Here is a 72,089-nt window from a genome sequence, read left to right on the forward strand (position 1 = left end):
TAGCCACTTGATTAGTTGCTGGCAGGTATAGCAGCGGCGGCTCTTATGGTTTGGGAGCAACTAAAGTGGGCATAGAGGACAAGTAGGTCTTCAAATCTTGCAGTGCTGCGGCTACCTCCAGAGTCCACTTCATGGGTCCTGCTTTCTTCAAGATTTTGAAGAACGACAAGGCGCGCTCAACAGACTTGGAGATGAATCTGCTAAGCACGGCAACGCACCCAGTCAAATGCCTCACATCCTTAACCGTCTTAGGTGCCGGAATCTGCTCGATAACCTTGATCTTCTCGGGGTTTGCCTCTATCACACAGTGGGACACAAAGAAACGAAGTAGCTTGCCGGAGGGAATGCCAAACACACACTTCTCCGGGTTCAATTGCAAGTTGGTCTTGCGCAGATTAGCAAACGTCTCTTCTAAGTCATGGATGAGGGTTGATCTGCCCTTGGTCTTGACCACAATATCATCCATGTAAGCTTCAATGTTTCTTTGCAATTGTGACTGAAAACCAATCTGGACAGCCCTTGAAAAAGTAGATCCGGCGCTCTTGAACCCGAAAGGCATTCGCACAAAGCAGTATGTACCACACGGGGTGATGAGCAAGATTTTCTCTTCGTCTTCCTTGGACATAAAGATTTTATGATACCTAGAGTATGCATCCAGAAAGGAGAGCAAATCACATATGGATGTGGAATCAACAATCTGGTCGATGCGCAGCAAGGGAAATGGGTCCTTCGGGCATGCCTTATTCAGATCCGTGAAATCTATGCAAAGCCTCCATTTCTCATTAGCCTAGCGCACGACCACTCGGTTTGCTTACCACGTTGGATGTAGTACTCCTCTAACCAAACCAGCCACCTCAAGTTTCTTGATCTCCTCGGCAATGAACTATTGCCGCTCCAAGGCTTGCTTTGGGACATTCTGCTTGACGGGTCATGCATGTGGGCAGATAGCAAGGTGGTGCTCGATTACCTCCCTCGGAACACTGAGGATATCAAATGGTTGCCAGGAAAACACATCGATATTCGCCCACAGGAAGGCAACGAGCGTGTTTTCCTATTTGTCATCGAGGGTGGCACTGATAGCGAAAGTATTTTCAGCGCCAGCCAGCCCTGCCGGGACCTTTTTCATAGGGGGTGCAGCAGCCTTGGATCTCTTGCTGTTGGAACCCTTCGGCAAGTCATCAACGGGCGCAATGTTCATTGAGGAGATACATTTCCCGGATTCCTTGCTGGTATCCTTGCTACCTCTCTTATTTCTCTTGTTTTCCTTGGGAACAGTGACCTCAGCGGTCTCTACTGCGAGTGCGTCCCGGTACATCTTGTCCATGAAAATGATTGCGTCCTTCTCGTCTGATGGAATGGAAATGACGCCCACTAGCCCTGGCATCTTCAAGGTGTTGTAGGCATAGTGGGATGCCGCCATGAATTTGGCCAAAGCTGGGCATCCAAGGATTCCGTTGCGGCAGGGGGAGGTCGACCACATCAAACACAACCTTCTTAGTCCGGGAATTCAACCCTCCCCCGGATGTCACCGGCAACATGATCTTCCCCTTAGGACGACTCATGCCGGGGTTGATCTCTTGGAACGTGCCAGTAACCTCAAGCTCTTCCTCTGCTATCTGAAGTGTGCTAATGACCTTCGGGGAAATCAGATTTAACCCTGTCCCGCTGTCAACCAACATCTTTGGGACTTTGAGATTGCGGGTTGTTGGTGAGACCAACAATGGAAAACACCCTACCACAATGGTGCGGTCGGGGTGGTCCTCTTCGTCGAAGATGATGGGCGTGCGTGGCCACTTGAGCGGCTTCTGAGAGTCTGCCGCTGGCTCCATGGCATTGACTTCACGCGCCCACTGTTTAAGCTGGCAGTGAGAGGAGTGTAGAGATGCACCCCCGTCAACGCACAGGGTGTCAGTGGCCTTCTGGAATTCCTGCTCGCTAGTTTCCTCTTCAACCCTCCATCACTTCCATCATTGAAATCTTCGTTCTCATGGCCTCTGGTGGGTTTTCCTTGATTCCGAGGAGCCTTGTCGGGCCGACTTGCTTCACCGCCTTGGCCCTTCCTGCCAGCGCCATTCTGACCTTTCTCTTTATCACGGTTCTCATACTCAGCCCTCTGCTTCTTGATGAGCTGTTCAACTTGATGGCACTCCTGGAGATCGTGACCCTTGGTCCGATGAATTTTGCAGTACGGCGCATCACCTTTCACAGCCTTCTCGGCAGCCGCAGCCTCCCGGCAATTAGTGCACGTAGCAACTTCCTTGCCGGGGGCTTCGGCGTTAGCCTTCTTGCCGGTACTAGGCGTGCCCGATCCCTCAATGATCATTACTGCTTTATTCTTGCGCCTCTTGTTGTGCTTCTTGTTCTTCTTCTGACTAGTGGCCTCATCATCATCCTCTGAGTCGATGCCGACACCTTCTTCTTCCCCAGGGAGTTTCCTCCCCTCTCCCCCCCCCGAGCACACTTGTCCACCAAGGTGTAAAGCTCCTTTACAGTCTTGGGCAACCGAACGTTCATCTTGGAATGTATCAGACAATTGCGCATGTTGGATTGGAACGCAGCTACCATAGCTGCCGGGTGGATGTCTGCAATATATCTATGGACTCGGCTAAACCTCTGCATGTACTTCCACGGAGTCTCTCCTCCCTTCTACGGGAGAAGCTGCAAATCGCTGGGCTGCCCTGGTTCTTGATGGCCGCCCGTGAAGGTGCCAATGAACTCATGGCACATGTCAGCCCAGGTTGAGATGGAGTTCTCCTACAAGTGCATCAGCCAAGACCTCACGTTTGGCTTGAGTGCCGAAGGGAAGTAGTTGGCAAAAACCTTCTCATCTTTTCCCCCGGCAACTTGAACAACAATGGTGTAGATGCTCAAGAACTCCGACGGGTTCAGTATCCCATCATACTTCTCTGGTATCTTTGGTTTGAACGTACGAGCAGACGATCAACGGACTTGGCACAGCTCACGGGTGAAGGCAGGGCACCTAGCCTCAAACGGTAGGTACCCGCCACCGCCGAGCGCGGGCTCATCGATGTTGGGGCCATCACGCCCATCGGACTGGCGGTGGTTGCCATGGCGTCGCTCGATGGTGACGCGTGCGCCTTCCCTCTACTTGTCCTCCGGGGCTCGCCGTTGGTCTTGACATGCTCGAGGATCGGATGAAGTCATCAAGACGCCATCAAGCTCTTGGTAGCATGGCCCTCGTGCTGGTTGCCGCGGTGGGGATTGCACCGTAGGGGTGGCCCCTTCCGCACGGCCAGCAGCATGGGCTGCCATCGTTGCCTGGGGATGTCGTGGCGGGCCAGCTCGCTGTGAACCTCCAGCCTCGGCAAAGCAGATCAGGCTCTGAATGGTGGCTGTCCACTCATCCATCTGATCAGCTACCGGCGGAAGTCTCAGCAGCAGCTGGGCCCGCGCCATGGCCTCTGAAGAGGTGCGTGGCATAGGATATCAATACCATCGGTACACCCACAACCCCTGCTGCTATACATATTGGACCAATTACTAGAGCTCGCGCACGCCAATTGAATTACCAGGTATTTTCATTTCTTGGTAATGAATCTAATGTTCATGAGAATATGACGCTGCCTAAATTGGATACGTTTGTTTTGCTTACAAATGAAGGGCCTAGCATGGACAAGAGGGATGATCAATTGAGCAAGATCAAGCATGGAGATGATGGCATGCGCAAGGGCAACAATACTGGAGTTTCAAGTGATGATTTCAGGACTTTGAAGCCACCATAATGATTTGTATGAAGGCTTGGACTATATATACAACATGCCACTTCCTAAATTTCGTCCAGAGGCTATTATAGGTGCTGCGTCAGCTTATTCTTGGGCCAGGCTCATGTAATTTCGAAATACTATAGTATAGGCTATTTTCAGAGTCCGTATGTGTGGGGAAACAAGAGATAGGGTTGGTTTCGGACCGCTTCCCCAAGGGCCACGAAATTCCCCCCTCTTCCTCCATATATATAGCCATTAGGGCATCGTTTAGAATTTGGGTTTTGTTTAGATTAAAAGTTCGCCATAGCAGCAACTTCGCTAACTTCGTTTGTGTTCAATGACCAGACCAAGGCGTCACAGAACCCCACCTTGATCAATAAAGCTTTCATCTTATATTCGCAAAATCCTGATTGCAATCTTAGTTTCTTGCTTGTTCTTTGTTTGCTTGCATGAAATAGACCTTCATGGTCAGGTTGATCGTGCTCCGGCGTGGTCAATAACCTCTCGGAGTTGGTTTAGCGATTGCTAAGGTGCGACTTCCTCGCACGTTCGTAGTCTGATCGTGAAAGTCTACTCCTCCGAAACGATAATCACCATCTCATCGAAAGACAGGACACCTTTGCCTCTATCACCCGGCTCCTGACGGTGCCGGCAGTGGCTGCGCCGGGCTCCCACCGTCGGGAGCCAGTCGCTTGGATTGTGTGGTGACAAGGTGGTGGCACGTGTGGACCAATGGACCCGTTCAGACCATTGGCTGGTGCAGTTTGCTCCGGAGGTGGCGCATGTCCCGCGACCGCACCCGCGCCGGGTGCGGCCGGAGGATGGCGATTCGCCTAAGGGAAAGCGTCACCGTCGTGGCCTTGCTCCTCGGCCGAGCAGGGAGGCGCAGAAGGAAAATTCTCCCTACCCGTACCTCACAGAGTGTGGCACGTCGGGATGCTGTTGGTGCTTTCCTTCCCCGGTGCCTCCCGCTCCTGCTCCGGCCGCGGGCGAGGTGGTAATAACGCCGCCTGCGTCGATCGCGTCCCCCGCAGCATCCATATACGCATGCGTCCCCGCAGTCCCCGCGACATCAGCGGTTGCAGGCGGCGAGGCCTTCGAGGTGGATGGGTGAGCTGCGGCACTGGGCTTCTTCTTGGGCGCCATAGTTGATGGAGCCATCGATGAAGAAAATGGCGATAATGACGACGCGCTGCTTAGACTCTCGGGTTCGCGCAAGTAACTTCCCCTACCTGGCGCGCCAAAGATGTCGTGGAAAACCATGACCAATGATAAAGGCGGGGGTGTCCTGCTCTTTCGATGAGATGATAGCTATCGATTTGGTGGAGTCGACTTTGACGATCCGACTACAAATGTGCATGACGTTACGCCTTAGCAATCGCTAAACCAATCTCCCGAGGTTACTAACGATGATGGAAGCACGATCAGCCTGACCACGAAGGTCTATTCCTGCACGCAATCGAAGAACAAGCAAGAATATGATAAAGCAATCTGAATATTGTGAATAAATATGAAGTATTGATAAAGGTGGGGATCCGAAAGCGGTCTTGGTCTGGTCGTTGGACACAAACGAAGTGCACGAAGTTGCAATGGCTAACTTTTAACTAAACAAATCCCTAGGAAAAAAGTACTAGATGGGTCTACTTATATAAGAGCAAGGGGTGGCGGCCAATGAGTTGGGAGGACGTCCCAAGGCAGCCTAATACTAACCCTAGGTCATACAAGGCTCATGGGCCCAAGTGGAGGTGATGCAACACCTTTGGACTTGTTGTTTGACTCGGATTCCGCTACAGCATCAGATTGTTTCATCGATAACTCAACGCTCCGGATGTATTTTAAGGTGAATCCAGTTGGGATGGAAAGAGAACGAAATATACTTTCCAACAAAAAGAAAATCACCCAATTCGTAGTCCGTATGAAAGAGTTATTTGTGTTTTGATTCAGGTATGTCTGTGTAGTCTGAAATCTGAATCCAGAACGTGAGAGACTTGGACTCTATCTTCTCTTGGCCCAAAAGTGATGTGAGAAGACTTTTTGAGCAACACCTAAACTTCTCTTTTTCCCTTATATTCATATGTGGATTGTACAAACATTCCATACACCTGCAATTAAACATGACACAAAAGTTTGTGAAGTATCTTTGTCCTGGATGACATAAATAAATTATTGCATAGTTTGCATTAGAAATCACCTCACAAATATGTATGCAATATTTTTGGTCATATTCAAGGTAGTCATGTCCGCATCATCCTCCCCTTCTTAAAAACAAAGCCGTCCTCGGCGTTGCTTAATCTGAAATGTGGCTAACAAAAGAGACAATGTGTACATGTTGTATATGTATATGTCATCCATTTTTACTTCCCTTACTTTTTCCACATATGACACATGTATACATGAGTAACTTTCATAGTTCATAATATATAAAGCCAAAATATTATCGTAAGAAGTACAAGAAATGAAAATATTGCAACTCATTTTGCACATATAAGTGAAGCTCTTATTCATATAAAAAGATTGACAATGTTCATCATTAAACCATCCTAACATTGTTGAATAAACCCTACTTGCATCAAATTTACATCCTACAACATGCTTAAATAAGCAAACATGCAATAAGTCATTGGTCATAGAATCAGCACCAAGATTAGAGGTCATATCAAAATGATTAAACAATTGTTCTTTTCCATCAATAGTTAATTTTATGGGTGGACTCAAAATTATTGATATTTCAGTTTTTTGATCACATGACGCATTCATGACCGTAACAGAATTCTCTAAAATAGGTGGTGTGCCCAAATCAATAGGTAACTCAACACATGATGTATTCAAGTTAACTAGGCATGCATCATAGTCATGTGAAAGTGGAAAATCCGTACCTTTGTCATTACCTCTTATGATCAACTCAGATGATGTAGGCACTCTCGGTGGTCATGTGTCACTGGTGGAGATGATGTTGTCCTGGCAACAACGGGTGTGGTTGTCATAGTATGCCTAGTAGTTGAAGAAACATCTGTATCAACACTTGGAATGTGCACCGTGCGCTTATTCTCCTTGTGGGCAACACGTCATTTTATTTCCTGATCAGCTTTGAAAGCAAGACAAAACAAATGATCCATAGGATAACACTCTTCATGAATTAGTATCTCTTGAATATCATGGTTTAATCCTCCCCAAAATCTATCCGTGAAATCTTCTTCACTTTCTTCTAAAAATGAGTGCAACAATGTAGTTTGTAAATCGTCATAATATTTTGTTACCGTGTCAATGCCTTGTTTTAAATGTTGTAACTTTTTAATCATGCCATGAGTATAATAAACATCAACGAATCTATCTCTCATGACAAGTATTAAATCATCCCAAGTAGTAGGTATAAATCAGGGTTTAACCGACAATATTCACTCCACCAAACTAAAGAAAGCTACTGAAAGTACTAACCGCAGCTTGAAATTTTTCATGTTCATCAAAATTATGGGAAGCAAATATAGCATTTATTTGGTACTCCCATTCAATATATAAATCAGGCCTAAAATGACCAGTAAATGGTGGCATGGAAACTATAACCTGATTATGTGCATTATGATGTTGTTGCTCCTTTTGTGACGGTTGTTGTATTTTCTTAGGTGGTGGCAAATCTCCCACGATCGATTAAGCCCAAGAACTAACAACTCCGGAACAAGCCATTATTAATAGAAAACAGGAAACAAAATCCGAGAATAATGTTCCTATGAACAACTAGGATGTGGTGGTAAAACGCTCACAATATAGCAAATATCAATATCTTACAAGTTCTTACCATGCAGCAGGTGGTGACAGGCAACCAGCGGTGTCAAATAACTCCGAAGATTGAGTAAACGATTGCCAGGGGAACATACATATACACGGTGTAGAAATATGTGGAGCTTGAAAGGCTTGAATATATGGTAGCAAAAGATTCGCAATAATCAATTCAGAGATGCAATGTTGAACAAACGCTCAATGACGGTACTGTGCTGGTCCTAGGCTAGACCGAAACTAGTGACGCGAGCCTAGAACACTAATTAGGTCACAGCGTAGCACAACTAGCATCAATAAAGGATATAAACTAGCTCTGGGCAGCAAGATAAAAGTGAAGATCACAATAGCGGTAAAGATAATGATGTGAAACAAGTGCCAAGAAGGATATACCAACAACTTTCTCTCAAACTTTTCTCTGGAAAAGTTGTGCCAATTTTCTTATAATTTTTCTCAAGAATGGCACTGACTCAAGCTTTCAAATGCAAAAAGAATCACTCAATTACGAGTTGATATGAGGAGTCAAAAAATTCTAAAACTGGCCTGAAAAACTGGAACAAGCCGTGTTGCGAACTTCGGAGGGCAAAAACACCTATTTAGAAGCCAATTTTGAGGTGCCAAATATTGTACTAACCTCTGCAACTATTCTGATGCGGCTCGTCGCTAGCTTTCATTTGAGTACTCGCAGAGCCAAAACGGACTTCGTACGAGGAAGTTATGTCTGTTTTACTGAATAGTGCACACAACAGATTCCAAGCCGAATTCAGCTACGAGATTGAGTATAGATAGATCCGAATTTTGTTTTTTTCTTCTCTCTTGTTTTCCTCACACTTTTTTTCTTTCTCTCCTTTTTTCTCTGACTTTTAAACTTTTTTTCTTTCTTTTTTTTCTCTCTCCCTCTTTCCAAGACAAACAAGATAACATGCAGATTGGATCAAGCGAAGATGTGAACGACCGCAACTATGATTGTGACAATGAACGATGGGTAGCACATGGTGGAAATTGATGGATGGGGTGGTGGACAACAGAAGGGATAATGATGCAGCGGCGACGTGACTAATGTGAACAGATCTCGAAACTCTAAACGAACTAGACACTAAGACCAGCAAATCGACACGACAATGCAACCGATAATTCAATAATGCAAACAATGAAAAGAAAATTGCAAAGGCTCAGACTGGCTAGGACAAAGGATGATTGTGACAATGAATGATGGGTAGCACATGGTGGAAATTGATGGATGGGGTGGTGGACAACAGAAGGGATAATGATGCAGCGGCGACGTGACTAATGTGAACAGATATCGAAACTCTAAACGAACTAGACACTAAGACCAGCAAATCGACACGACAATGCAACCGATAATTCAATAATGCAAACAATGAAAAGAAAATTGCAAAGGCTCAGACTGGCTAGGACAAAGGATGAATATATCTAATTTTTGTGTCTTTTTCTTGGACAATAGGTAAGAAATAAATCTAATGTAGGGATAACTAGAAATTCTCACCGAGCAACCTGAAAACTAATACCACTTGATAGAGGCGGGGGTGTCCCGATCTTTCGATGAGATGAGAGCTATTGATTTGGTGGAGTCGACTTTGATGATTCGACTACAAACGTGCACGATATTGCGCCTTAGCAATCGCTAAACCAATCTCCCGAGGTTACTGACAATGTTGGAAGCACAATCAGCCTGACCACGAAGGTCTATTCCAGCACGCATTCAAAGAACAAGCAAGAATATGATAAAGCAATCTGAATATTGTGAATAAATATGAAGTATTGATAAAGGTGGGGATCCAGAAGCGGTCTTGGTCTGGTCGTTGGACAGAAACGAAGTACACGAAGTTGCAATGGCTATCTTTTAACTAAACAAATCCCAAGGAAAAAATCTACTAGATGGATCTACCTATATAGGAGCAAGGGGTGGCAGCCAAGGAGGTGGGAGGACGTCCCAAGGCAGCGTAAAACTAACCCTAGGTCGTACAAGGCTCATGGGCCCAAGTGGAGGTGATGCAACACCTTTGGACTTGTTCTTTGACTCGGATTCTGCTGCAGCATCAGATTGTTTCATCGATAACTCAACGCTCCTGACGTATTTTAAGGTGAATCCAGTTGGGTTGGAAAGAGCACGAAATCTACTTTCAAACATAGAAAGAATCACCCAATTCGGAGTCGGTATGAAACAGTTGTTGGTGTTTTGATTCTGGTATGTCTGTGTAGTCCGAATCTGAATCCAGAACGTGAGAGACTTGGACTCTATCTTCTCTTGACCCAAAAGTGACGTGATAATATTTTTGAACAGCACCTAAACTTATATTTTTCCCTTATCTTCATATGTGGATTGTAGAAACGTCCCATACACCTACAATTAAACATGGCCCAAAATTTTGTGAAGTATCTTTGTCCTGGATGACATAACTGAATTATTGCATAGTTTGCATTAGAAATCACCTCACAAATATACATCTATGCAATATTTTTGGTCGTATCCAAGGTATTCATGTCCTCATCAGCCACCTATAGGGCCATGAGCCCCTTTTGGTTCGGCGGGGGGATGGGCACGTTGCACAAAGAGCGGAGAAGCATAACACAGCACGACAGAGATCACACGGGCAATTTTACCCCTGTTCGGGCCGCCGTGAGGCGTAAAACCCTACTCCTGATTATGGTGGAGAACGTGGCGCTCTTGCCTGGCAGGATTGCCTTGGGGCCTCCTTTTATAGGTCAAGGGGTCACCACAGTGGCAAATCAGTCATTACATACTGATTAGATAGCAAACAGTGCTATCATACCTAACTCTGCAGGCAGATAGAGCACATTAAATGCGTTGCTTAGTGTCACATCACAGCGTGCCCGGCAAGCCTTTCCTGGCTGTTTTGCCAGCTTCGCACCTTCTTACTTGACACGTCTTAGGACGGGTGTCATTTGGAGGTGTTTTTCGTAGGAAGTGGCTACAAAATTAGTACAAACTTCAGTCACTTATTTCGGGATGGAGGGAGTATGATTCATAGTGATGGACAAGAAATCGCAATAAAGCAGTGGCGATCTATTTTCTTGTTGAGATAAATAACAATGCAAGCTATAACCAATTACTTTTACCGGAACAATAGCAGCCAGGAAATTTGAAGAGTAGGTACGAACATAATCAGAACTGCACATGTACTGCTTAGAGAATCAATATACACATTACCAATCGAGGAGGAGTACGAAGGTCGCGGCGGCGTCTGTGCATCATGGTCGGCAACAGGAGTCAGTTTATTGTTGACTGGTGATGCTACGCTTTGCATCGGCTTCCCAGAAGCAGATCGGAGACCATGGAAGACGGTGCCGGGGAAGAACCTCCTTGTATGACGGAACGGCGAACCGAATGCAGTGCGGCGTACGACATCGTCGATGAGTGATAAAGGCGGGGGTCCAGATCTTTCGATGAGATGATAACTATCGATTTGGTGTAGTCGACTTTGACGATATGACTACAAACGTGCACGACGTTGCGCCTTAGCAATTGCTAAACCAACTCCAAGAGGTTACCGACGATGCCGAAAGCACGATCAGCCTGACCACGAAGGTTGATTCCTGCATGCAATCAAAGAACAAGCAAGAATATGATAAAAGCAATCTGAATATTGCAAATATGGATGAAGTATTGATAAAGGTGGGGATCCGAAAGCGGTCTTGGTCTGGTCGTTGGACACAAACAAAGTACACGAAGTTGCAATGGCTAACTTTTAACTAAACAAATCCCAAGGAAAAAGCTACTAGATGGATCTACATATATAGGAGCAAGGGGTGGCGGCCAAGGAGGTGGGAGGACGTCCCAAGGCATCCTAAAACCAACCGTAGGTCGTACAAGGCCCATGGGCCCAAGTGGAGGTGATGCAACACCTTTGGACATGTGATTTGGCTCGGATTCTGCTGCAGCATCAGATTGTTTCATCAATAACTCAACGCTCCGGACGAATTTGAAGGTGAATCCAATTGGGTTGGAAAGAACACGAAATCTACTTTCCAATAAAAAAGAATCACCCAATTCGGAGTCCGTATGAATGAGTTATTGGCGTTTTGAGTCACGTATGTCTGTGCAGGCCGACTTTGAATCCAGAACGTGAGAGACTTGGACTCTATCTTCTCTTGGCCCAAAAGTGACGTGAGAGGATTTTTGAACATCACCTAAACTTCTCTTTTCCCCTTATCTTCATATGTGGATTGTACAAATCCCATACACTTGCAATTAGACATGACACAAAAGTTTGTGAAGTATTTTTGTCCTGAATGACATAAATAAATTATTGCATAGTTTGCATTAGAAATCAACTCACAAATATACATGTATGCAATATTTTTGGTCGTATAAAAAGTATTAATGTCCTCATCGTCCTCCCCTTCTTGAAAACAAAGCCGTCCTCGGGGTTGCTTAATCTGAAATATGGTTAATAAAAAAGACAAGGTGTACATGTTGTATATGTATATGTCATCCATTTTGACTTCCCTTGATTTTTGCACACATGACATATGTATACATGAGTAACTTTCATAGTTCATAAAATCTAAAGCCAAAATATTATCACAAGTAGTAGAAGGCATGAAAATATTGCAACTCAATTCACACATATAAGTGAAGCTCTTATTCATATCAAAGGATTGACAATGTTCATCATTAAACCATCCCAAGATTGGTGAATAAACCTTAGTTGCATCAAATTTACAAGCTTAAGTAAGCAAACATGCAATAAGTCATTTGACACAGAATCATCACCAGGATTAGAAGTCATATCAAAATGATTAAACATTGGCTCTTTTGCATCAACAATTAGTTCATTGGGTGCACTCAAAATTGTTGGTACTTCAACTGTTTGATCACATGACACATTCATGATAGGAACACGATTCTCTAAAATTGCTGGTGTGTTCAAATCAATAGGTAACTCAACACATGATGTATTCAAGTTAACTAGGCATGCATCATCCTCATGTGAAAGTGGAAAATCTGTACCTTTGTCATGACCTCTTATGATCAAATTAGACGATGTAGGCACTCTTGGTGGTGATGTGTCACATGGTGGAGATGATGTAGTCCTCGCAACAACGGATATGGTTGTCATAGTACATCTAGTAGTTGAAGAAGCACCTGTATCAACACTTGGAATGAGCACCATGAGCTTGTTCTCCTTGTCGGCAACACGTCATTTTATTTCGTGTTCAGCTTTGCAAGCAAGACGAGAAAAATGGTCCATAGGATAACACTCTTCATGAATTAGTATCTCTTCAATATCACAGTTTAATCCTCCCCAAAATCTATCCATAAAATCTTCTTCACTTTCTTCTAAAAATGAGTGCAACAATGTAGTTTGTAAATCATCATAATATTTTTTTACCGTGTCAGCGCCTTGTCTTAAATGTTGTAATTTTTTAATCATGCCACGAGTATAGTAAACATCAACGAATCTATCTCTCATGACAATTTTTAAATCATCCCAAGTAGTAGGTATAAAATCAGGGTTTAACCGACAATATTCACTCCAACAAACTAAAGCAAAGCTACTGAAAGTACTAACTGCAGCTTGAAATTTTCCACGCTCATCCAAATTATGGGAAGCAAATATAGCATTTATTTTGGAGTCCCATTCAATATATAAATCAGGCCTAAAACGCCCAGTCAACGGTGGCATGGAAACATTAACCTGATTATGTGCATTCTGATGTTGTTGCTCCTCTTGTGACGGTCGTTGTATTTTCTTAGGTGATGGCAAATCTCCCACGATCGATGAAGCCAAATAACTAACAACTACGAAACCTGCCATAGTTAGTAGAAAACAAGAAACAAAATCCAAGAATAATGTTCCTATGAACTACTAGGATGTGGTGGTAAAAAGCTCACAATATAGCAAATACCAATATCTTACAAGGTCTTATCATGCAGCTGGTGGTGACAGGCAACCAACGGTGTCAATAACTCCGTAGATTGAGTAAAGCGATCGCCAAGGGAACATACGTATACACAGTTTAGACATATGTGGAGCTTGGAAGGCTTAAATATTTGGTAGCAAAAGATTAACAATAATCAATTCAGAAATGCAATGTTGAATAAACGTTGAACGACGGTACTGTTCTGGTCCTAGGCTTGACCAGACTAGAGACGCGAGCCTAGAACACTAATGAGGTCACGGTTTTGCATAACTAGCGTCAATAAAGGATATGAAGTAGCTTTGGACAGTAAGATAAAAGTGAATACCATAATAGTAGTAAAGATAATGATGTGAAATAACTGCCAAGCAGGATATACCAGCAAATTTCTCTCCAACTTTCCGATGGAAAAGTTTTTGCCAATATTTTAATAATTTTGGCACTGACTCAAGCTTTCAAACGCAAAAAGAATCACTCAATTCTGAGTTCATATGAGCAGTAAAAAAAATCTAAAACTGGCATGAAAAACTGAAACAAACTGTGTTCGCGAACTTCGGAGGGCAAAAAGACCTATTTAGAAGCCTATTTTGAGCTGTCAAATATTGAAGTAGCTTCTACAACTATTTAGATGTGGCTTGTTGCTAGCTTTAATTTGAGTACTCACGGAGCGAAAACGGACTTCGTATGAGGAAGATATGCCGGTTTTCCAGAACAGAGCACAAAACATATTCCAATCCGAATTCAGCTATGAGATTGACCCTAGATAGATCAGAATTTTGTTTTTTTTCTCTTTTTTACCTCACACTTTCTTCTTTTCTTTCTCTCTTTTTTTTCTCTGATTTTTTTACCTTTTTTGCTCCCTTTTTTTTCTCTGTCTTTTTTGTTCTCTCTCCATGTTTTCAGATCAAACTAGATGAGATGTAGATTGGATCAAGCGAAAATGTAAATGACCTCAACTATGATTATGACAATGAACGGTGGGTAGCACATGGTGGAAATTTATGGATGGGATGGTGGCTAGCGGAAGGAATAATGATGTAGCGGTGGCGTGACTAATGTGAACAGAACTCGAAACACTAAACGAATTAGACACTAAGACCAGCTACTCGACACGACGATGCAACCGATAATTCTACTATACAAGCACTGAAAAGAAAATTGTGAGGGCTCAAACTGGCTTGGACAAAGGATGAACAGATCTAACTTTTTTGTGGTTTTTTGTTTGGACAATAGGTAAGAAAATAAATCTAATCTAGTGATAACTGGAAATTCTCACCGAGCAAACTGAAAACTGATACAACTTGATAGAGGCGAGGGTCTGATCTTTTGATGAGATGATAACTATCGATTTGATGGAGTCAACTTCGACGATCCGACTACAAAAATGCACGACGTTGCACCTTAGCAATCGCTAAACCAACTCCGAGAAGCTACCGACGATGCCGGAAGCACGATCAACCTGACCAGGAAGGTCTATTCCTTCATGCAATCGAAGAACAAGCAAGAATATGATAAAAACGATCTGAAATTGCAAATATGGATGAAGTATTGATAAAGGTGGGGATCCAAAAGCGGTCTTGGTCTAGTCGTTGGACACAAACGAAGTGCACGAAGTTGCAATGGCCAACTTTTAATTAAACAAATCCCAAGGGAAAAAAAGCTACTAGATGGATCTACTTATATAGGAGCAAGGGGTGGCGGCCAAGGATGTGGAGGTGATGCAACACCTTTGGACTTGTAATTTGACTCGGATTCTGCTGCATCATCAGATTGTTTCTTCAATAACTCAACGCTCTTGACGAATTTGAAGGTGAATCCAATTGGGTAGGAAAGAGCACGAAATCTACTTTCGAACAAAAAAAGAATCACCCAATTCGGAGTCCGTATGAAAGAGTTCTTGGCGTTTTGAGTCAGGTATGTCTGTGTAGTACGAATCTGAATCCGGAACGTGAGAGACTTGGACTCTATCTTCTCTTGGCCCAAAAGTGACGTGACAGGAATTTTTAATAGCACGTAAACTTCTCTTTTCCCCTTATCTTCATATGTGGATTGTACAAATGTCGCATACACCTGCAATTAGACATGACACAAAAGTTTGTGAAGTATTTTTGTGCTGAATGACATAAATAAATTATTGCATAGTTTGCATTAGAAATCACCTCACACATGTATGTGTATGCAATATTTTTGGTCGTATCCAAAGTAGTCATGTTCTCATCAATGAGACAGATGCGCTGCGGTGGACGATTGTGCTGATGAAGAAGGGAGGGGCACGAAGGTGCTGGGGTGCCGTGGAGAAGTCTATTTTGTGGCGGGGAAAGAAAATTGGGAGTAATGAGGAGTACTATGGGTGCCGGGCTGGGGTTGGATGGGTGGGGTGAACCTAAAGTTACCAAAACAGCCCCCGACCAACCAGCATCCATCGCCCCTGTTCGATCAAGGGTATGATGGTAACTTTGCATTGGTCGAATCTGAGTTGCGGGAGATCTTGATGGAAGCCGGAGATTTTGTCACTGACCTGGAAATTTGTCACTCTGTACTACTCCCTACTCCCCGTCTGGCATGTTGGGTGATTGAGCTGAGCAGCTAGGAGTAATACTAGTACTCACTTCGATTTTATTTACTCTGCACATTAGGTTTGACTGAAGTCATACTTCATAAAGTTTGACCAAGTTTATAGGAAAAATATAAAAATTTACCATAACAAATCCGTATGATTTGAAAGTGCATTCAATAATGAATCTAGTGGTATTGATTTTTTATTGTATATCTTAATATTTTTGTTTATAAACTTTGTCAGAGTCTACAAAACTTCACTTTGATCCATGCTAATACGCGGACTTAAATAAAAACATAGGGAGTACACATCTGTTTTCTTAGTTTGTCATGGCATTAATTATTTGTTGTAATTGTGAAATAAATATATTAAGCTATTGACTCAATATTTAGAATTGTTATTGAATTCCAAGATGAATACCAGGTCTATAGTACTTCACAATATGCTCAAAATCACATAATCCAACTCAAATGAAAATCTAAATGCATTTCATTGTTACTAATTTGTTGGATGCAACAAAACAAACCACAACTCTACATGATCTGGTGTAAAACAATTTTCAGAACACATCCCAATGTGTGAATGAAATGTAGTGAGTTTGTGGAGATGGAGCATTGGCAGGAGATAGATGTGTGCGCTCAACACACAAGATATACACCCAGTGGAAGAAAGAGATAGAGGACGGGATAGATTGTATATATGTGGGCGAGAGAGTAGGAGAGAAACCGAAAGAGAGAGGGAGAGAGAGGGGTGGAGGGAGAGAGGAAGTGTGCGAGAGAGGGATGTATATAGAGCAAGAAGTTGTTGGGGTACGTAGTAATTTCAAAAATTTCCCTACACACACGCAAGATCATGGTGATGCATAGCAAACGAGAGGGGAGAGTGTTGTCCACGTACCCTCGTAGACCGACAGCGGAAGCGTTATCACAACGCGGTTGATGTAGTCGTACGTCTTCACGATCTGACCGATCAAGTACCGAACGTATGGCACCTCCAAGTTCTACACACGTTCAGCTCGATGACGTCCCTCGAACTCCGATCCAGCCAAGTGTTGAGGGAGAGTTTCGTCAGCACGACGGCGTGGTGACGATGATGATGTTCCACCGACGCAGGGCTTCGCCTAAGCTCCGCGACGGTATTATCGAGGTGTAATCTGGTGGAGGGGGCCACCGCACATGGCTAAAATATCGTATATCAAGTGTGTATAGAGGTGCCCCCTGCCCCCGTATATAAAGGAGAAAGGGGGAGGCCGGCTGCCTATGGGCGCGCAAAGGAGAGGGGGGGAGTCCTCCTCCCAGTAGGAGTAGGACTCCCCTTTCCTAGTCCTACTAGGAAAAGAAGGGGGGAAGGAAAGAGAGGGAGAGGGAGAGGGAAAGGGGGCTGCGCCCCCCTCTCCTAGTCCAACTAGGACTCCTCCTGGGAGGAGGCGCACCACCTCCTGGCTGCTGCCCTCTCTCTCCCCTCAAGGCCCACTAAGGCCCAATACTTCCCCGGGGGGTTCCGGTAACCCTCCTGCACTCCGGTTTAATCCGAAACTTCTCCGGAACACTTCCGGTGTCCGAATATAGTCGTCCAATATATCAATCTTTACGTCTCGACCATTTCGAGACTCCTCGTCATGTCCGTGATCACATCCGGGACTCCGAACAATCTTCGGTACATCAAAACATATAAACTCATAATAAAACTGTCATCGTAACTTTAAGCGTGCGGACCCTTTGGGTTCGAGAACTATGTAGACATGACCGAGACACCTCTTCGGTCAATAACCAATAGCTGGACCTGGATGCCCATATTGGCTCCCACATATTCTACGAAGATCTTTATCGGTCAGACCGCATAACAACATACGTTGTTCCCTTTGTCATCGGTATGTTACTTGCTCGAGATTCGATCGTCGGTATCTCGATACCTAGTTCAATCTCGTTACCGGCAAGTCTCTTTACTCGTTCCGTAATACATCATCCCGCAACTAACTCATTAGTCACAATGCTTGCAAGGCTTATAGTGATGTGCATTACCGAGTGGGCCCAGAGATACCTCTCCGACAATCGGAGTGACAAATCCTAATCTCGAAATACGCCAACCCAACAAGTACCTTTGGACACACCTGTAGAGCACCTTTATAATCACCCAGTTACGTTGTGACGTTTGGTAGCACACAAAGTGTTCCTCCGGTAAATGGGAGTTGCATAATCTCAAAGTCATAGGAACATGTATAAGTCATGAAGAAAGCAATAGCAACATACTAAACGATCGGGTGCTAAGCTAACGTAATGGGTCATGTCAATCACGTCATTCTCCTAATGAGGTGATCCCGTTAATCAAATGACAACTCATGTCTATGGCTAGGAAACATAACCATCTTCGATTAACGAGCTAGTCAAGCAGAGGCATACTAGTGACACTCTGTTTGTCTATGTATTCACACATGTATTATGTTTCCGGTTAATACAATTCTAGCATGAATAATAAACATTTATCATGATATAAGGAAATATATAATACTTTATTATTGCCTCTAGGGCATATTTCCTTCAGAAGTTAGGTATGTGAGTAAGATAGAGACATGTAATATATAAGGAGTGAGATGCGTGCGCATCGAGATTTTGTACATGTGGAAGGAGAAGAGAAAAAAGGTTTGATGAGAGAGCTCAAAAGAACATGGAATAGAGGGGAATATTTTGGGCTGAGGGATTGATAATTTTGTGCGGGAGGGAGGGAGATGGAGAGAGAGAGGGGGAAAGGAGTTACTCAGCCGTCGCCACTTCATCATGCTTCCAAATGGCCCCGCGGTCTCTAGTGCGGTCTGGTCGTCGTTTTCATTCTTCCCGATGCCCTCCTTGAAGATCAAGGTGGTGTGCATGTGGGGGTGCATATAAGCACAAGCGATAGTGGTCACTATATAACATTGGATGGGGATGGATAGTGTGGTGGGGGTGTGTTTGTCAATTATTGAGAGAAATCAAGCCTATGGAGAGAATGTGTGTGCATAGTGAGCATGCGAGAGAGGCTAATGGTGCGAGATAGATACATCGTGTGCGTCAATGTTTAAGCAATATAGAGATATCGTGTGCGGGATACAAAGATAGAACTATGGGGAGTGTGTTTGCTAGGCAAGGAGATATAGTGAGAGATAAATGTGTGTGCGTGGTACACGGTGCGTATGTGACAGAGAGGTACATGCATGCAAAATAGGGTTTTCATGTGGGCACCTTGAGGCGGGCAGGGGCTTGGTGCGTGTGTCAAAATGTGTGCGTTGATGCATGTGTTACATGTGATTGTATGAGGGACGGTCGAATCGAGAGAGATGGTTGTTGTGTTACGGATGCTCCTCTCTCTCTCACACACGCACACACAAAAAACACAAAAAGAAGACCATTCACTCATGTATACACAACATCTTGTATATCTCTATGTCTCACTCATACATGATCATTTGCACATTCACACCACTCTATGACTATCACACACACACACACACACACACACACACACACCGTCTCCACATTGCCCTTCCGCAACAACACACATATAGACACATACACATGTTCTCTCTCTGTTACACACATAGAATCTCTACTAAATTTCTTTTGTAGGGGGCACCTAAAATGTCCAAATCCAAATAATCACGAACTGAAGCTAAATAAAAATATATGGAAATATTGTAGCATGAGGAACTATTCCACCAAAAAAAGTAGAGTAATATTCGGGGATTGTTTTCACACACACAAAAGGTTCGGTCGATGTCCTTCCAGCGCGACACTATGACGCACCTTTCGATCGACCGCGCGACCACGGTTCGCGCGCTTGCACATGGTTCCATATCGATGATGTGCTAACTACTGTGGTGTATAAGCGCGGCCGCGATGCACGCACTTGCACAGGATTACGTGTACTTAGTATAGTGTTCTTTTAAGTTTGACCAACCCTATAACCAAGATCCCATTAGCGCACTCATCGGTGTGCCGTCGCTGCCGTTGCGCATGCGTACAATCGCTGCAGTACTGTACGGTGCAGTACTATCGCTACCATGTGGGACCTGGCCCCACATGTCATCCGCACTATAGCACCGTATGGTACTACAGAGGATCTCTGTCGTGGTGGAACACGATCACCTATGGGGCCATCAGCCCCTTGTGGTTCGTCAAGGGGGAAGGGCACGTTGCACAAAGAGCGAAGACCATGAAGAAGCACGACAGGGGTGACGCTGGTGGATTTTACCCAGGTTCATGCCGCTGGGAAGTGTAAAACCCGACTCCTTCTTTGGTGGATTGATGGGAGTACTGTGGTGTACACGCAATGCTCAAGCCCGGCAAGGTTGCCTCGGGGAGAGCAGCTACACGTATAAGGGTGTACAAGGGTCCGAATCCTCTTTTAGGTTGCCACGGCCCTCCTTTATAGGTTAAGGGGTTACCACGGTTGCAAATCATCCATTATCTATTGATTAGATAGCCAACAGTGCTATCATACCTAACTCTGGTAGTTAGTACAAAGTGCATTAAATGCACTGCGAGGTGCCACGCTGAGGAGGCAGCACGACAAGCTTGCCGCACAGCTCAACTACTTTCTTATCTGTGTGCATGACACGCCTCTGGACGGGTGTCATACAGGGCGAATCTCCTTTCCAAATGGCTGCCACAAGCCAAATGAAAGCCACTTAATCATTTGGGGGCTCGACACCGCACTGATAAGTGACTTGCATCGTTGTGCGGTGGAGCGGTGGAGTCTTGGCGGGGTGACTTGCCCTCAGCGGCCCCGACAAGCCTACTTGGGGAATCCCGGGGCTTGCTCTTGGCGAGGCCTCGACCTGACTAGGCTCACCTGCCCGGCAAGGGAGGTTTTTCCTTAGTGATATCTTGTTCCTTTGGCTTGTCTTGGTCTTGGGAGCTCGGTGCTGCCGGGGAGGAGGCCTACTGTCCGTGCACAAGTGATGAGGACATTCCTAGTCTTTTACCATCCTTTTCCATTGATGATGTTGCAGCACATGACAAGTTCAATGAAATCAGAATTGGACCAATTACAAGAGCACGTGCAAAACTAGTAGAACAATAGGTGAATTCACTCTTAGTTGAATCTGACATTTGTGTTAATGAGAATTTTATACTGCCTAAGTCTTTGCATGTTTGTATGATCAGATTTGAAGAGAAGGCAAGCTTGTCACATGGAGATGAAGAACTGTAGCAAGAAGAATGCCTACTGGTGTCTAATACCAGCAAGTGCATGAGGGAGGAGAGGGAGGGAGGTGCACAACATAAAAATAAGGAAAATCAGAACCAGACTCGGATTGACTACCGGGAGGCCCGAAATTGATATAAGTGCGGAATATGTGTCCGTGCTCCAAATAAGGCGTGTAAATACAATTTGGAAAGCTTGAGTCATGTTCTTTCCAAACTGTATACTCACGGCCCATGGTTCGCGATGACCGAGCCGTAGTCATCAAAACAATACGGCGGTTGTTTCTGTCCGTTTTTCCAAATAGATATGGTTGATTTCGACCCCAAGACTAGGTTCGACGTATAGGGGTCTTTATATACCCTTGTAAGTCGTGGCTTTTGGGGTTAGACCATGTTCTGATTAAACTCATATTAGACTGAATTGCTTTAAGCATTCCTCTGTACTCATATTCCTCTTTGCATCGATCAGGAATATTTACCTACACCAAATTTGTTTCGATAGGGTGTATTTGCTACTGAAAGTCAAGTGCTACCTGTCATTCCATTGGGAATTGGGATATTGTAGAACTTCTTCGTGGTCAGCGGCTACGTGCGCAAGCGTGTGGTGTTGCGAATATCCATAAGGTTGAAGATCTTTGCATTGGCAATGGGGGAACAGCCGGAGAGTTCGTGAGCATCTCACAAGTTATCCAGCAAGTTCACCATCGACATCATCTGCTCACTGAGAAGATCGGGCCACCCCATATCATCTTGGTATCAGATTTCCAGCGTTTACTCGATGAGTATCCACCAATCCCTTAGATTGGTTTTGTTTTTGTCCTATACAGAAAAAGCTATACATAAATATTAGGGTTTAGAGTTTTTGCGATAGCCTAGATAGCATCGGTCCCAAGTTTTAGTTGCTGATCGTAGTCTGTTATTTGCGTAACTTACTTTATGATCTGGGTCGTTGTAGATTGTCTAGGTTTTCCTCTTCTCACATCGGAGTCGTTTGGTTGCTGTCAAGTCTATTCGTCCGAGTCAGAATTTGTTTGGTTAGACTAACTTTCCAAATCAGGTTGTGTTTCCATTGATAATCATAGTTAGCCTTTCTTCTTTTGCGTAGCACTTTCCTGTTGAGACTAGCATATCCTTGGCTATATGGGCTGCTCATATAGGAATTTGGAGAAGGCCTCTTTTGTTTTGGCAAAAATCAGATTGGTTACTAATTGCTCAGGTTACTATTAAAAAGACAAAAAGAGAGAGAAACAAAAAGAAAACGAAAAAAGGAGGAAAAGAAAGCTACACGTGAAAGTTGCTTATAATTTTGGAGAGTTTATTTAGTTTTTTTGCCACGTTCATTGCACTAGTAGATTCAACAATCTTGTCCCCATATAAATTGAGTGTTTTGCTAGCGTCTCTCCAGTGCATTTGCAACACGAACATTACTTCGACATTCCAGAATTTTGAGCTCAGTTTCAGAGTTGCATTTGCCCCACTTATCTCGATCCTGTGTGTTTCCGTGGGTCTTTTTATCATACGATTAGCACTAGGATTTGTGAATTGGTGTTGATAGGTATTCCAACCAAGCTCCACCATATACCCTGATTTGTTTTGTGATAGTTTTCACCCTCGGTATTCGCTACATCACATCCGTGCACATTCTGCCAATACAAGTTGGTAAGCTTTTCTAATTCACTTTGGAACGGTAAGATACCTTGTTTCTTTCAATTTTAATTGAGTTGAGAGTTTTCCACATAGACTATATTTTCTGTGAGAACTAATCACCTAATCATGTCTGACGAGTCTTCTGATGTACAACAGAAAAAGGATCCTAAATCTGTGGTGCATTGGAATTAATATGAAGCTCTTCGTGATCATCTTCAGCAACAAATTCAGTGTGCAACCGAACCTATAAATGAGATTGTGGAGAACATGGAGTTGGACCTAAAGGATGCAACAGAAACCATCACAGCAACACAACGGCAAGTTACTGAAATTCAAGGGACTCTAGTTACCTTCCAGCAAGCTTTGGCTGTGTTGCAACAGTCCGTTTATCGCCAACAAAATCAGCATTGAGCTCATAGTGGTAATGATGGTGTTGCAGCTGCAAATGCTGCCAATTTTCAAGGTGCTACAACACGTCATGCACACTTACAGCAAGCTAATCGGGACCGGCAAGCTCCACACGAGCCGGTTGTGGCTGGCCAAGATGGTAGTCGTGGTAATGGAGGCCGTGGTGGTGGATGTGTTGGTGCCATGCCCGTTGGCCGTGGATTTGCTCCTCTTGGTGTGCGCCACCGATTTGATGATGATGCTTTTGCACAACCAGCCAACTGTGATGATGATTTGCTAGGAAAACCAAAGTTCACCGTTCCCAAGTTTGTTGGTTCTACTGATGTTGAAGAGTACCTCAATAGGGAGCTGAAGGTGGAAAAATTATGGCGCATTCATGAGTACGCCGAGGATAGAAAAATAAAACTTGCTTCTTCTGAATTTGATGACTATGCTTTGCTTTGGTGGGATAATATAGTACAGTCCAAAATTGAAGACGGTGAATGTCCCATTATTACATGGAGAGCTATGAAGGAAGAGATGCGTGCTCGCTTTGTACCATGCAATTATATCCATTCTCTCTATGGCAGATTGCAGAATTTGAGGCAAGGTACTTCTTCCGTGGATGAATATTTTTAGGAGATGGAGCTTATTATGCAGCGTGCTAGAGTGCGTGAAGAGCCTGAACAAACAATGCAACGATTTCTCTCTAGTATGAACTATAACATCAAGCGTATTGTTCGTCTTCACCAATATTATGACATGACAGATTTGTTACACCAAGCGCATGAGGCTGAATTGCAAGTGGCTGAGGATGCTAAGTTTACATCTCGCACAACGGCAAGTAGAGGTCGTTTTACACCACCAACATCACCTACTATGTAGCCTACTCCTAGTTCCACTTCTAGCTTTCGTGGTAATGCTTCTTTTAAATCAGATTTAGTTATCTCTAATGCGAAGAAATCGGTGCAACCTGCTGCTAGTGCTGCTGGTTCTACTAATTCTACATCAAGAAATGGGGACATGATCTGTCATACATGTGGTGGAAGTGGCCATTTTAAGAGAGATTACCCCAACAAAAGGTTATGTTGATTAATGAGGATACAACAGAATATGAAACCAGTGATGATGCTGACCTTGATTCTGACATTTGGGACGAAGATGAAGATGGTTCAGTAGATGCTTATGTACACACTATCCTACAATTGTTTGCTCGCCCAAAGTGCTAAGTGTTACTCCTAGTCTTGCAAAACAGAGGTGCAATTTGTTTCAAACAAAGGCTGTTGTTGGTCCTGGCAAGGCGTGCAAGGTTATAATTGATGTGGTTTTCCTCCGCAGTTTGGGCCACTTGAGCTCTCAAGCTCTTAATTTCCTCGACTTGTCGTTCATTTTTTGCATTGATATCATTCTTCTTGTCCTGACTCCGCATCAGTACTCGTTTACCAGCCTCCAGCTCCCTGCGCAGCTCACTTACAACTCCCGCGGTTGTACAGAGAAACGGTGTCAGTGCTTGGCATACAACGTATACTTAGAAACTAGTCTTTACTAGTCACCAGACAATTCACTTCTGGATTTTCGAGCCGCATCTAGTTTGGCCTTGGCTTCGACCAACTGTGTCCAGCTCAATTCAAGGTCCTCGGACAACTTTTTGTTCTAATCTCTTGCGGCGTACAAAAATAATATCATTATACACCCTCAACTCAGTCGTCCTGCCCGAATTAAGGCTTCGGGGCTAGCTGGTTAGGGAACATGATCTGCTTTTAAGCCATATACCTGCACCTGGGCGTCTAATAAACTGGCAATCTCGTCTGGACCTGTCCGGGCTGCTCCAAGGTACGCGTCCAACGAACTAAAAGCATTGAAATCATGTTCGGCAAAAGCTGTATGTCGTAATGTCTCCCTCCGGCGGCTATGGTTCATTACGCTCTCGACTTCGGAATTAGTGACCGAGACATCATCGGAGTCTATCGGGGGTATGCCACCTGGCGCATGTTCGGAGGATGTTCTGGCTTGTGCTGAAGACTTGGGACCGGAACTGCGGTTCGGCATATCCGAGTGAACTTCAGATTGGTGTAGAGGCATGCGCATTCTGCAAAATTGAGCAAGCCTTAATGATAAAAAAGGTGCCAACGGTGACCCTCACTGTGATTCCAAAATACGTTACCTCTGGGCTGGGGGGGAAGGTGCCTCCGCTTCAGCAGAGGCTTTCCGCTTTGATCCCCCGTCAAGGGCCAGAGCCGGCGCGGTTCGAGCTCCTCTCGAGGCATTCTTACGTGAAGTGCGCCAACCCTTGGGAGTAGAAGTCAGCACGTGGGGGTGGCGCGAGACGAGCGTCCTGTTCGGGAGAGGTTCTTCTTTTCTTTTACCGAGGAAGAAGGAAGAACCCTGGGGTGATCGGCTATTATAGCCACCTTGACCCCGTCAAGGCCCTCCTGATAGAACACCCCAACTTCAAATTCGATGGACATCTCTAGGTCGTCATGATACCCCGGATCGCCATCACGAGAGTGACTCTCTGGTTGAGGAGGAGGACAACTGATGGACGCAACCTGACGCCTCCATCCCTGTTCAATTGTATCCGGAGCAGCCTTCCCGAATACTCATGCGAGTGAACTCTGCTTCGTCTCCCTTGAAGAGATCGGCCAATATTTTGGCCAGGGCCGTCTTGTTGTCCGGCCCTTGCAACTGGTGGCGTGTTACATCATTGGTCCCATTATAGCACCATAGAGGGTGACCTCGCTGTTGGAGGGGTTGCACGCATCGGGTAATGGCGATGGCCATAACTTCGATCCTGGCAAGCTTGCTGCTGGTTAGCAGTCTTATCTTGGTTGATAGTGCACGCACCTGTTCGCTGTCCTGTTGGTAAGGGCCTCTAGGCAGCCAGTTGAACCGCTTTATAGGCGGGTCATTTTAATATTCGGGTATCCCTTGTCGAATTGGATCGGTGAGGGGAACATCTTCGATATAAAACCACTCTGAATTCCATCCTTCTAGATATTTTTGTGATGTCCTGATTGGGTATCATGTCCTAGCTATTCGCCATACTTCGGCACCGCCCATCTCAAATATAGATCCCTCTCGGTGGCGGGGAACAAGACAGAAGTACTTCCTCCATAGGTCAATGTGGGGCTCGCAACTCAGATATATCTCGCACAAGGCTGCGAAACCAGAAATGTGCAATATCGACCCCGGGGTGAGGTTGTGGAGCTGAATCCCACAGAACTCTAGTTGACCCTATAGGAAAGAATGAATAGGGAAACCCAAACCTCTTAGAAGGAAGGGCACAAGACATAGCCTCTCCGCCTTAATTGGAGCGGGGGAGTTCTCTGCAAGGGCGTGGCCACCAATAGAGATGAGACCGGTGCAAATTGGGACCAGATCGGCCAAGGGGAGGAAGCACTGTGTATGCATATAACTCAGCTGGATATGCGGGCCGTGAGGGTGCAAGGAAGAACCTGGGATGTCGGCCATGGCTTTGGAGATTTTTCTCAGTGTCGTTCTTGGCGAAGGGGAAGATAATTGTTCTCGGCGCCTTTGGATCTATAAATAAGCTTCTTATCGTGAAGCCAAAAGGATGGGCACAAGGAAATACGGCATTGGGCCGCACGCCCTCTAGAAAGGTGTGCGACGCCCTTGCCCTGAGGAACGGCATTAAAGCTCTGACGGTCCCACCTCGATCTCGAGATATCTTTGGACCATAGAATCTTAAGACTATCCGGGCCCGAATATACTATAGCGGGTTCTGGATAAAGTTCGGTGATGAGGACATCAATACCATTGTAACACCAACAGCCCCTACTACTACATATACTGGACACACGCCAATTCAATTATCAGGTACTTTCATTTCTTGGTATTGATTCTAATGATCATGAGAATATGATGCTGCCTAAATTGGATACATTTGTTTTGCTTACAAATGAAGGGCCTGGCATGGACAAGAGGGATGAACACTGGAGCCATACCAAGCATGGAGATGATGGCATGCGCAAGGGGAACAAGAATGGAGTTACAAGTGATGATTTTAGGACTTTGAAGCTACCATAATAAGTACATGAAGCCTTGGCTGAAATATACAGGATGCCACTTCATAAATTTCGTACAAAGGCTATTCTAGGTGCTGCGTCACCTTATTATTGGGCCCGGCCCATGAAATTTGGAAATACTTGATTATAGGTTGTTTTTAGAGTCCGTATGTGTGGGGAAACAAGAGTTCGGGTTGGTTTCTGACTTTAGGTTTTGTTTAGATTAAAAGTTCGCAATAGCTGCAACTTCACGTACTTCGTTTGTGTTCAATGACCAAACCAAGACGTCATAGAATCCCACTTGATCAATAAAGGTTCCTCTTATATTCGCAATATCTAGATTGCAATATGAGTTTCTTGCTTGTTCTGCGTTTGCTTGCAGGAAATAGACCCTCATGGTCAGGTTGATCGTGCTCCGGTGTGGTCAATAACCACTCGGAGTTGGTTTAGCGATTGCTAAGGCGCGACGTCCTCGCACGTTCATAGTCGGATCGTCAAAGTCTACTCCATCAAAAACGATAGCCACCATCTCATCGAAAGATGGGACACCTTTGCCTCTATCAAGTGGTATTAGATTTCCAGGTTGCTCGGTGAGATTTTACAGTTTGTCGTAGTTTAGATCGAGTCTGTTCTCCATATCTATAGTCCACGAAACAGCCACACAAAAAATTAGAGTTAGTTCCTCATATCCGAAGCAATCTGAGCCTTTGCATAATCTTTTTAGGGTTTTTGCTTTTTTGAATTTGCGGTTGCATCGTCGTGTCTAGTTGCTGGTCTTAGCGTCTAGTATTTTAGAGTTTCGAGTTCTGGTCATAAGTTGTCACGCCGCCGCCCGCACCATCATCATCTCCCCTACCATCTACCACCACCACTTATCCGCCACTGATCCATATCCATATACCATCACCAATTCGTATCCATATACCACCACCAATCTGTATCCATATACCACCATCGCTACCATATACCACCACCGCTACCATCTACCACTACTGCTGTCATATCTTACCATCATATATCCACCACCAATCTGAGTTCTTTTCATATTAGGTTTGTTTTCGAGATCCATCTATTTTCCGATTCGTGTTTCCTTGCCAGAGTAGGTTTCGAAAAAAAAGAGTCTGAAGACCCCCAGGCCGTTTTTAGGCCAAAATTTCGACAGTCGAAAATATTTTTCCCTATCTTGTTTTAGGCTTTTCTGAGTCTTTTGAGACATTCGCCATCATAGTGATTTTTTGTCGCACTTTTTCGTCGTCGCTGCCCTGATTTCCTAAAAAAAGTTGTCAAAAAAATTCGTGCCTATCCTGTTAGTTTTACTTGGGAAGTGTTTTGAGACACTCGCCATTATAGTTATTTTTCGCAGAAAAAAGAGCAAAAAAATCAGTGTGCTTTTCCCTTGTTTACGTGTCGCGCCATGATTTTGTTCATGTTCTAGGCACGCGTCTCTAGTACGGTCTAGCCTAGGACCAGCACAGTACCGTCGTTGAGCGTTTATTCAACTTTCCATCTCTGAATTGATTATTGCTGACCCTTTTTGCTACTATATTATAAGACATCCCAGCTCCACATACATCTACATCGTGCGTTTGACTCTCCTTGGTAATCGCTCTATCCAAGCTTTGAGAATTTTTACTACAATGGTTGACGATCACCGCCTGCTGCTTGGTAAGAATTGGTAAGCCTTTGATATTCGCTTGACGGATTTGTGACACCCCACCACTTTCTAGTAGTCTGTAGGATCATATTCATGTGTGTTTCTATTGCTGCAACCGTGGCAGGACCACAAGCCGACGAGATTGACTTGAAGAACATGACGAACAAGGAGTTGCATGTTAAATTTCAGCAAATGATGAGTGGCCAGGTGGGAGATGTGCTAAACAGATTTGAAGAGGCCATGGAGAAGATAGATGGCATGGAGAAGGAGTCCGAGACAAAGCTGGATAACAAGTTTAATGAATTGCTCACGCTTCTTCCCCAACAACCACCGGCTGCACCTATCGCACCTCTACAACGACAACAACAACGCCCCCTTCCGAATCAGTTCAGACGAGGGAAGCGTGTTCCTATTGAGGATAGTCAAACTTCTGGAGTTGTTGTACCTACTCTTGATGCTTGAGTTGTTGTACCTACTGTTCCTATTGAGGAGGATGACGATTATGTAGGAGATTACGACGATGAGGTTGATCAAAATCAGAACTACGTGCAACCACCAGCACCAGGTCATCCACATGCATATAATCGCGACGGTAGGGCTGCACCACCAGTTCAGGTACGAGATCCTGACCATCTCCCTAAACTAAAATTGAATATGCCACCATTTGAGGGCAGATATGTTTCTGATATAAATCTTACTTGGCAGTTATAAACTGAACAATGTTTTGCATGTTTACAAGACCCCAAGGAGAGACGTGTTGCTGCTGCTCTTTGTGCTTTCACTAGTCTTGCTTTTGCGTTGTGGTCTGAACATCGTAGATTATATCTGAATAATATTTAAACTACTTGGGCTGCTTTGAAAACTGCTATGCATACTCGTTGGGTTCCACCATATTATCAACGTGAATTACTTCAAAAACTATAGCCTTTAAGACAAGGAAAAAATTCTATAGAAGAATATTATCAGGAATTACAAACTGGCATGATTAGATGTGGTATTGTTGAGGATAATGAAGCTATGATTGCACGTTTTATGGGTGGACTAAATAAAGAGATTCAGACCATTCTAGAGTATAAGGAATATAATAATATCACTCGTTTATTCCATCTTGCTTGCAAAGCTGAACGTGAAGTGCAGGATCGACAGGCATTGGTGCGAACTAACTTTTTTGCAGGTCGACCTTCATCATGGACACCCGAAACCAATATCTGCGAGTTGGAAATTGCTGCCTATCCCTGACACGCAAAGCCTATCAGCTCAAGATCTATAGGTTTTGATAGGGGTAGGCTTGTAATTTCACTCAAACATGACACAACCGGCTCCGCCTCTCACCTCCCCAGATTCATACAAAGTGGGCACCAAAACACAGTTTCTCCTTGGTAGAAATCACCTCTCACCTCCCTCGGATTCATACACGATGGGCACCAAAACAAACTCTCCTTGGCCAAAATCTCCATCGACAAATATTCGATGTATGCGAGATTACCTTCCTATCCCCAACCAACCAATATTGCCGTGATGTAGGAAATTTTAAGCGGGGGCTAAGTTTGAAAATTTCCTCGCATTTGAGACAAGCGCGTCCTACAGACATGGTTCCCCCTACCTCTCTCCCTCCATTTTCCCATTCATACTCCATGGGCGGCAAAAAACCCTCTCCACCCCAGTCTCCTCCGTCCGCCACCCCATCCACCGCTGCCCTCCTGCACCATGCTGGAGGTGATACCCCGTCGCCGTCGTCCATTACAAGAGGTTGACCTCTCTCATCCACGGTGTCGGACTAGGATCCTTGCATCGCATTCTCTCACTTCATTTGCACTGTCGTCCACCTTGCCGAGGCCGCTCCTACAACCATCTCGTCCACCACACTGAGATATTTCCCTCGCCGCCATCGTCTACCCTCCTAGATCTGCTTCCAGCCGCCGACAGCCATCCCTACCGCAGCACCCTCAACGCCTCTGCAGATGCTTACACGGCGCCACACCAGAGGCGGTACTCTTTCATATTTTCTCAAGTTATTTATCTCATCAAGAAAATAGATCGCCACTGCTTTACTCTGATTTCTTGTCCATCACTTTGAATCATACTTGTTAGTTGAAAGCAAACATTGGTTGCGGAAGTTGCCTCTGTTCGGTTTGCACCTTCAGATCTGCCATGGCACGCTCACCACAATACTCACAATACTTATGGTTTTGCCCTTTTATATTCCACATTAGCTTAAATGACAGTCGACTGAATGTCAATTTGGGGTCAGTCCATTTTTAAGAGTTTGCCGGAGAGAAGGAAGGGGCTCGCTGGAGGGCTGCCCCTTTATCTATCTTAGGGTTCCGGGTGGTGACATTCATTGTGGGGGGCGGTCATTGGGCTATGGTGGGGCCTCATCGGTGGTGGGCGGTTCAGGGGAGGGCGGGGGATGGTGTTTCGGCCGGCAGCCCGTGCGGTGGTCTGTACGGGAAGAATAAGAGGCGAGGAAGAAGAAGGGTTAGGAGACGTAGGATATTCATACAACCGCCTGAAATGGTCGACTGACCCAAATGACGGAAGTCATGCGACTTGCATGTAGACATACCCATATATTCAGTACCATCATTGTAGGTTCTTCGAGACGTGCAAGTTATGCTCCTCAGCCCATCAAGCTAAACAACACGCCACTCATAATTCCAAACTTAGTTGCTCAAATACGAATCTAATATGATGCTGACATGTTGTACTAAAATAGAGAATGTTTAATCGGCTAGCTATGTTCCTACTTTACTTTCGAAAAGCACGTGTGCCACATATCAAGGGATAGCAGGGAGTTGCATCCTTTATGCGCTCTGGTTCATCATGTGTGGGCAACAAACATTTTATTATCCAAAATCTGCTTCCTCTACTTTAGCATGCTCCTCTTCTGCTCTTCTTTAATAAGTACTCTCTCCATTCCTAAATATAAGTATTTTTAGAAATTCCTCCATGGACTACATACGGAGCAAAATGAGTGAATCTACACTCTAAAATGTATCTATATACATTTGTATATTGTCCATAGTGGCATGTCGTGGGAAACCACTGCCACTATGGGGCCATTAGGCCCTTTTGGGTCGGCGGGGGGATGGGCACATTGCACAAAGAGTGGAGAAGCGTAACACAGCATGACAAAGATCACACGGGCAGTTTTACCCAGGTTCGGGCCGCCGTGAGGCGTAAAACCCTACTCCTACTTTGGTGGATTGATGGTAGATGATGGTGGAGAACGCAGCGCTCCGGCCCGACAAGGTTGCCTCGGGGCAAGAACAGCTATGCGCGTATGAATATGCATGGATCCGAATCCTCTCTACAGTTGCCATGGGCCTCCTTTTATAGGTCAAGGGGTCACCACAGTGGCAAATCAGTCATTACGTACTCTTTAGATAGCAAACAGTCCTACCATACCTAAGTCTGCATGCGGACAAAGCGCATTAAATGTGCCGCTTAGTGTCACATCACAACATGCCCGGCAAGGCGCCAGCTTCGCGCCTGATTGCTTAACACGTCTCAAGACAGGTGTCATTTGGAGGCGTTTTCCGTAGGAAGTGGCTGCCATGTGGCAAGAAGCAGCCACTTAGTCACTTAGGGGCTTGACACCACACTGATCGATGACTTGCGTTGTTGTGAGGTGGAGCGGTGAAGCTTTGGCGGGCAGTCCGCCCTTGCTATGCTCGGCAAGCCTGTTGGAGCGGTGTGGTGGCTTGTCTCCAGGGCAATCCTCGTCCTTGCCAGGCTCGCCTACCCGGCAAGGGAGGTTTTTCCATTAGTGATATCTTGTCTCTCTGTCTTGACTTGGTCTTCTTGATCCGCGCTTTGATTCTTCAAATAACTGATCTCTAGTGCTTGGTCTGATATTGGGTGCCTCAGTCTTGTCCTAAGGCCTATGCACAGTCCGGGAAACAGACCCAGGGTTTGTTGCACGGACAGGAGCCCCCGGGCCTGGCTCGAACATGCTGCCAGGCATCGTCAGGGTAGGCCCTAATCGGTGCACATGTAGGAGAGTAACGGTGGCTCGCCCCCTCAGATCTTCTTTGCTTCTTCATTAGCCTGAGCCCAGGTCAGTTTCTGGTTCGCGTCGTGTAACGCCAATTGTAGTGGGGCCACTCTTGTAATGGCCTGTGAATTACTTTAACGCATGGGCGAGTAACTACCAACTCACTCTTCCCACCATGCCCTTATCCTTAGCCACGTATGCTGCATGCATTAAGAGGGGTAGGTAACGGGGGCGCGTGGTGTGGGAGAGCTTCAAGGCAGGGGCCCGGTCTTCTTGGATTGGTGGAGGAGGATGGCGGTTACCCGCCGGGAGATCAGCCCCCAGCCCTTAGCCCACCAATAAAAGGATGGGCGCAGAGGAGTGGGAGTACTCGTCCATACACCTCTCCTCCTCCATTCTCTGCGCTCTTCTGGGTGTGCCGAGAGGGAGAGCCTGGGGCCAGGCCTCGGGCCCTAGCTTGGGGTCGGCGATGTCAAATCCTTGTGTTGGTGGTTAGGGAGTGAGAGAAGGGTATGGTCACGCCTTCGCTGGGCCAGGATTCCTATCTTATCTTCATGCGAGCTCCAGTAGGGCACGCGGGCGGTGCGGCGGTAGCACCGGAGGTAGCAACTCTGGTGTACATGTCGCCAGGCTGCCTGTGGCTTCAATTTTAGTGAGGGCAATGCAAAGCACACCACGCCGAGGCCCGTAATGGACGCAGGGTGTGGTAGTCGATCGTGGCCTATTCCCCCTCTGCCTACAGCGTCGGAGGGTGGTCACAGAAGTGGTTCGCCTTTGGTGAAGGTGGACCCTACCTCCAAGGGTACTGCCCGTCCGGCGTACGGGAGAGCTCCTTGTCCTCGGGTCATCGGAGACGAACATGCACTTTGTGGAGCCACCCGAAGCGCATGACGTCCGCTTTGGCTAGCGTGGTGGGAGCTTCGAGCGACAGCGGTACGGAAGGTGGCGGCAACCCACGACGCGTCAAGAACGGGGCGACCGCTCTGAAGAGTCGTGTTTGCCGGCGGCACCATCGTCTCTGTCTGGGCTTCCGGCAGCGTCACCATCCACACTTGCCCTCCGGTTTCTTCCTCCTAGCCTGGGAATAGTGCCATCCTGATCCTAGAGAGGCACCGAATCCCGGCAGGCCTTCACTCCGCCTTCTTCGTCTCTCCCTGTAGATTCGAAGGAGAGGAAAAAGTGAAGGCATGATGGGCATTTTATCTTCTCTTCAGTCTACAATCTGTAGGCACTTGCCAATTTTTAGTTCAAATTATGTAATCTCTTTAATCCATGTTTGTGTCTTGTAAGTTCTGTACTCTTTTGATTAGCATATTAATGAAAAAGATAATCCTTCCTGGGGACTCGTGCATGTAATATGTGCATGCAGAGGTGGGATGCCTCTATACTTTTAAGTAAACAAGTTTCCCCCGGCTGGCTACCCTTCCTGTACCCTCAGTTTGTTGCCGTGGAGTTAGGCCTACCGGGCACAAAGCGTAAAGAGGGACCAGCCCCCCGCCAGTCCTTTTTCGCCAAAGGCCACTGCGACCATCCTAACCGAAGCAACGCTCGAGTCAGGGGATGGGAGCACCTAAGTTCTTCTTATGCACAAGTCCCTAGTTACAGAACATGTATGGATAAGAGAAGGAACTTATCTACTTGGCTTGCCGGGGATCGCAACGTAGGCTCGTCTTCTTATCTCCTCTGTGGAAAAAATTCCACGGTAGGAGCCTGAAGTTTATGCAGATGAAAATGATCCTAGATGCGATCTTATCTACATGAACATGCGATGGTCATGATATGCTTATGCATGCATGCAAGTTGTCGAGGGCCCCAACACTTCATTTATTTCTCTGTTACTCAGGGTCTGCGCCTAGCTTTGTACAAGGGGTTACACAAAACTGAGGCAAAGCCTGTACAGAAGGATAGCTGCCGGGAACGGCCCGACAGCCACACCTTACGGGTCGAATTTGCGGGGATGCTCAATATTCCATGAGTTTTGCAACTGAATGCCATCTCCGATCTCCAGACGGACTGCGCCAGGTCTGGTGAGTCGTACTACCCGGTAAGGGCCTTCCCACTTTGGCGTCAACTTGTTTGCACCCATGGCGGACAGAATGCACCTAAGGATAAGGTCGCCTTCCTCAAAACACTGGGCGTGAACCCTGCGGCTGTGATAGCGACGCAGGGCTTGGTGGTAGTGTGCAGCACGCGTAGCAGCCTGGAGACGGTTCTCCTCGAGAAGCACATCGTCATCACGCTGGTGTTGTTCCTGCTACTTCATCGTAGGCAAGCACTCGAGGTGACCCATAAATGAGTTCCGTGGGGATAACTCCTTCTGCCCCATAGACTAGGGAGAAGGGAGTCTGTCCGGTAGCTAGATTTGGTGTCGTTCTGAGGGACCAAAGAACCACTGGCAGCTCGTCGATCCATCGCCTGCCACACTTCCGCAACTTATCAAATGTTCTTGTCTTGAGTTCTCGCAACACTTCAGCATTCGCTCTCTCAGCTTGCCCACTGCTCCTGGGATGTGCAACAGAGGAAAATGAGATCTTGCTTCCGATGGCATGAACATATTGCATGAAGGTGTGGCTCGTGAATTGGGTGCCGTTCTTAGTGATTATCCGGGGAGGGACCCCAAAGTGGCACACCAATCCTTTCAAGAACTTGATAGCTGACTGAGCAGTCACCTTTCTCACGGCTTCTAATTCCGGCCACTTTGTAAACTTGTCGATTGCAACGAACAAGAATTAAAAGCCCCTGGTAGCACAGGGGAAAGGTCCGAGGATATCGAACCCCCAGACAGAAAACGGTGATGACAAAGGGATTGTTTGAAGAGCTTGGGCAGGCAGATGGATATTCTTCGAATGGTACTGGTAGGCTTCACATTTGGTGACTAGCTCAACCGCATCTTGGAGTGTTGTGGGCCAATAGAATCCTTGCCAAAATGCTTTCCTAACCAAAGCCATTGATCCAATGTGGGAGCCGCACATGCCTTTGTGTATTTCTGCCAGCAGTTCTTGTCCTTCTTTCTGGCAGATGCACTTCCATTTCACACCCTTGGGCCTTCTTTTATGTAGTGTGTCATTGATGAACTGATACATACTGGCCCTCCGGGATACTCTTTCAGCTTCTTCTTGCTCTTCGGGAAGTTCTACGGTTTGGAGGAAATGAACTATGTGCCGCGCCCAAGTTGGAGCCTGTGAGTCGGCAACGAGGACTAGCAGCACCTCCTCCTTTGTGGGAGTGCACCTCTCAACCATGGGGACCGGTGGTCTGGTGGGAGGGGGTAGCTCAGCAACTGAAGGGGAGTTGTTCCCGTCAAGCTCTCTGCCAGGAACTTCGAGAGGCTCTACCGGGAGAGGCCTGCCGGAGTCCAGTTTCCGCCTCTTCTGGGCCATTGTTGCCGAGGATACAGAGGGCTGAGTAAGATGGAGAACAAAAGTTCCTAGTTCCATAGGGAGCTTTTGCGCATCGCACTTTCACAAATGATCAACAATGCTATTTTCCTCACGGGGTACGTGCTCTGTTTTCAATCCGTCAAAGCGCTCCTCCAGGTTTCTCACTTCCTCAACGTATGCCTCCATCAATGGTCTTTGGTAATCCTTGTTGACTTGTCTCATCGTGAGTTGTGAATCTCCGCAGACGATCAACATCTTGATTCCCAACTCTGTTGCAATCCTGAGCCCGGCAAGGAGCCCTTCGTACTCGGCAGTGTTATTGGTCGCCTCCTCCTAGGGAAAATGCATCTGGACGATGTACTTCAGGTGCTATCCAGTGGGAGCAACGAGAAGCACGGCAAGCCCTGCACCTTGCAGGGAGAAAGGACCATTGAAGTACATGATCCATTCTTGGGGTGCTTCCCTACTGGGAATAACTGTCTCCAATGCCTCTTCATCAGGGGTTGGCGTCCATTCTGTAATAAACTCTGCCAATTCTCTTTCTCTAGATTGTTGATGTGCTTTCAAACTTTAAACAAAAGCTGGATAACTCCAATGCCCACTCCACTATCCTGTCCGTAGCCTCAGGTTTCAGAGTATCCCTTGCAAAGGGAAGTGGGTGACAACTGTGATCTCATGGGCTTGGAAGTAGTGGCGTAGTTTCCTTGAGGCCGTGACTAGGCAAAAAAATCAATTTTTCATGCCAGAATACCTAGACCTAGGCCCCTGCAATAGGGAGCTGACGAAGTATACTGGGCACTGCACCACCTTATTCCTTGCCACGTCCTTGGGGTTGCCGCCTCTATCGTGCTCTCCTTTATCTTGATCGACGTCTGTCCTTGCCGGGCTATGCTCACTCTCTCCCCCAGAAGGGACACTGGCTGAGGCTGCTGCTTCTTCACTTCCCGCTGCGCCACTAGTGTTGCACTAACCACTTGATTAGTAGCCGCCAGGTATAGCAGCGGCGGCTCTTGTGGTTTGGGAGCAACTAAAGTGGGCATAGAGGACAAGTAGGTCTTCAAATCTTGCAGTGTTGCGGCTGCCTCCAGAGTCTACTTCATGGGTCCTGCTTTCTTCAAGATTTTGAAGAACGACAAGGCGCGCTCAACAGACTTGAAGATGAATCTGCTAAGCACGGCAACACACCCAGTAAAACGCCTCACATCCTTAACCGTCTTAGGTGCCGGAATCTGCTCGATACCTTGATCTTGTCGGGGTTTGCCTCTATCACACAGTGGGACACAAAGAAACCAAGTAGCTTGCCGGAGGGATTGCCAAACACACACTTCTCCGGGTTCAATTGCAAGTTGGTCTTGCGCAGATTAGAAAACGTCTCTTCTAAGTCCTGGATGAGGGTTGATCTGTCCTTGGTCTTGACAACAATATCATCCATGTAAGCTTCAATGTTTCTTTGCAATTGTGACTCAAAACCAATCTGGACAGCCCTTGAAAAAGTAGATCCGGCGCTCTTGAACCCGAAAGGCATTCGCACAAAGCAGTATGTACCACACGGGGTGATGAGCAAGATTTTCTCTTCGTCTTCCTTGGACATAAAGATTTTATGATACCTAGAGTATGCATCCAGAAAGGAGAGCAAATCACATATGGATGTGGAATCCACAATCTGGTCGATGCGCAGCAAGGGAAATGGGTCCTTCGGGCATGCCTTATTCAGATCAGTGAAATGTATGCAAGGCCTCCATTTCCCATTAGCCTAGCGCATGACCACTCGGTTTGCTAACCACGTTGGATGTAGTACTCCTCTAACCAAACCAGCCGCCTCAAGTTTCTTGATCTCCTCGGCAATGAACTATTGCCGCTCCAAGGCTTGCTTTCGGACATTCTGCTTGACGGGTCGTGCATGGGGGCAGATAGCAAGGTGGTGCTCGATTACCTCCCTCGGAACACCGAGGATATCAGATGGTTGCCAGGAAAACACATCGATATTCGCCCGCAGGAAGGCAACAAGCGCGTTTTCCTATTTGTCATCAAGGGTGGCACTAATAGTGAAAGTATTTTCAGTGCTAGCCAGCCCTACCGGGACCTTTTTCATAGGGGGTGCAGCAGCCTTGGATCTGTTGCTATTGGAACCCTCCGGCAAGTTATCAACGGGCGCAATGTTCTTTGAGGAGATACATTTCCCGGATTCCTTGCTGGTATCCTTGCTACCTCTCTCATTTCTCTTGTTTTCCTTGGGAACAGTGACCTCAGCGGCCTCTACTGCGAGTGCGTCCCGGTACATCTTGTCCATGCAAATGATTGCGTCCTTCTCGTCTGATGGAATGGAAATGACGCCCACTAGCCCTGGCATCTTCAAGGTGTTGTAGGCATAGTGGGATGCCGCCATGAATTTGGCCAGAGCTGGGCATCCAAGGATTCTGTTACGGCAGGGGGATGTCAACCACATCAAACACAACCTTCTTAGTCCGGGAATTCAACTCTCGCCCGAATGTCACCGACAACGTGAAATTCCCCTTAGGACGACTAATGCCGGGGTTGATCCCTTGGAACGTGCCAGTAACCTCAAGCTCTTCCTCTGCTATCTGAAGTGTGCTGATGACCTTCAGGGAAATCAGATTTAACCCTGTCCCGCCGTCAACCAACATCTTTGGGACTTTGAGATTGCGGGTTGTTGGTGAGACCAACAATGGCAAACACCCTACCACAATGGTGCTGTCGGGGTGGTCCTCTTCGTCGAAGATGATGGGCGTGCGTGGCCACTTGAGCGGCTTCCGAGAGTCTGCCGCTGGCTCCATGGCATTGACTTCACGCGCCCACTGTTTAAGCTGGCGGTGAGAGGAGTGCAGAGATGCACCCCCGTCAATGCACAGGGCGTTAGTGGCCTTCTGGAATTCCTGCTTGCTAGTTTCCTCTTCAACCCTCCATCACTTTCATCATTGCAATCTTCGTTCTCATGGCCTCTCGCGGGTTTTCCTTGATTCCGAGGAGCCTTGCCGGGCCGACTTGCTTCACCGCCTCGGCCCTTCCTGCCAGCGCCATTCTGACCTTTCTCTTTATCACGCTTCTCATACTCAGCCCTCTGCTTCTTGACGAGCTGTTCAACTTGATGGCACTCCTGGAGATCGTGACCCTTGGTCCGATGAATCTTGCAGTACTTCCGCGGAGTCTCTCCTCCCTTCTACGGGAGAAGCTGCAAATCGCTGGGCTGCCCTGGTTCTTGATGGCCGCCCGTGAAGGCGCCAATGAACTCATGGCACATGTCAGCCCAGGTTGAGATGGAGTTCTCCTGCAAGTGCATCAGCCAAGACCTCATGTTTGGCTTGAGTGCCAAAGGGAAGTAGTTTGCAAAAACCTTCTCATCTTTTCCCCCGGCAGCTTGAATAGCAATGGTGTAGATGCTCAAGAACTCCGCCGGGTTCGGTCTCCCAGAGATACTTCTCTGGTATCTCTGGTTTGAACGAACGAGTGGACGACCAACGGACTTGCCGCTGCTCACGGGTGAAGGCAGGGCACCTATCCTCGAACGGCAGGTACCCGCCACCGCCGAGCGCGGGCTCATTGATGTTTGGGGCCATCACGCCCATCGGACTGGCGGTGGTTGTCGTGGCGTCGCTCGATGGTGACGCGTGTGCCTTCCCTCTGCCTGTCCTCCGGGGCTCGCCATTGGGCTTGACGTGCTCGAGGATTGGATGAAGTCATCAAGACGCCATCAACCTCTTGGTAGCATGTCCCTCGTGCTGGTTGCCGCGGTGGGGATTGCACCGTAGGGGTGGCCCCTTTCGCATGGCCATCGTTGCCTGGGGATGCCGTGGCGGGCCAGCTTGCTGTGAACCTCGAGCCTCGGCAAAGCTGATCAGGCTCTGAATGGTGGATGTCCACTCATCCATCTGATCAGCTACTGACAGAAGTCTCAGCAGCAACTGGGCCCGCGCCATGGCCTCTGAAGAGGTGCGTGGCATAGATGATGACGATGTAGATCGCAGCGTCGCCCGGTGGTGAGGATATCAATACCATTGGTACACCCACAACCCCTGCTGCTATACATATTGGACCAATTACTAGAGCTCGCGCACGCCAATTGAATTACCAGGTATTTTCATTTCTTGGTAATGAATCTAATGTTCATGACAATATGACGCTGCCTAAATTGGATACATTTGTTTTGCTTACAAATGAAGGGCCTAGCATGGACAAGAGGGATGATCAATTGAGCAAGATCAAGCATGGAGATGATGGCATGCGCAAGGGCAACAATACTGGAGTTTCAAGTGATGATTTCAGGACTTTGAAGTCACCATAATGATTGTATGAAGGCTTGGACTAAATATACAACATGCCACTTCCTAAATTTCGTCCACAGGCTATTATAGGTGCTGCGTCACCTTATTCTTGGACCAGGCCCATGTAATTTCGAAATACTATTGTATAGGCTATTTTTTGAGTCCGTATGTGTGGGGAAACAAGAGATAGGGTTGGTTTCGGACCCCTTTCCCAAGGGCCACGAAATTCCCCCCTCTTCCTCCATATATATATAGCCATTAGGGCATCGTTTAGAATTTGGGTTTTGTTTAGATTAAAAGTTCGCCATAGCAGCAACTTCGCGAACTTCGTTTGTGTTCAATGACCAGACCAAGGCGTCACATAACCCCACCTTGATCAATAAAGCTTTCATCTTATATTCGCAAAATCCTGATTGCAATCTTAGTTTCTTGCTTGTTCTTTGTTTGCTTGCATGAAATTGACCTTCATGGTCAGGTTGATAGTGCTCCGGCGTGGTCAATAACCTCTCGGAGTTGGTTTAGCGAGTGCTAAGGCGCGACCTCCTCACACGTTCGTGGTCGGATCGTGAAAGTCTACTCCTCCGAAATGATGATCACCATCTCATCGAAAGACGGGACACCTTTGCCTTTATCAAGTGGTATCAGATTTCTAGGTTGCTCGGTGAGATTTTACAGTTTTTCATAGTTTAGATCGAGTTTGTTCTTCATACCTTTAGTCCATGAAAATGCCAAAAACATTAGGGTTAGTTCATCATATCCGAACCAATCTGAGCCTTTGCATAATCTTTTTAGGATTTTGCTTTGTTGAATTTGTGGTTGCATCGTCGTGTCTAGTTGCCGGTCTTAGCATCTAGTCCTTTAGAGTTTCGAGTTTTGTCACAGTTTGTCTCGCCGCTACCGCACCATCTTCATCGCTGCTGACATATCCCACCACCGCTGCCATATACCACCACCGCTGCCATATACCACCAACGCTGCCATATACCATCGATCCATATCCATATGGCACCACCGCTACCATATACCCCCACCGATCCGTATCCATATACCACCACCGCTACCATATACCACCACCGCTGCCATATCCTACCACCATATATCCACCACCAATCCGAGTTCCTTTCATATTAGGTTTGTTTTCGAGATCCATCTATTTTCCGATTCGTGTTTCGGAAGAAAAAAACGAGTATGGAGACCACCGAGCAGTTTTTAGGCCAAAATTTCAGCGACCGAAAATATTTTCCCCTATCATGTTTTTAGGCTTTTCTGAGTCTTTTGAGACACTCGCCATCATAGTGATTTTTTGTCGCACTTTTTCGTCGTCGCTGCCCTGATTTCCGGAAAAAAATTAGTCAAATTTTTTTGTGCCTATCCTCTCAATTTGACTTGGGAAGAGTTTTTGTGACACTCGCCATTATTGTGATTTTTTGGAAAAAAAGAGGAGCGCAAAAAAGAGCGCAAAAAAAGAGCGATTTTTTTCAGAGTGGGCTTTTCCCTTGTTTCTGTGTCGCGCCATGATTTTTTTAGTGTTCTAGGCTCGCGTCCCTAGTACGTTCTAGCCTAGGACCAGCACAGTACCGTCGTTGAGCGTTTATTCAACTTTGTATCTCTGAATTGATTATTGCTGACCATTTTTGCTACCATATTATAAGCCTTCCCAGCTCCTCATACATCTACGTCATGCGTTTGACTGTCCCTGGCAATCACTCTATCACGGCTTTTGAGAGTTTTGACTACAACGGTTGTCGATCGCCACCTGCTGCTTGGTAAGAACTGGTAAGATTTTGAGATTCGCTTGACTAATTTGTGACACACCAGCACCACTTCCTAGTACTCTATAGGATCATATTCTTGTGTGTTTCTATTGCTGCTAACCATGGCAGGATCACAAGCTGACGAGACTGACTGGGAGAACATGACGAACTAAGAGTTACATGATAAGTTTCAGCAAATGATGAGTGGACAGGTGGAAGATTTGCTAAACAGATTTGAAGAGGCCATGGAGAAGATAGATGGCATTGAGAAGGCGTTCGAAACAAAGCTCGATAACAAGTTTAATGAATTGCTTGCGCGTCTTCCACAAACACCGCCCGCTGCACCTGTCGCACCTCTACAACAACAACAACAACATCGCCTTCCAAATCAAGTGGGACGAGCACAACGCGTTCCCCTTGAGCCTGGTCAATCTTCTGGTGCCGCTGTACCTACTGTTGATGCTTCTATAGCTCCCGCTGCTACTGCAGAGGTGGATGACCATTACGAGGATGAGGTCGATCAAAATCAGAACTATGTGCAACCACCAGCACCACCACCACCAGGTCGTCCTCATGCATATCATCGCAATGGTAGGGCTGCACCACCAGAGGTATGAGATCATGACCATCTTCCTAAACTAAAATTGAATATTCCGCCATTTGAGGGTAGATATGTTTCGGATATATATCTCACTTGGGAGTTAGAAACTGAATAATGATTTACATGTTTACAATATCCTGAGGAGAGACGTGTTCCTGCTGCTATTTGTGCTTTCACTAGGTTTGCATGTGTTTGGTGGTCTGAACATTGTAGATTATATCCTATTCCAGCTACTTGGGCTACCTTGAAAACTGCTATGCATACTCGCTGGGTTCCACCATATTATCAACGTGAATTGCTTCAAAAATTGCAGTGTTTAAGGCAAGGAAAAAATTCCGTAGAAGAATATTATCAGGAATATCAAACTGGAATGATCAGATGTGGTATTGTTGAGGATAATGAAGCTATGCTTGCATGTTTTATGGGTGGATTAAATAGAGAGATTCAGACCATTCTAGAGTATAAGGAGTATAATAATATCACTCGTTTATTCCATCTTGCTTGTAATGCTGAACGTGAAGTGCAGGATCGACAGGCATTGGTGCGGACTAACATTTCTACATGTCGACCTTCATCATGGACACCGTGTGCACCCTCTACTTCCACACATTCTACTGCACCGACACCTCCATCAGCTTCCACCTCCAGCCGTGATACAAGGAAGCAGGCAGAACCAACACTATCTGCCAAGAGCACACCTATCGGGCCTGCATAGAGTTCTGATTCTTCCATGGCATCAACAGGGCACACAAGTGATATTATTTGTCGTCATTGTAAGGGATGAGGTCATTATGTGAGAGAATGCAAATCTCAGCGTGTGATGATTGCTACTGTGGATGCTGGGTATGAGTCCGCTAGTGACTATGATGAGGAGACTTTTGCTCTTATTACACGTGAATAACACGGTGGAGATGATTCTGAACATGAGACGCAGTACATGGCTCCTGAAGATGCTCACAGGTATGAATGTTTAGTTGCTGAACGTGTTTTGAGTGTGCAGGTCACACAAGCTGAGCAAAATCAGAGGCATAATTTGTTCCATACAAAGGGAGTTGTGAAGGAACATTCTGTTCGCGTCATCATAGATGGAGGGAGCTAGAAGAACTTGGCTAGCATGGAGATGGTGGAGAAGCTATCTCTCACCACACGACCACGTCCACATCCTTACTATATCCAATGGTTCAATAACAGTGGAAAGGTTAAGGTAACATGTACTGTTCGTGTGCATTTTAGTATCTCTACATATGCTGATTATGCTGATTGTGACGTGGTACCCATGCAAGCATGTTCCTTATTACTTGGTAGGCCATGGCAATTTGATAAAAAATCTGTACACCATGGTAGAAACAATCAGTATACTCTTGTTCATAAGGATAAACATATTACTTTGCTTCCTATTTCTCCTGATTCCATTTTGAAAGATGATATTAATAGAGCTAATAAAGCAAAACAGGAGAAAAGTAAGAGTGAAAATCAGATTGTGGCAAAAGAATTTGAGCAACAAATGAAGCGTGATAATAAACCATCTAGTGTTGCTTCTGAAATTAAATTGAAAAGTGCATGTTTACTTGCCACCAAATCTGATATTGATGAGCTAGATTTTAGCAAATCTATTTGCTATGCTTTTGTGTGCAAAGAGGCATTATTTTCATTCGAGGATGTGCCTTCCTCTTTGCCTCCTGCTGTTACTAACATTTTGCAGGAGTTCGCTGACGTCTTTCCAGAAGACGTGCCACCGGGATTACCACATATTCGAGGGATTGAGCAACATATTGTCTTAATTCCCGGTGCATCGCTACCCAACCGTGCACCATACCGTACCAATCCAGAGGAGACGAAGGAGATTATGCGTCATGTCCGGGAGCTGCTCGACAAAGGTTATATACGTGACTCCCTTAGTCCTTGTGCTGTTCCTATTATTCTAGTGCAGAAAAAGGATGGTACATTGCGTATGTGTGTTGATTGTAGATGCATTAACAATATTACTATTCGTTATCATCATCCTATTCCTAGGCTAGATGATATGCTTGATAAATTGAGTGGGTCTACAAAATTCTCCAAAGTTGATTCGCGTAGTGGACCCAATCAAATTCGAATGAAATTGGGGGATGAATGGAAAAAAACATTTAAAACTAAGTTTAGATTATATGAGTGGTTATTCATGCCTTTTGGGTTAACTAATGCACCTAGTACTTTCATGATATTAATGAACGAAGTTTTACGTGCTTTAATTGGACGATTTGTGGTAGTCCATTTTGATGATATACTAATTTATAGCAGATCTTTGGAGGAACATATACCTGTTGTTTTTATTGTTTTACGTGATGCACGTTTGTTTGGTAACCTTGTGAAGTGCACCTTTTGCACTGACCGGGTATCTTTTCTTCGCTATGTTGTTACTCCACAGGGAATTGAAGTTGATAAAGGCAAGATTGAAGCTATTGAGAGTTGGCCACAGCCCAAAACGGTCACACAAGTGAGGAGTTTTATTTGACTCCCTGGTTTCTATAGGTGTTTTGTGAGAGATTTCAGCTCCATTGCTGCACCTCTCAATGAGCTTACAAAGAAGGATGTGCCTTTTGTTTGGGGTACTGCACAGGAAGAAGCCTTCACGGTATTGAAAGATAAGTTGCCACATGCTCCTTTACTCGAACTTCCTGATTTTAATAAGACTTTTGAGCTTGAATGTGATGCTAGTGGAATTGGATTAGGAGGTGTGTTATTACAAGATGGCAAACTGTTGCACACTTTTCTGAAAAATTGAGTGGGTTTAGTCTGAACTATTCTACTTATGATAAAGAATTATATGCTCTTGTTCGAACCATAGAAACTTGGCAACATTATTTATGGCCCAAAGAATTTGTTGTACATTCTGATCATGAATCTTTGAAACATATCATAAGTCAAGCAAAACTGAACCGTAGACATGCTAAATGGGTTGAATTCATTGACAATGTTATTGCTGATGCATTGTCTCATCGTTATACTATGCTTTCACAACTTGACTTTAAATTTTTTGGTTTGGAGACCATCAAAGATCAATATGTGCATGATGCTGGATTTAAAGATGTATAGCAGAATTGTAAGGAAGGGAGAACATGGAACAAGTTCATCATTAGCGATGGATTTGTGTTTCGTGCTAACAAGCTATGCATTCCAGCTGGCTCCATTCTTCTTTTTTTGTTGCAGGAGGATCATGGAGGAGGGTTAATGGGACACTTTGGCGTGGAGAAGACAGAGGATATACTTGCTACACATTTCTTTTGGCCAAAGATGAGACGGAATGTTGAGCGTTTTGTTGCTCGTTGCACAACATGTGAAAAAGCAAAGTCACGGCTCAATCCTCATGGTTTATATATGCCTTTGCCTGTACCTAGTGTTCCTTGGGAGGAAATATCTATGGAATTTGTTTTAGGGTTACCTCGAACAAAGAAGGGGAGGGATAGCATATTTGTTGTCGTGGATAGGTTTTAAAAAATGGTACACTTTATAACATGTCATAAAAGCGATGATGCTGTTAATGTTGCTGATTTGTTCTTTCGTGAAATTATTCGCTTGCATGGTGTGCCAAATACTATTGTTTCAGATCGTGATACTAAATATCTTAGCTACTTATGAAGATGTTTATGGGCTAAGTTGGGGACTAAACTGCTTTTTAGTACTACATGTCACCCCAAACTGATGGACAAACTGAAGTAGTCAATAGAACATTGTCTACTATGCTTAGGGCTGTTTTGAAGAATAACAAGAAAATGTGGGAAGACTGCTTGCCTCATATTGATTGCTCTTATAACCGTTCATTGCATTCTACTACTGAGATGTGCCCTTTTGAAATTGTGTATGGTTTGCTACCTCGTGCACCTGTTGATTTGTTGCCTCTTCCATCTTCGGAGAAGGTTAATTTTGATGCTATACAACATGCTGAATTGATTTTAAAAATGCATGAGTTAAGTAAGGAAAACATTGAGCGTATGAATGCTAAATATAAACTTGTTAGAGATAAGGGTAGAAAACATGTTGTGTTTGCACCTGGAGATCTTGTTTGGTTACATGTGCGTAAGGATACATTTCCTGATTTGCGCAAATCAAAGCTAATGCCATGTGTTGATGGTCCTTTTAAGGTGCTATAGAAGATAAATGATAATGCATATAAACTTGAGCTGCCTGCAGATTTTGGGGTTAGTCCCACTTTTAACATTCTAGATTTTAAGCCTTATTTGGGTGAGGACGATGAGCTTCCGTTGAGGACGACTTCATTTCAAGAAGGGGAGGATGATGAGGACATCAATACCATTGTCACACCCACAACCCCTGCTGTTATACATACTGGACCAATTACTAGAGCTCGCGCACGCCAATTAAATTATCAAGTACTTTCGTTTCTTGGTAATGATTCTAATGTTCATGAGAATATGATGCTGCCTAAATTGGATACATTTGTCTGTCTTACAAATGAAGGGCCTAGCTTGGACAAGAGGGATGAACATTGGAGCAAGATTAAGCATGGACATGATCATGCGCAATGGGTACAAGAACGGAGTTACAAGTGATGATTTCAGGACTTTGAAGCCACCATAATGAGTGCATGAAGCCCTGGACGAAATATACAAGATGCCACTTCATAAATTTCGTCCAGAGGCTATTATAGGTGTTGTGTCACCTTATTTTTGCGCCAGGCCCATGTAATTTCGAAATAGTCAAGTACAGGCTGTTTTTATAGTCCATATGTGTGGGGAAACAAGAGTTAGGGTTGGTTTCGGACCCCTCCTACAAGGGCCACAAAATTCCCCCCTCTCCCTCTATATATACAACCCTTAGGGCATCTTTTAGACTTTGGGTTTTGTTTATATTAAAATTTCACCATAGCTGCAACTTCGCGTACTTCGTTTGTGTTCAACGACCAGACCAAGACGTCACAGAACCCCACCTTGATCAATAAAGCCATGATCTGTGGGCTACCCATGTCCCACGTTCTCGGAGCGATAACTGCCATTCCACTAGCTTCTTCGCTCCTGGTGTTTCCGCCACGTATGCGGCATGCATTACGCAGGGTTGGTGGCGAACGCGGTGGGCGCGGAAATGAGTGCCATGGCAGAAACCCAGGCGCCATGGATTGGTGCAGGGGGTCGGTCTATATTCCGTGCACCGTTGGTGGCACAGAGGAGTCAGATTGGCGGAGCGGGGCGGTTGCCCCCTGGGTGAGGAGCCAGCCCCCTGCCTTGTTTGCCTATAAAAGGGGGCATGGGCATGGAGTACGCTCACACCCACCTTCTCCTTCCATCTTCTAACTTCCTCTCTCCACCATGGCAAGCGGAAGAGGTCGTGGTAGCACCCCAGTAGTGGCGACGAGTATCTCCACATGACAACGTCTCCCTCCTGTTGAGGATGCGGGGGCGGAGCCCAGCGTGAGAGGAGGGGGTAGAGTACGAGGATGCAGCCATCGTGGTGCTCGGAGACGAGGACGGAGGGGCGGCATCTTGATTGCTCCTCCTCCAGCTGCCCTGGGTCCAAACGAAGGCCACGTCGGTGACCAGCTACTGGAGTTCATTGTCAAGCTGCGGGAGCCTCCACACATTCTCCTTCGGCTTCCGTCTCCATTCACAAGGGTGGTGGAGGTTGAACAGTCGCCGGGTCTAAGGTTGCAGATGAGGGGCTGCTATAATGGCAGCATGCGGGCAGACGTAGATTTCCCTACACCTCATGTCATGCTTCTCCGGCGCGGCTAGAAGACCTTCTCTCGTGCCCATAGCTTGGCGGCGGGGTACATTCTTCATTTCAAGCTAACGGACGCCACCTTGCTCTCTGTCAAGGTCTTCGGGCGTTCGGGTGCTCGCTTAGGGTGCTGCGCGGAGAGGTCGACCGACGACAAAAGCTCCTCCTCGAGCGATAGCTACCAGGATGACAATGATGACAATGACTGCGGAGCCGGTGGGGAGGACGACGGCTCCGACTCTGGCTGAACACCAGCCGTACCGTCACGGTCAGCCAGGGGCACCACCATCTGCACCTGCATCTCCTCCCCAGGAAGGCGATTTGCCGGGTCTTGGGTGTGAGTGGTGTCTTCGCCTCCTCTAGCAGTCTTCAAGCTGGACCCCGACAGTCTTCCCCATGGATTCAGGCTTCGTCCTTCCTGTTGGTGTCCATGTTGTAGTTCCCTGCTGGCCCAGGTCGCAGTGACCAGGGCATCGCCTAGCCATTCTCCCCATCTATCACCTTCGTTCGCGCCCTCCCGATCTTGTCAGGCTCCGTCCCACATGTCCTGACGGTGTCAGGCTGGGCTTCTGCCCAGGTGCTCCTTTTGCCCTCTTCACCTCCCCCTATATTCCTAGCAGGAGAGGGACAAGACAGGGGTAACGGGGCACTTATCTTTTTTCAGTCTGAAGTATGTACGCGCTTGCCAAATTTTAGTCTTATATATGTAATCTATTTTATCCATGTTTATGCTCTGTAAGATCTGTACTTGCTTATCCGCATATTAATGAAAAAGACAAGCCTTGCCAAGTACTTGTGCATGTATCCTATTCATGCAAAGGTTGAACACCTCTATACTTTTAAGTAAACAAGTTTCCTCGGCAAGCTATCTTGCCGGTGCCTTCCATTGTTGTCACGGGGCCTGTCCTACTGGGCTTAAGAGTATGGAAGGGAACCGGCCCTTTATCAACCTTTTTTGTCAAATGCCACTACAACCTTCCTGACGAAGCAACGTTCGGGTCAAAGGATGGGAGCACAAAGGCTTCGAAGGCGACAAGGTTTCTCTATGCACAAGTTTTCTTCTTAGAAAGACATGTATGGATGAAAAGAAAACTTAACTGTTTGGCTCGTAGAGGATCGATATGTAAGCTTGCTTTTCATCTCTTCTTCCCAGGATCGGATCCGCGACAAGAGTTCTATAGTTAGTGCAAGGGGGAACATAGCAACATATGACCTCATCTAAATGATCATGATATGCTAATGCTAAGCTAATCATGCATGCATGTTGTTTTTAGGGCGCCAACTCTTCATTTATTTATCTGCTGCTTAGGGTCTGTGCCTGGCCTTGTAGAAAGGGTTACATCCAACATCGACAAAGCTTGTAAAAAAGGGTGGCTGCCGGGGCAGGGCCCGGCAGCCGCGCCTTATAGGTAGAACTTGCGTAGATGATCAATATTCCATGAGTTTTGCATTTTGATGCCACCTTCGGTCTCCAGACGGACTGCGCCAGGTGTAGTGACTCGTACTACCTGGTAAGGGCCTTCCCACTTCAGCATTAACTTGTTGGAACCCTTGGCGGACTGAACACGCCTAAAGACAAGGTCGCCTTCCTCAAGGCTACGGGAATGGACCGTGCGACTTTGATAGCGACATAGGGTTTGCTGGTATCATGCAGCACATACAGCAGCCCAGAGACGGTTCTCCTCAAGGCGCACGGCATCGTCACACTGGTGCTTCTCTTGCGCTACTTCATCATAGGTAAACACTTGAGGTGACCCGTATATGAGTTCCTTGGGGAGCACTGCTTCTGCCCCATAGACTAGGGAGAAGGGAGTCTGACCGGTGGCTCGATTTGGTGTCGTACGGAGGGACCAAAGAACCACGAGCAGCTCGTTGATCCATCTACTGCCACGCTTTTGCAGCCTATCAAATGTTCTTGTCTTGAGTCCTTGTAGCACTTTAGCGTTCGCCATCTCAGCTTGTCCGTTGAATCTGGGATGGGCAACAGAGGCAAATGAGACCTTGGTTCTGAGGGCTTGAACATATTGCATGAAGGAACGACTTGTGAATTGGGTGCCGTTGTCGGTGATGACTCTGGCGGGTACTCCGAAACGGCACACCAATCCCTTCTAGAACTTGATAGCTGATTCTGCGGTCACCTTCCTCATGGGCTCCACTTCCAGCCACTTTGTAAACTTGTCGATTGTGATGTACAAGAATTCAAAGCCCCCGGTAGCACGGGGAAAGGGGCCCAAGATGTCGAGCCCCCAGACCAAAAATGGCCATGATAAAGGGATCGTCTAGAGAGCTTGAGCAGGTTGATGGATGTTCTTGGAGTGGAACCGGCAGGCTTCACATCTGGTGACTAGCTCGGTTGCATCTTGGAGGGTCGAGGGCTAGTAGAAACCTTGTCAGAAAGCCTTTCCAACCAAGGCTCTTGATCCAATATGCGATCCACATGTGCCTCTATCTATCTCTGCCAACAGTTCCTTCCCCTCTTCTCGGCAAATGCACTTCAATTTCACACCATTGGGCCTCCTTCTGTATAACGTGTTGTCGGAAAACTGATACATACTGGCCCTCTGGACTACTCTTTCAGCTTCTTCTCACTCTTTGGGAAGTTCTCCAGTTTGGAGGTAGTGGACGATGTGTTGTGGCTAGGTTGGAGCTTGTGGCTCAACAACTAGGGCCAATGGCACCTCCTCACTCGTGGGAGCGCTTGCCTCGACCATAAAGACCTAGGGTCCTGCGGAAGAGTGCGGCTTGCCAAGCGAGGTGGAGTTGTTCCCGGGAGCCCCCTTACCGGGGACCTCTGAAGGTTCTGTCGGTGAAGGCTTGCCGGAGTCCAGCTTCCTCCTCTTCCTAGCCATTACTGACGGAGATACTGATGGTTGAGTTAGATGGAGGACAAAGGTCCCTGGTTCCACAGGTTGCTTTTGTGGGGCACACTTTGACAGATAATCAGGAGTGCTGTTTTCCGCACATGGTTCGTGCTCCGTTTGTAATCCGTCAAAGTGCTCCTCCAACTTCCTCATCCCTTCAACGTATGCTGCATTAACGGGATCTGGTAATCCTTGTTGACTTGCCTCACCACAAGTTGTGAATCTCCACGGATGATGAACTTCTTGATCCCCAACTCTATCACAATCCTGAGCCCAACAAGGATTCCTTCATATTCAGTAGTGTTATTTGTAGCTTCTTTCTGGGGAAAGTGCATTTGGACCACATACTTCAGGTGCTCTCCGGTGGGTGCGATGAAGAGCACGCCAGCCCCCGCACCCTGCAGCAAGAAAGCACTATCAAAGTACATGATCCATTCTTGGGGCACTTCCTTGCCGGGGATAACTGTTTCCAGTGTCTCTTCGTCTGGTGTAGGTGTCCACTCTGCAATAAACTCCTCTAGTGCTCTGCTCTGAATGGTCGTGGTGCTTTCGTATTTCAGTCCAAAGCTTGATAACTCTAGCGCCCATTCAACTATCCTGCCGTTGGTTTCAGGGTTTCTCAACATGCGTGGTAGAGGGAAACGGGTGAAAACTGTGATCTCGTGGGCTTGGAAGTAGTGGCGCAGCTTCCTCAAGGCCATGACGAGGCCGAAGATTAGTTTCTGCACCCCAGAGTTACTTGACCTAGGCCCCTGCAATAGGGAGCTTACAAAGTAGACTGGTCACTGCACCACCTTCTTCTTCGCCATGGTCTTGGGATTGCTTTCACCACTCTGCTCTTCCTTCTCCTGATCAGCACTCAATCCTTCCGTGACTGGTTCACTTCCTTCTCCGGAGAGGACAGTAGCTGCAGCTACTCTTTCTTCCACTTCCCAATGTGCCACCAGTGCTGCCCTAACCACTTTATTGGTTGCCGCCAGATATAGCAGCAACGTCTCTTTTGGTTTAGGAGCGACCAAGGTGGGAAAAGAGGAAAGGTAAGTTTTTAAGTCCTGTAGTGCCACTTCTGCCTTCGGGGTCCACTTCATGGGTCCTGCTTTCTTCAAAATTTTGAAGAAGGTAGTGCGCGCTCGACAGAATTGGAAATGAACCTACTAAGCACAGCAACACATCCAGTTAAACTTCTCACGTCCTTGACTGTCTTGGGTGCTTGAATTTGCTCGATTGCTCTGATCATGTCGGGGTTAGCCTCTATCCCCCCGGTGAGACACAAAGAAGCCATGTAGCTTGCCGGAGGGAACACGAAACATACACTTCTCTGGGTTCAGCTTCAAGTTGATCTTGCACAGGTTTGCAAAGGTTTCTTCCAAGTCCCGAATGAGTGTTGATCGGTCCCTAGTCTTGACCACTATGGCATCCATGTAAGCATCAATGTTGTTGAGACTCAAACCCTATTTCCACTACTCTTGCAAAGGTGGACCCGGCGCTCTTTAACCCAATGGGCATCTGTACAAAGCAATACGTGCCACATGGGGTTATGAACGTCTGGTTGTACCTGGAGTAGGCATGCAAGAAGGAAAGCAGATCACATCCGGAGGTGGAATCCACGATCTAGTCAATGCGCGGCAAGGGGAATGGGTCCTTCGGGCATACTTTATTCAGATCTGTGGAATCTATGCAAAGCCTCCACTTCCCATTCGCCTTGCGCACCACCACTGTCACAGCCCCAGATCAGCCCTTGTCTGACTTTGCTTGTTCCTCATGCATCATGTTTAAATTTTGCTTAAACTTGAAATAGGGGTGATCAATCCCTAGCACCCAAAAGAACTCAACTAGGTTCAACTTAAAAACATTTTCAATGAACCCAAATGCCCTTTAGAAAAGTTCATGATTTTTGATAAAGGTAAAAACCTCTGCCAAAAATGATAAACATATTTCTAGGTCATTTTTGGATTTTTGAATTAACTCATATTGTATTTGAATTGGGGCATTTAAATCCTATAAATATTTTAAATGCTCTAATAATTCTGAAACTAGTTGAGGGCTGTTGGAAATATTTTCAAAAGTGCCCACAATTTTTATCAGGATTTTACAAAATGAGTTAGTATTTTTACTAATTCAAAACAGATCAAAATAAATAGAAAACAGAAACAATTAAAGAAAAGAGAGACAAAGGAGTATTACCTAGCGCTTACCTGGACTGGGCCGGCCCACCTGGCCCATGCCAGTCACCACCTACCTTTGCCAGTAGGCAGAGGAGGGGGACAGCGCACTGCCGCCGAGCACGCGCCCGCGCCACCTCCTGCTTCCCCGGCCCCTCCTGGCGATGCCACGACGACGCCCCGAAGCTCCTCGCTCCTCTCCCTCACTCTCTGCTCTCTCCCTCGCCCTCTGCTCCCTCTCCCGAGCACACCCGAGCGGAGCTCGTCGACGCCGCTCGCCGTAGCCATGGCCACCGGCCACCCCTCGCCCCGCCGATGAGTCCACGAGCTCCGCCTCGACGCCTTGAAGCTCCCCCTCAACGCGAGCATCGCCGGACGCCCTGTCGCCGCGCCATCGACCCATCGTCTCTGCGCACGGCCGTGCATCGCCGCCGCCAAATTCCGACGCCGTCCGTGCCTCCCCGAGCTCGCCGAGAACCTCTTCGTGACCGCGGTGAGCCCCCGGTCATTTCCCCCTAACCCTGTCCCCGTTTGGTTGCCGTAGCACCATTCCCCACGAGCACCGAAGCTCGCCGCCGCCATTGCCAACGAGCTCCGTGCTCCTGAGCTCGGCCGCTCGCCCGAGCATCACCAGCGTGCTCGCCACGCTCTTGTGAACCTGAAGCACCCACGGGTTCGCTCTGCCGTGCCCCGTAGCGCCATCTCCGCCGTTGCCCGAGCTCCGGCCACCGCCCAAGTGGTCGCCACCGTAGTTCCTGACCTCCCCTCGCCCAGCCGCCTGCTCCGTTGGATGCGGTGCACGTCCAGCAGCCCATAGGGCCAAACCCCGAGCCCAATGGTCGCCGGAGGGCGTTTCCCGAGCCCCTCCGCCGCGTCTGTCGCCGCCGGCGTCAAGCCGCCGGCGCGTTTGACCTTTTGACCAGGGGTTTGACTTCCCCTAGGTCACTGACATGTGGGCCCAGGCCTTAACTAATCTAGATTAGGTTTAGTTTAATTCTAATTAACTCTGCTAGTTAACCTTGTCACTGACGTGTGGACCCCACTGTCAGGTTTGACTTGGCCAGCCCTTTGACCTGCTGACGTCATGCTTACACATTGCTGACGCAGTAAATAGTTTCTGTATTTAAAATAATTCAGGAATTCCAGAAAATAGTATAAACTTCTAAAATTCATAGAAAATCAACCGTAGCTCATAATGAAATATTTTATATATGAAAAATTATCAGAAAAATCCAATCTATCCATTTATGCTACTTTCATGCATGAAAAACCAACTTATACCTGCTGTATAAGTGAAAACATTCAAATGGCATTTTAAATGCTCAAACTAGAGTTTGCATTTGAACCTTCGGTTCAAATGGGCTCCCTTGCACTTGTTGCTAGCTACATTAGCTCAATTCACAGCATATTGCCATGTCACATTCATGCATCATATTGTTGCATTGCATTGATTGTGTTTCCTCTCTATTGCCGGTGTTGTCCCCTCTCAGTAGACATTGTTCCGGCATTGTGATCGTTGACACTAATGAAGACTCAATGCTATCTTCAGAAGTGCCAGGCAAGCATAACCCCCTTGTTCATTCCGATACAATCCCACTCTCTCGCTCCTGCTCTCTTTACTGCATTAGGACAACAACGATTCAACTGTTACTTGTTGCGGTAGTTGAACCCCTTATTCTCTGCATGACCTGTCATCCCCACAGTAAATAGATGAAACCCACTAGCATGAGTAGGAGTTGTTTGAGCCCTGATGTGCCTACTCATTCATGCTTGTTTGTCATGCCTGCTACTGCTTAGAGTTGAGTCGGGTCTGATTCATCGGGGATGAGTTGGAATGGTGATGAACATGTCCTACTGTGTGCGAGCTAAGTGTGTGAACACGTTTTGGTAAAGGTAGCGGTGAGAGGCCATGTAGGAGTACATGGTGGGTTGTCTCATTGCAGCCGTCCTCAGGAACTGAGTTCTGTGTTTTTGATCCATGATACAGTTACTACCACGCATTAGGCCTGAAACCAATGGACCCTCTTGGCTTCTTAATCACCCTTGTCCTCTGTCCAGGAGTTGCAAGAAGTTTCTGGTGTTTGTAGTATGCTGGAGGCCGTGGGCAGCGCTGACCGGAGGGGTGGGCTGTGATGCGGTAGGCACGTGGCCGGGCATGCCGGGCGCCCGTTTGGTGTCTCGGAACCCTGCACACATCGTTCGGGGCCGTATGTGGAAACCTCGGCCGGACTCCCTGCGAATGGAACCTGAATAGGCGATAAACCTGGACTAGAGACTTGAGTGTTTAGGTAGGCTGTGGCCGACACCCTCGCTGGGCCTCCGCTTGAAGGTTGCCGAGTACATGTCGTGTAAACGACGCTAAGTGGTGAGAGCGTGTGTGTCGAAGTACACCCCTGCAGGGTTAACATCATCTATTCGAATAGCCGTGTCCGCGGAAATGGACTTCTGGGTTGCCTATAACAGTTCATAGACAAGTGAAAGTGGATACTCTAAAATGCGCAAGATAAGCGTGAGTGCTATGGATGGCGTTCTCGTAGGGAGACGGGAGCGGATCCATAGTGGAGTATTGATATGATGAATATGTGGACTCGTGTGCGCCACCTCAAAAGACCGGGCTACAGCCCGGGCTAGCAGGACTCCGGTGAACCAGGCTGTAGCGGACTACTATGGCTCAAGGAGGCACTAGACTACATTTCCCCATAAGAGAGGCTGCTAAGGATAGACAACTAGATTGTCGGATCCCACACATACGAAGCATTTCAATCATACACACAATATGCTCGATATGTGCAGATACAACATGGCATCACAACAAGACTCTACGACTCAGAGTATTTATTCATTAGGCCCCAAAGAGCCAGATATTACAAACATGGGTCTCATGACCCAACATTCAGAGCATACAAGTCAAAGCACATGCGGAAGCTCAACATGTCTGAGTACAGACATCTACAAATGAAAAAGGCTGAGAAGCCTGACTATTTACTAGATCCTGCCGAGGGCACAAGATCGTAGCTGAGGTATCAAGCTAAACGTCGAAGTCCACACGGAACTACTAGCGAGACTGACGTCTCTCTTCAAAACATAAAATAGGCAAACGTGAGTACAAATGTACCCAGCAAGACTTACATCAGAACTATCTGCATATGCATCGGTATCAACAAAAGGGGTGGTGGAGTTTAACTGCAGCAAGCCAGCTTTGACTCGGTGGCTATCCTAAACTACGACTACAAGTAACTCTTTTGAGGTGGCGCACACGAGTCCACATATTCATCATATCAATACTCCACTATGGATCCGCTCCCGTCTCCCTACGAGAACGCCATCCATAGCACTCACGCTTATCTTGCGCATTTTAGAGTATCCACTTTCACTTGTCTATGAACTGTTATAGGCAACCCAGAAGTCCATTTCCGCGGACACGGCTATTCGAATAGATGATGTTAACCCTGCAGGGGTGTACTTCGACACACACGCTCTCACCACTTACCGCCATTTACACGACATGTACTCGGCAACCTTCAAGCGGAGGCCCAGCGAGGGTGTCGGCCACAGCCTACCTAAACACTCAAGTCTCTAGTCCAGGTTTATCGCCTATTCAGGTTCCATCCGCAGGGAGTCCGGCCGAGGTTTCCACATACGGCCCCGAACGATGTGTGCAGGGTTCCGAGACACCAAACGGGCGCCCGGCATGCCCGGCCACGTGCCTACCGCATCACAGCCCACCCCTCCGGTCAGCGCTGCCCACGGCCTCCAGCATACTACAAACACCAGAAACTACTTGCAACTCCTGGACAGAGGACAAGGGTGATTAAGAAGCCAAGAGGGTCCATTGGTTTCGGGCCCAATGCGTGGTAGTAACTGTATCATGGATCACAAACACAGAACTCAGTTCCTGAGGACGGCTGCAATGAGACAACCCACCATGTACTCCTACATGGCCTCTCACCGCTACCTTTACCAAAACGTGTTCACACACTTAGCTCGCACACAGTAGGACATGTTCATCACCATTCCAACTCATCCCCGATGAATCAGACCCGACTCAACTCTAAGCAGTAGCAGGCATGACAAACAAGCATGAATGAGTAGGCACATCAGGGCTCAAACAACTCCTACTCATGCTAGTGGGTTTCATCTATTTACTGTGGGGATGACAGGTCATGCAGAGGATAAGGGGTTCAACTACCGCAACAAGTAACAGTTGAATCGTTGTTGTCCTAATGCAGTAAAGAGAGCAGGAGCGAGAGAGTGGGATTGTATCGGAATGAACAAGGGGGTTATGCTTGCCTGGCACTTCTGAAGATAGCATTGAGTCTTCATTAGTGTCAACGATCACAATGCCGGAACAATGTCTACTGAGAGGGGACAACACCGGCAATAGAGAGGAAACACAATCAATGCAATGCAACAATATGATGCATGAATGTGACATGGCAATATGCTGTGAATTGAGCTAATGTAGCTAGCAACAAGTGCAAGGGAGCCCATTTGAACCGAAGGTTCAAATGCAAACTCTAGTTTGAGCATTTAAAATGCCATTTGAATGTTTTCACTTATACAGCAGGTATAAGTTGGTTTTTCATGCATGAAAGTAGCATAAATGGATAGATTGGATTTTTCTGATAATTTTTCATATATAAAATATTTCATTATGAGCTACGGTTGATTTTCTATGAATTTTAGAAGTTTATACTATTTTCTGGAATTCCTGAATTATTTGAAATACAGAAACTATTTACTGCGTCAGCAATGTGTAAGCATGACGTCAGCAGGTCAAAGGGCTGGCCAAGTCAAACCTGACAGTGGGGTCCACACGTCAGTGACAAGGTTAACTAGCAGAGTTAATTAGAATTAAACTAAACCTAATCTAGATTAGTTAAGGCCTGGGCCCACATGTCAGTGACCTAGGGGAAGTCCTTCAGTACCGCTTTCCACCCTCAATCAAGTGGTCAGGTGGAAAGGGTCAACCAAATTCTTGAAGACATGCTTAGAGCTTGCGTTATCTCATTCGGTATGGATTGGGAGAAATGCCTACCTTTCGCCGAGTTTGCTTATAACAATAGCTATCAATCCAGTCTTAAGAAAGCTCCTTTCGAGATTCTGTATGGACGAAGATGTCGAACACCTTTGAACTGGTCGGAAACCGGTGAAAGACAATTCTTTGGACCGGACATGATACAGGAAGCAGAAGAGCAAGTTCGCATCATTCGTGAGAATTTGAAAACAGCCCAGTCTCGTCAAAAGAGGCAGTATGACCGTCGTCATAAGGAAGTGGCTTATGAAGTTGGCGAGAAGGCTTACCTTCGGGTTACTCCTCTAAAGGGTACCCATCGTTTCGGTATCAAGGGCAAGTTGGCTCCTCGTTACATTGGTCCTTTTCGCATTCTCGCTAAACGAGGAGAGGTTGCCTACCAGTTGGAACTACCCCCACATCTTTCTCGAGTCCATGATGTCTTCCACGTCTCTCAACTCAGGCGTTGCTTCTCGGATCCCATCCGTGGAGTGGACCATGAAACGCTTGATCTCCAAGATAACCTCACATACCGAGAGTACCCTATTCGCATTCTTGATCAAGCAGAGCATGTCACCCGACGTCAGAACATCAAGTTTCTCAAGGTTCAGTGGTCTCATCATTCTGAGAGAGAAGCTACTTGGGAGCGAGAAGATCGTCTTCGACTGGAGTACCCCACCTTCTTTCCATCGACCCCTAAATCTCGGGACGAGATTCTTTCAAGTGGGGGCGAGTTTTCACATCCCTAGTTCTGGTATGACCTAGACTAGCTAGTCATGTGTGCATCATGTTTAAATTTCATTTTAAATTGAAGTGGGGATCTGTGAAACCCTCAGAATCATTTCTGGAAATGACCCAAATAAAAATTGCTCCAAAAGGGTCCAAGAAAATGTTCATGTTGCTCTCTGAAAATATTGGACAGAGATAAAAATCAAACCAATATTTTCAGAAGCTCATAAATATTTATTTTGGGCATTTGGAATTAAAGCAGTAATTATTTGCTTTGGATATATATTGTTATATATATAGAATATTGTCCAAAAATTATGCTAGTTGATGAGGAGCTCTGGAATAATACCACTAGCCCCTACAAAAATTGGCATAAGTAAATAAAATGGTTTAGTATTTTTATTAAACCAAACAAATGTCAGAAAATTAGAAAAGAAAAAGAAATAGGAAAAAGGGAGCTTACCTGCGGCCTGGCACTGTGCGGCTTGGCCTGGCCCAGCAGGCCGGCCCAGCTGACTGGCCAGCGCCAGTCGTCTCCCACCTCGCGCCAGAGGGACAGGGCACGTGGTCGCCGCACGCCGCGCGCATGCATGCCACGGCAGCTGCCTGCCTGCCCTCTCCCCTCTTCGACCTGGCCTCGCCAGAAGCGCCCAGCTCCCCCCTGGCCTCACTCCCTCTCTCCTGCGCCTCTCCCCTCCTCTCTCCCGCTCTCCCCCGCGATGCCCGAACGCGCGGGTCGCCGCCGTTCGCTGCCCCGCGCTCCCCGCCATCCCCTCGCACCTCCGTCGTGTCCCAGAGCTCCGCCTCCTCGCGCTGAACCCCTCCGCTGAGCCACGCAAGCCGGAACGCCCTGGAGCGCCTCCATCGCCGTCGTCCTCAACTCCGGCCGCCGGAGATCGTCTTCGCGGCCCCACCGTCTCCAGTGCGTCCCCGAGCTCTCTGACGACGCCGTCGAGTCCACCGTGAGCTCCTGCCCCGTTCCCCTCTCTCTGTTTCTCCGTTCCCGCGCTGTAGCCCCGACCCCCACCATGGCCGTAGCTCCTCGCCACCGTCCATGTCGCCGCCGTCGCTCAAGCCACTGCAGCTCGCCCCGAGCACCTCACCGTGCTCCTGGTGCCATGAGGGTGCCGCAGAGCCCCTCGGGTGGCCTCCCCGTGCACCGCAGCGCTGCGCTCGCCCTTGGCCGTGCTCCGGCCACCGCCCGAGCTCCGGCCACCCCGCATCCTTCCGTCACCTCCCCTGGATGCGGACGAGCCCGGGCTACGCCCCGGTGCCCTTAGCTGCCGCCCCCGTGGCCTATATCGCGGACGCCGCCGCGTCCAGAGGTCGCCGGCGATGACCTCGCCGGCCTGACGTGTGGGCCCGACCTGCCGGCTAATCACCCTCTAATCTACCACCACTGACACTGACAATGGGCCCCAGCACCCCTAGATAATTTGGATTAACTAGAAAACCCCTCGGGTTAACACTGAGTCACTGACGTGTGGACCCCACACGTCAGGTTTGACTTGGTCAGCGCCGCTAACCCGCTGACGTCATGATGACGCAGTGCTGACGCAACAAACCCTTTTCTGGTTTTAAATTAAATCAGGAAATTCCAGAATATGTTCAAAACTTCTAAAATTCATAGAAATTCAACCGTAGCTCAGATTTAAATAATTTATGTATGAAAAATTATCAGAAAAATGCAATCTATCCATCTGTACTAGTTTCATGCATGACAAACCAACTTATACGTACTGTATAAGTGAAAACATATAAATGGCATATATAAGGACTTAAATTAGAGTTGCATTTGAACCTTTGGTTCAAATGGATCTCCCCCAAGATGAATGCTAAATGCATTGGCTCAAATACATCACATATTCATGCCATATTCATGCATCATATTGTTGCATATGATTGTGTTTTGACTGTCAACACCGTTCGCTCTCGATAGGTCCTGCTCCGGAGAGTGTTCCAGAGTACCCGTCTGAGGAGCAGTGCCACCCTGTTGATCTACCAGGCAAGCAAACCCCCTTTGTTCATTCCGATACAAACCTACTCTCTCGCTCCTGCTCTCTTTTACTGCATTAGGACAACAACGATTCAACTGCTACTTTATGCTGCGGTAGTTGAACCCATTCCTCTGCATGACCTGTCATTGCCACAGTAAATAGTTGAAACCCACTAGCATGTGTAGGAGTTGATTGAGACATGTTGTGTTCCTATCATGCCTTGCCTGCTATTGCTTAGAGTTGTGTCAGGTCTGGTTCATTGGGAATGAATTGGAGTGTTACAATATGTTCTGGTGCCGAGAGTTAAGCGTGTGAACACGACTTGGTAAAGGTAGCGGTGAGAGGCCATGTAGGAGTACATGGTGGGTTGTCTCATTGGGACCGTCCTTAAGAACCGAGTTCTGTGTAAGTTGTCCAATGACTAGCTACTACCACACATTGGGTTCCGGTAAACTCGACCCCTCTCGACTTATTAACCAACTTGGTCTCTATCCAGGAGTTGCTACTAGTTTCTGGTGTTTGTAGGTAGTGCTATTTTTCTACCGAGTGGCACCCGGCAGGGTGGGCTTGGGACAGACTAGGCACACGTGGCCCGGTGTACCGAGTGGCACCCGGATGGTGGGCTCGGGAACCCTGCACACATCGTTTGGGGCCGTGAGCGACACCCCGGCCGGATCTCCTTGCGGATGGACTAGAGTCTTGTGTGGTTAGTCAGGTCGTGGCCGACACCCTCGCCAGGCTTCCGCTTGAAGGTTGCCGAGGTACATGACGTGTACATGGCGGTAAGTGGCGAGAGCGTGTGTGACGCAGTACACCCCTGCAGTGTTATCATGATCTATTCGAATAGCCGTGTCCTCGGTTATGGACTTCTTGGATGCTTACGTGGTACATAGACAACTTGAAGTGGATACTCTAAAATGCTCAAGATAAGTGTGAGTGCTATGGATGGCTTCTCGTAGTGAGACGGGAATGAATCCATAGTAGTGTATTGAGGTGGTGATTAGTGGACTCGTGTGCGCCTTCTTACCTCAAAGAAGTTTCTCGTAGTCGTAGAACAGGATAGCCACTGAGTCAAAGCTGGCTTGCTGCAACTAAAACCCACACTACCTTCTTGATACCAATGCATGTATGATAGTATCTGATGTAAGTCTTGCTGAGTACCTTTGTACTCATGTTGCTTTATTTATGTTTTTGGAGCGGAGACTTCGGTCTTACTAGTAGTTCCGCTTGGACTTCGACGGGTAGCTTGTACCTCAGCTACGATCTTGAACCCTTGGGAGGGTCTTGTAGATAGTCAGGCTTCTCAGCCCTTTTCTTTTGTAGTTGTTTGTACTCAGACATGTAATGCTTCCGTTACTTGTATGCTCTGAATGATGGGTCATGTGACCCCTGTTTGTACTTAATGCTATGTGGCTCTTCTGGGCCTTTTATCTATATGAGTTCGCGTTATGTTGTGATGCCATCTTGTACAGCACATACTTGCATGTTATGCGTACGTGTAACGTGTATTGCTATGTGTGGGATCCGACAATCTAGTTGTTTATCCTTGGCAGCCTCTCTTATGGGGAAATGTAGTCTAGCGCCTCCTTGAGCCATAGTAGTCCGCTACAGCCCGGTTCACCGGAATCCTGCCAGCCCAGCACTACTGCTCTGGACACTTGACTGGCCGGCATGTGTTTCACATCGTTCCAGCGTCTGTCCCTTCGGGGAAATGTCACGCGGTGACATCCGGAGTCCTGCCTAGCCTGCTACAGCCCGGGTTCCCGGAGTCCTGTTAGCCCAGTGCTACAGCCCGGATTCACACGCTGCTGACCGACACGTTCGATGTTGATTCATGTATGCCTGTCCCCATACGTTAGTGCCGCATTGGGTTCACGACTAGCCAGGTCGGCCCGGGTTCTCTGTCATATGGATGCTAGCGACATTGTCATATACGTGAGCCAAAAGGCGCAAACGGTCCCGGGCCATGGTAAGGCGACACCGTGGGAGTACCGTGCGTGAGGCTGCAAAGTGATATGAGGTGTTACAGGCTAGATCGGTGTGACTTAGAATCGGGGTCCCGACAGCTTTGGTATCAGAGCCTGACTGCCTGTAGGATTACCAAGCCAAACTGGTCGAAGTTGAGTCTAGAAATGCTTTAGTTATATAAGGGAATTGATTGTGGAGGGGAACGTAAGGTTCTTTTTACTCCTTTACCTTATAGCCTTCTGATCTGAGTCATCCTCTTCTCTTCTACGGGGATTAAGAACTAGGCTTCTCATCTTTCTATCAGGATCACGTGTTACTAATTCGTAGACTCGTAGGATTGTTGGTTTCAAGCCTCAGTTCAGTCTCTACTACTTCCGTATGTTCATAGTTGGTCTCGGAACCTTGATATTGTGATTCTGAATGGTTATGCCACCATTTTGCAGGATATCTCAAATCCTTTTGAGCTTTTACAGCCGCTATGTTGTCCGAGTCATCGCAGGTCTCTAAATAGTCTAATGCATTTGCAAATCCCTTCTTTCCGTTCTCGATGTTCTTTGGGCCAGTTTATCCACACTAATCGGTGAGTTGAGGTACTCTGTTGTCTCGACATATATGTTGGAGCTATTATTATGACCCTAGGTGTTTTAGAGGATCACCTAATAATCCAGCCATGTTTTGTGTTCCCAGTGTGATAATTTTGGCCACCTTTCTCGAAAGCATCCCGTGATGTTATTAGTTAGTAGGCATTCTGTTTCTGGGTTCTTGAACCCAAGATTCACCCTACTTACCTCGTGTTGATAGTGTTGCTCGTTCCTTTAGGATATTAGCAACCTTTGCGATAGTCCTCGAGGTTCATGGTACATCCTTCTTCCAAACATCATGAACTACTTATGGAAGAAGTTCCTCGCGGAACCGAAAGATCACAACTAGAGTGCTCTTGAGGAGTACTCCATTCATATTGTGACTCTGCCAGTCCTTCCTCCTCTGCATGGATTATCCGGAAGAAATATGTTGAACTTGTTCGACATACTAATCCATGCATCCACAACTCAGATAATCATATGTTCTTTTGGGTTGTCCCTCTTTAGCTGTATTCCGACCTTCATCTATCAATTGATAGTCAGGAGTAATTGTGCATTTGTGTTATCGATGCCTATTATTCTTGTTGTTTGTCAAGCCATTCTATTTCAGAATGACTAGGAGAAACTAACTCCAGAACCTCATCCATATCTAGGATCGGGTCAAAACAATTGTATTCCGCAGATCAAAATGCCAAACCAGTTTTTGTTCTGTTCTACCTTGGAGTGTAACCATCTTCATGTCAAGAGTGTCATGAGAATTGCACCAACTCTTACGAATTCTTGACGCAGTGATACTTCTCGCCATCATTATTCATTCCTCGGTCCCGTGTTGTCACAACCGGAATAGCGACAAGTGAACCGTGAGGTGTGAAATCAATACTCAGAGCAACTCGTTGCTTGGCAGTTAATGGCAATACTCTCATTCTTAGCGTGCTGGTTATCGAATCGTCATCCTAAGATTGATCGTCCTACCTAGTCCTTATTTTTGGTGCACTCTTCAATCAATGAGTTAGGATTTTGTTAAACCCTTGCTCAGTTGATCATATCGTCTTGCCCTGAAGAGCAAGATTGTTCTCGAGCTTAGTAACATATCGGTGGTTCGTGATTTTCCGAATATCTTCTCAGAAGTATCACCAGGTTGTCACCTGACCGCTATGTTGAGCTCGTGATCAAGTTGGTTTCTTGTAACCAACCCTTCTCCAAGAATCTGTGTTGCCTACCCTTGAGCTAGTTGGTTAAGCTAGACAACAACTTGGAGAGTTGGAAGATAAAAGCTTGTCTAACTTAGTTCATTTCCAAAGGGATATCCTTGTGTGTGTGTGTGTCGAAGAAAGGTGATATCTTCATCGATTGGTCCTTGTGATCAGTTGTTGGACCTATTGTCGTATCAAGACATTGATTTGAACATGGGCTATCGTCAAATCAAATCAGAACCAACGATGTTCGTAATGTTGTCTTACTCGCGGTTGATCCCTCGAGCATACACCATTATATCTTTTGGGTCTGACCAATGCTATCACTTGTTCACATAATTATGGAAGTCCATCTCCATTGGAATTTTGAGAAATTGTTGCTGAGCCCATCGGCAACATTCTTATCTTCTCCATGACTCGTGTTGAACATTAAGTTAGTGTTGGAAACTTGTGCTAGCATTTTCTTCATGCTATCTCATGAAGGATATGTTTGGATGAAAGAAGTGACTTTCTTTAATTCACGTGCACTTGATGTAAGGTGTCGCCGTGGATCCGAGAAAGATTGTTTTTGTTTTCTCTGGAACCATCCCAAGTCAGTCATGCATGTGCGAAGTATGCTATGGTTTGATAGGCCCGCTACCTCCATTCTATATGTGTTCCTAGCACACCAAGCCACTGATTGATTGTTCAAGGAAAAGGAGCTTGTTGTGCTAATTCTAGATCATGCACAAGACTCCAATATCCTCGAGGATGGTTCCCCACCTGAACTCGGTAGTGTTTTATCATAAGACTACTATGTGGTCATGCTTGTCTGGGACAGCGTGTTCACATGTGTTTAGGAGAACCAACTCATGTTTTGGAGCTTGCTATCGTAGTTCATCCCCTGAGAATCTCGCAACGTCATCTCGTCGATTTGTGTTGCAAACTTTCATTTTTCCTTCTAGACTTGATGAGTCAGGAATATCCTGACACCAACCAGATCTGAATCTCGGGCAGATATGATGGTTGGAACCTTTTCCAAGAATTATAATATTGGTCTCTCTATAACCTGATAAGTGGATGTCCTAGCCAACACACCCAGCCGGAAGACCTATTATTGTAGTATTCTGATTGATAAAGTTGGCCACCTCCCCATAAGGATTCCGTAGGATTTACTTCCGTAGTTATTCCTTATGGATTCTTGTGTTCCCGAAGTTCGACCTTTACTTGATGGCCGTGTTGATGTTTTAAGCATTGACCGTGTTACGCTAGCACATCAAGGAGAACATTAGAAGCGGAGTGCTAAATGTCTCTCGGTCGATCATCCAGATTTGCTTCTTTGGCATTGCTAAGGAAAAATCTGAGAAAGTGTTATCTTCCTTTGCATCTGCATCCTCCATCACTGTTCATCATGGTAGTATGATGTGTTGCCAGGATCCTCAGCACGGATGTTGGTAAAACCTTGATGAATATGGAAATGCTCAAGTTCTTGAAAGCACGCTCAGTCACTAGGTTATATCCTTGGTATCAACTGGAATGTGCCTTGCATTTGCCGAGTTGTTCTATAACCATAGTTTCCATTCCAAATTGAGTGCGCCATTCTTTCGAATTCTTTCAAACGATCATTTGTAAATTGCCTTACGCTGGTATGAAGGGTTTCAATGATCTCTGAATCAAAAGTAATTCTTTTTGCCACTTAAGGGATAATTCAACGAGTCACCTTTCCTAAGGTGCCCCGTTATGGAGTCATGGCAATTAACTCCTCGCTGCCTTGGAACCCATGCACCATATTATCTAAGCGTGGGATTGTTGCCCACCAAATCAAACCTCATCGTTTGTTCTTCCATCCCTCACGATGTGTTTGGTGTCTCAACTCGAGATGTTTCAACATCTCATTCCACGAGTTGGTCTTGTATAGCTTGATCTTCGAGAAGATCAATCCCGTAGAGTTTCCCTCTCTTCCGTCATCATAGTTGGATGAAGCTCTCGAAAGAAAAGATGTCAAGATCAGGATGATGCAATGAGTCAACATCTTCGAGAAGAACAATTGGATCGTGAAGATTATGTTACTTTGCGTTCCCCTTTCATCTTACCCTACGCTTAAATCTCGGGACGAGATTTTTGTTTAGTGGGGGTGAGTTGTCACATCCCTAGCCCTGCTATGCACTAGGCTAGCTAGTCATGCTTGCATCATGTCTAAATTTATTGAAAGTTGAAATGGGGATGACAGAACCCCCAGCACCCCCTGAAACCAACTAGGGTTTACTAAAATTGGTTTCAATGAACCCAAAATGCCCTTCATAAAATGTACATCATTTTTGGATTGGGCTAAAACCCCTGGCAAAAATGGTGCACACTTTTTCTAGGACATTCTGGATTTTTGAATTAAATCATAAGTATTTGAATTTGGACATTTAAATTCTATAAAATATTTTAATTGTCCAAATAATCTTGAAAGCATTTGAGGGCTGTTGGAAATAGTTTCAAAAGTGCCCACAATTATTTTCAGGATCTTACAAAATGAATTAGTATTTTTACTAATTCAAAACAGAGAAATAAAATAGAAAAACAGAAACAATTAAGTAAGAGAGAGAAGGCCACTGGGCCCCTCACCTGGACTCACCTGGCGCCCCACCACGGCCCAGGAGCTGGCCCAGCCCACCAGAGCCGCCACCGTCTCCCACCTCGCGCCAGAAGGACGCCAGAGGGACGCCGGGCGTGTGGTCGCCGCGCGCGAGGCCACCTCCTGCTTCCGCCGCTTCTGGACGCCTCCACGAGTGCCACGCCACCTCCCCGACCCCCTCTCACTTCTCCCTCGCTCTCTGGACCTCCTTTCCCCTCGCTCCTCTCTTCCCCCCCATGGCCGAGTATGCCGTCGCCGCCGCTCGCTGTTGCCACGACCACCGGGCCTCCCTCGCCCTTCCAACGTGCTCGAGAGCTCCGCCACGCCGTCCCCATCTACCCCACCAAGCCACGTGAGCTGGGAAGCACCGCAACGCCCTCGACGTCCTCATCTTCTTCCTCGGCCACAGGAGATCGCCGCCGGGATTCCGACGCCGTCAAGCCTTCCCCGAGCCCGCTTCGACGACCTCTGCAACCACCGTGAGCTCCCGCGTCGTAATGCCCTCTCCCCGAGCTCGATTACGCCTCTAGTCGTGCCAGCCGCCGTACCCGAGCGCCGCCGTCCGCCATGGTCGTTGCTCTCGCAGCCACCGTGCATCTCCGCTCAAGATTGTGCCTCCGGCGTGCTCCTGGAGCAACGATGAGTCCAACGCAGCCCCTAACTAGCTCTCCCGTGCACCGGAACACCGAACCCCCGCATGTTCCCGAACTCCGGCCGCCGCCGCGAGCTCATCTCCGGCGAGTACATCGCACCCCAGTCGCTGCTGCCTACCCCGTTGGATGCGGACGAGCATGGGCTCCCTCCTGGTGGTCGCACCGCACCTAACCGCAGCCCCTAGCGCCGCCCAGCTGCAGCTCCGCCGTGCGGAATGGTCGCTGCCGGCCAGAGTCCGGCGATGATGACGTGGCTTCGTCATTAGAGGCTAATCCCTTAACTAGCCACCTCACAGCCACTGACAGTGGGCCCTACCACAGGGTCAAACCCAATCAGCGCTGGTTTTGACCGGGATTAGTCCCCGTGTCACTGACGTGTGGCCCCCACACGTCAGGTTTGACCTGGACGACCCCGCTGACCAGCTGACGTCATCCTGACGTAGTGCTGACGCAGTAATCTAATTACTGGAATTATTCTTATACAGGAAATTCCAGAAAATCATGCAAACTTCTAAAATTCATAGAAATTCAACCGTAGCTCCAAATCAAATAATTTATATATGAAAAATGATCAGAAAAATCCAATCTATCCATCTGTACCATCTCCATGCATGTTAGAACAACTTATGGCTGCTGTTTAGGCCAAGTCATATAAATGGCATTTAAACCCTCACATATGGAGTTTGAATTGAACCTAGGATTCAAGCCAACTCCATTTAACATGTTGCTAGCTGCATTAGCTCAATTCACAGCATATTGCCATGTCACATTCATGCATCATATTGTTGCATTGCATTGATTGTGTTTCCTCTCTGTTGCCGGTGTTTGTTCCCCCTCAGTAGACGATGTTCCGACGTTGTCATCGCTGACACTAATGGAGACACAATGCTATCTTCAGAAGTGCCAGGCAAGCAAAACCCCCTTGTTCATTCCGATACAATCCCACTCCCTCGCTCCTGCTCTCTTTTACTGCATTAGGACAACAACGATTCATCTGTTACTTGCTGCGGTAGTTGAACCCCTTATCCTCTGCATGACCTGTCATTGCCACAGTAAATAGATGAAACCCACTAGCATGAGTAGGAGTTGTTTGAGCCCTGATGTGCCTAGTCATTCATGCTTGTTTGTCATGCCTGCTATTGCTTAGAGTTGTGTCAGGTCTAATTCATCGGGAATGAATTGGGAAGTGGTGAGCATGTCCTACTGTGTGAGAGCTAAGGGTGTGAACACGATTTGGTAAAGGTAGCGGTGAGAGGCCATGTAGGAGTACATGGTGGGTTGTCTCATTGAAACCGTCCTCAGGAACTGAGTTCTGTGTTTGTGATCCATGAACAGTTACTACCACACATTGGGTTCCGGAAACTCGACCCCTCTCGACTTATTAACCAACATGGTCTCTATCCAGGAGTTGCTACTAGTTTCTGGTGTTTGTAGGTAGTGCTATTTTTCTACCGAGTGGCACCCGGCAGGGTGGGCTTGGGACAGACTAGGCACACGTGGCCCGGTGTACCAAGCGTAGATCCATCCGTCGAGGTGGGCTTGGGAACCCTGCTCACATCGTTTGGGGCCGTGAGCGACACCCCGGCCGGATCTCCTTGCGGATGGAACCCGAATAGGCGATAAACCTGGACCAGAGACTTGTGTGGTTAGTCAGGTCGTGGCCGACTCCCTCGCCAGGCTTCCGCTTGAAGGTTGCCGAGGTACACGACGTGTACATGGTGGTAAGTGGCGAGAGCGTGTGTGACGAAGTACACCCCTGCAGGGTTAATATGATCTATTCGAATAGCCGTGTCCGCGGTAAAGGACTTCTGGGTAGCCTGTACAGTTCATAGACAAGTGAAAGTGGATACTCTAAAATGCGCAAGATAAGCGTGAGTGCTATGGATGGCGTTCTCGTAGGGAGACGGGAGCGGATCCATAGTGGTGTATTGATATGGTGAATATGTGGACTCGTGTGCGCCACCTCAAAAGAGTTACTTGCAGTAATAGTTCAGGATAGCCACCGAGTCAAAGCTGGCTTGCTGCAGTTAAACTCCACCACCCCCTTTGTTGATACCGATGCATATATAGATAGTCCTGATGTAAGTCTTGCTGGGTACATTTATACTCACGTTTGCTTATTTTATGTTTTGCAGAGAGACGTCAGTCTCGCTAGTAGAATTAATACACCAAATAGGTCCAAGAAAATGTTCATGTTTCTCTATGAAAATATTGGCCAGAATTAAAATTCAAAACAATATTTTTAGGAGCTCATAAATATTTATTTTGGGCATTTGAAGCTAATGCAATAACTATTTGCATTGAATTTATAATAGTTATATATTTAATATATGTCCAATAATTCTGATTTTTAGTGTGGGGCTTTGGTACAATCCAAATAGTTCCTACAATAATTTTCAGAAGAAAATAAATTGATTTGGTTCAAAAACCAAATTAAAACAAATGTCAGAAATAGAAAACAGAAACAAAAGGGGAAAAGGGTTTTACCTGGGCCTTGCCTGACTTACCTGGCAGCCACCTGGCCCAGCTCCTCCAGCCAGCCCAGCCCACCAGGGGAAGCACTGTCTTCTTCCTCCTGCCAGGAGGAGAAGCAGCTGCGTGCCCGGTGCACAGACGAGCCACGCCGGCTCCTCCCAGCCTGCGTGCCCCTCGACTGCCTGGTCGCCTCCACGCGTACCACGCCACCTCCTTGACCCTCTCTCACTCTCCCTCAAGCTCATCCCCTCCTCTGGCTCCTCTCCATCTCGCGCCCGAGCGCACCGCGGTGCGCCGCCGAGCACCACCGCGGCCACTGCCGCCCCCTCGACCTCTAGAGCTTACCAAGAGCTCCGCCGCTTCATCCTCGACCCCCACACCGAGCCACGCGACGCCGGACGCCCCACAACGCCGCCTTTGCCCTCGTCTTCAACCTCGGGCACCGGAGATCGCCACCGCTGATTCGACACCTCCGAGCCGTCCCCGAGCGCGCTAAGCATCCCTACAGCCTCTATGTGAGCTCCTACGCCGTTTCCCTCTTACCCCAACGCCGTTCGCGACCTGTAGCCGTTGATTCCGCGCTGACCGAAATGCCCCGCCGCACGAGCTCGACGCCGGCATCACTTCGGTGGCCATTTGGTCATCCGTCAGTGTGCAACGCGTTCGCAACCTCGCGTAGTGCATCCCTAGCGCACTGGTTCGCTCGACCGCGAGCCGCAGCAGCAAAACTCACGAACGCCGAACTCCGGCCGCCGCCTCGCTCGCCACCGCCGACGCCACAGCTCACCCCATCTCCTCTCGCTTGCTCCTTTGGATGCGCGCGAACCCGAGGAACCCGTATAAGCAAACAGCGAGGCAAATGGTTGCCCGTAGCTCGATCCCGAGGAGCATCCGTCGTCGGATGTGCTCGCCGGCGTTCAGCTCCGGCGACGACCGATGTGGCGCAGTCATTAGCGCTAATCCCTGCCAGCTCAGCCGCCCTTAGCCACTAACAATGGGCCCCGCAGCATGTCAAAGTGCTAGTCAACGCGGGTTAGCACCAGGTGTCACTGACGTGTGGACCCCACACGTCAGGTTTGACCCTGGTCAGCACTGCTGACCTGCTGACACAGGCATGACGCAGTGCTGACGCAATTAATCCTTTTCTGGATTTAAAATAATTCAGGAATTCCAGAAAATGCCCTAAACTTCTAAAATTGATAGAAATTCAACCGTAGCTCCAAATGAAACAAATTATATATGAAAAATGATCAGAAAAATCCAATCTATCCATCTGCATA

This window comes from Triticum aestivum, chromosome 4D (genome assembly GCF_018294505.1).
Source record: "Triticum aestivum cultivar Chinese Spring chromosome 4D, IWGSC CS RefSeq v2.1, whole genome shotgun sequence".
Lineage (NCBI taxonomy): Eukaryota > Viridiplantae > Streptophyta > Magnoliopsida > Poales > Poaceae > Triticum > Triticum aestivum.